Here is a 72,089-nt window from a genome sequence, read left to right as displayed (position 1 = left end):
TAAATATCTATGAATCTATGAATCTATGAATTAGTATCAGTTTATCACAATTTATACACAGCCCTCAGTTACTGAATTTCTTCTGCTGCTGTTTTGAAAACATTGAAAATTGATAATTTCACAGGGATTTGGCACACCCCATAAATTGGCCTAGTTGATCAAAGCTAGTCCCAAGAGTATTCGAATAGATCACAGATTTTAGAGTGAGTCTGGCTTTTGTTCTGAATTTGTAACTGAGTGAGCCACACTTTACTTCGTGTAATGTTTGCAATGAAAAACACTGGTCTAACAAATAACAACTTTTACGTTTTCTTCTCCAGTGACATAATTCCTTAGTTAACAAAACATATTGCTCTGTAGCACATTAGTACTTGTCTACACAGACAATGCACGGCAAGCTGGGGTGTAAATCTACAATCTAAGTCTAGCCTGCCATGCATTAAATGGCCATGTGGACTTGGCTGTAGCACATGAAAAGTTCTGTGGTGCATTTTGACGTACTGCTGTTTCATTTAGAACATTTAGTGAATGGTAGCAGAGGCCACGCGGCCACTTAGTGAATGTCAGGGTAGAGGACTGTAGATTTATACCCTGTCTTGCTGGGTGTTAAATCTCTGTGTAGACAAGCCCTTACTGTTTTTCACTTGAGTTACAGTTGCAGAAAGTGGGCCAGATTCACCTCACATCAGTTTCACTGTGGCGTAACTACATAGAATTCAATAGAGTTACTCTTGATTTACACTAATGCAAGAAAAATCAGATTTTCCTTTCATTTCTTTTATAAAATTCACCTTAAATGACAAATATATGGAAACTTTTTGGTGATCCAATAACTTCCCTCCTCTTCTCCTTAGGATGAAAAGTTTTTTATTTATGACTGTATCCCCCATCTGCCCTTTACCCGATGTTAAATCCATTTTGTGTTACATTTATGTCCATTCCGCTTCCTTCCTTTCTTTAGACCTCAATCTCTGTACAAAGACCTTAATCTCTGATGTGGAACTTTGTCAAACACTGTCTGAATGCAGGCTATCCACTGCACGGGGACAAAGTCAAAGACCTTTTCTAGAAGCAGAGGTACTGCTGGGCATGGAAATGACCATGTTTTGCTTCAAACAAAAGCTCCACAGCAAAATTAGTTGATTTCAACACCCTCCCCCACCTCAATAATTTATTTTAGATATTGTTGCCCATTTCATGTAAATTACCCATCATTTGATACAATTTTGTTGTTCTTTTGGGAGTTTGACATTTATCAACAATACTATTAGGCTAAAATTGAATTTAGAAGGGGTGTTTGGCTCAGTGTTTAATAGGTGTCATGGCTAAGATGGTTGTAAGACCTATCACAGATGTGTGACAGAGGAGAGGAAAGTAAGCAATAGTGCCTCTTGACCTTCAAATTCACAAAGGCCAAAATAGTCAAACTTGACTATCTGGTATTAGGCGCCTGAATCTATATATAGGCATCTAAACAAGTGGCCAGCTTCTCAGATATGCTCACTTTGGCTAGGAGTGAAGTTTTTTGCATTATCTTTCAAGCTTAGTCTTTTGTGTCAAAATATTGCCCTATGAAAAAGTGGATGGTTTAACTATTTTTAATATTCTTTATCTTTATTGTTTTTATATAGAAATATAAAGATGCAGAGATACAACAGGATGGAATAGACATTGCCATTCTCCAAATATATTTGGTGAATATTTACTGATTACTTTCTTATTTTTAATACTCTTAAAGTTTTTCAGAAGTATGCTTGGAGAGGAAAGTTAAATTTGGGAGGGACTGAATTAAATAATACTGAAGTTATTTTCCTCTTTACCCTCAATTTACCCTTCTTTAGGAAGCAGTATGGTCAAAAGCATAGAGTAAGGAACTTGGTGTTAGTGCTCCTATGGTCTGTTCTCAGCTCTGCCTCTCTGTAACCTTTGGAAAGTCATTTAACCTTTTGGTGCCTCAGCTTTTACTCATTTATGAAACAGGTATAAAAGGTGAGGTTGGGCTTAATTAGCATTTATGAAGCACTTTGCGGGCTTTGGATGAGAGATGCTATAGAAGTGTAAAGAATATTAACTGGCTTTTCTTCACAACATTTCCATTCTTTTCCTTCTCCTCTATGCCTGTTCTGTGCTTTTTTTAAACATTTCTCCTAAACAATAAGGAGAAATATAATAAACAATCCCTTTCACAGGCCTCCACTTCATCACACCCTGATTCCCTTCCCACACGCTCAACCAAACAAAGACAAAACTTTGAGAAGCTGCCTTTTCCAAGACAGAACAACAAAAACTATGAACCAAAAGAAAATGAGGCAATGTAGAACATTTTTATTACTCATCGAGGAATGGTTCTTTGCAGTATTTCCAGCTAGTTTTTCTTCCACACCTACATGAGCTTGTTTGTTCTCTCTCCAAATCCCCCCTCTTGAATCTAAATCCTGCTGATGATCAGGGTATTGATTCAGCCCACGAAAATATGTTGCAAGTGGAATTTACCCTTTGACCTTTAGCTCCCCCTCTCCTATGACCAACAAGTATTGTTTTCACTTGTTTTCCCTTTCCCTAGTGAAAGCTGCTTTTCGCTTATTTAAAAGTCTCTTGAGACTCTAGCAGAGACAAGTTCCCTCCCATCCCTTTCATGAAACCAAAGAGAAGAAAAATATGCCATTTTTCCCTTCTCCCCTTTTGGAGAGAAGGTTAAAAACCTCTCTCCAAAATCCACTCAAAACTCCATTCCAGGCTTTCTTTGTGAGTGACTTGCAGTACAGTCTGGTGAATGAAGAATGCATAAGGGACTCCCTAAGTCTGAGCCAGTGACATCCTCAGTGAGGATTCCCCACCACACCCAGAATTCCAGGAAACAGTAATGCATGACATTTTCTGCCTATCTATGTACTTATATGGCCATCAACATGGTAGTGTTTGAGTGCCTCACAATCCTTAATGAACTGTGTCCTCATAAGACCTCGTTGATAAAAGGAAGTACTAGCCCCTTTTACAGATTGAGGCACAGGATAGATTTTGTGATGTGCTTGCGGTGGGAATTGAACCTAGATCTCCCAGTCTAGTGCCCCATTCACTTTTCCCTTTTTCTTTTTCCATTATTGGGAGACATGACTGAAGTATTTACAGCTATGAAGGGCAAAGTAAAAGCTGCTCTGTCTCACCTTTCTTACCTTGTCTCATAATACGAGGAAAAAGAAGCATTTGAAATTAAAGTGCAGTCAATTTAGAACAGATAAAAGGAAGTGCTTCTTTGCATATCCAGCCTGTAGAGTTCACTGCCACAATGGGTCATCAAGTCAGATACAGTGGCTGGATTTAAAAAAGGGCTTGGATAATTTTATGGCCACTAATAAAATTTGTAGCCATACAAGCTAAAGTAATTATAACGGTAATTAAATCTCATGCTTCAAGATATAAACTGATTGACGGTGGGAATCAGGAAAAAATATCCCTCTTGTACAGCAGAATGCAATTGGCTACTGTATTTATATTGAAACAGTTACTGGTCACTGTAGGAGGCAGGATCTGGAATAGATAGATAAATGGTCAGATCTGGTATACGGGCTCTGATTTTTTTTATGTTGAACTACTTTGACCAGACAGGGCAGTGATACTTAATGCAACTGAATGTCTCCTGCAATGGGAGAAGAGGATACTCACCATCTAGCAGTTTGGGGCATACTGTTTTCACCCTTTCTGCCTCCCCCATTCTTCCCTTTTTAGTCTTTTACAAATATTCTAAGACTGTCACTGCAATTTATTTCCATTTAAAACTTCTGTGGAGTCACACAATAATGCACTGAAATAGCATGTTGCAATTCTACTGTAAAATTAGACTGATGTTCTATAAAGCTGTGTGAAATACTTCACGTACACAGGAAAAAAATGGCTTTTTAACCATCACTTTTGTAATAAGGTGGGGAAAAAAACCTTTTTCATCTGATGTTGTTTTATCAGTGTTGTGCAGGCATCAGAAAGTGGGGGCTGTGGGAAGAAAACTATAAAGTGAGGAAAAGAATCCACAGAATGAAAGGAAGAGCTCAGCTAAATGTTAGTGATGAGCTGGGGATGACAATTTTGCCTGACCCCCTGCATGACTGAATTGGGGAGTGAGGAATGCTGGTAAAAGGGCATCCTCATTCCACACCCCCAGCACAGCTCTAATTGTCAGTCAGGATCTAGCTCTTTGGGAACAGTATTCCTTGAGCCATGCAATGTCCAACATGATAATGCACTGCTCAGGGGCCTTGACAACTTGAGTGCAATTCCCTTGTGTTCAAAGATGTTTATGATTGGTGCTGAGCTAGTTTGTAGGTTGTAGCAGGACTCAAAAACCTTTATTATTCTTTTACACCTGTTAAGAAGTTTGGTTTCAAGAGCAGAATGAAAAAGTGGTATGGCATCAGAACATCCCTGTTGTCCTTTTCATTATTCTCCATCAGCGGTCAATGTTTCTGGCTATTGTATGAACTTTATAACTTCTGAATTTAGACATGTTGTATCAAAGTAATGAAATGATTAACAGGTGACCAGATTAACAGGAATATTAATTGTGTTTGTGTGCTCTTTAATTTATTTATGTTTGAATTTTAACCCTAAAGTTCATTTTATGAATGTTTTAACTATATATTTTTGAAGTATGTTTTTTTCTAACAGTATTAAAAATAAAATAAAACCAGACATCTGGTGTGATTCCAAAATTGTGTTACTTTGACAGTATGGCTACATAGCAATTGGGAGGTGTTATTGCAGCATGCCAGGGCTAGCTTGGATCTAGCTGGCATGCTAAAATTAGCAGTGAAACTGCGGCAGCATGGGTGGTGGCACAGGGTCCCAGGCAGACTTGTATTCAAGTCACTAGCTTGTGCTGCTGCGGCTTCATTGCTCTTTGTAGTGAGCTATCTAGCTCAAAACTTGCTCAGGTATGCTCAGATATACACCTCCTGATTGGTGTGTAGACATACCCTCAATTCACACACCATGAGAACCATGCTACACCATTGTATTTCTGCACCAGTGTAACCCCATTGATTTTTACACTGGTGTAAAAACAGAAAACTGTGGTAATGAATCAGATCCTGTGAAGCAGAAAAATAGTGGTTAGAAAATGTTCATTAATGTTCTACAAATGAAATAATATATCCAGTAACTCTTATGTGAGCACTACCTATTGTTTGTAGGGTAGTGCGGTATTTTGACTAGCAAAGCACCATTTTAATGTAGACTCAATTAGTTTACAAACACTAAAAGTAAGAGTTTAAAAATCAGTGGCTTTGATGAGATGGAAGTGCAGTGGGTTTCAGAAAACCTTAAATGTGATCCAATTAAAAATCATCCTTGTCTACCTTTGGGAGTTGTGCATGAAAATGAAATATAATTCTGGATCTAATCAAACCAGACGGCAGCAACAGGTGAAAAATAAATGGGATAATACAATTTGCCATGCTGTATTTTCATGTGCCAATATTGCTGAGTTCATATCTCATTCTAATAGAGCTTTAGCCTGTTTCTCTTTCTTTTTATATCACTTTATTATAGAAGATGCTAGCCTGTATTAGCCACTTACTAGATAAATACAAGAAAACTGCTTGCCATTTATTGGTTTATCCATTATCTCAAACATAGGATAGAGTAGTCTGATTTCAAAGTGACAGCTGGTGGTGCCTCTTCCTGATACATGTTAATCCAGTTTTTATTATGGAAAAATTGCCTGTGCTTTGAGACAGCGAAAGGGAGTTACTAAATGTAATCACTGAGGAGGGAACCTTAAAATATCACACGTAAAAGTCTAAAATTGAACAGTTTTCTCACAATGGGATGGTATACTGGAAAAATAAAGAGGCAGATAATTTATAGACATGAACATAGAGCACTGTGCAGTTGTTTTTAAAATATTGTGCTTCCTTTACCATTTAAAATGTAAATAAAAGCAAGTGTCCAATGCTTTGATCAGTCTTTTTGTTGGGGTCAGCAGTTTTTTCGGATTGGACAAAAGGGCACAAAACGTTAGATGCAGTGGAAGAGAATCTGGCATAGCCAAGGAAGGGAGGGTACATAATGGTGCTCCATTACTTCTGAGTCCTCTCTGAGCCAGGCTGGTTGCCAAGTACAGGTGAGAGCAGCCTAAAGGAACCTTGCACCATTGGACCCTCACAAAGTGGTAAGTGTACAGCCCATGTTTGGGACCCAGGGTCTGGAACCACAAAGGGACTTAGGTGCCTACACCATAGATTTAGGCATCTAAATGCCAGTTTTAGGTACCACAGAGGATACACAAGCTCCCTGCTCCTCTGCCACATATTCCTGTCAGTGCCTAAATTCACTTGATGCCTAAATTTCTGCTGTAAAGTTCTCTCGGGGCCTAAATTTCTACCTCTGGACTTGTGGACTGCTGCATCAGGCAGGTGTCCAGGCCCCTATCTCACATGTAAGCCCCAGTGCAGCCCTCAGAGCAGGTGGAGATAGGAGGGGCAATAACTATCTTTGCCTGCAGGGTTCGATGTGGTGTCATGCGCAGAGCACATCCAACTTCACACAAAGTGGCCCAGGAGTGGGAGGAATGAGGGTTGTTTTCTAAGTGGTGGGGAAACCCTGTTCAAATGCTCCTCATCAGGCAGAGGGGAATTTGAACCAGGGTCTCCCACATCTCAGGTGAGTGGCCCTAACTCAGTGAGAGGGTCAGAGCTTAGTACATATCCCTCTCGTTGGCATCTGCTATTGGCTGGATCAGGTGGCTCCCTGCCTAGGGTACTGGCTTTTGTGGATCCCTTTTCCAGGTGCCTGTCTCTCCCCATGCATTGTATAGGGAGCCTAGGCACTTAACTCTTGGTTTGTGGATTCCAGTGATTTTTTTCGAGGCGCCTACGAGTTAGGCATTGCAACACCTAAATCCCTTTGTGGATCCAAGTCCAGGTATCCTCTAGATTTAGTATGAGATTTTCACCAGGTATCAGAGATTTTCTGTCATGCTCAAGAATGTCCTGCAGCACAGACATGGAGAAATACTTAATGTCTTTCTTCATCAGTGAGGGATTCTGATCTCACACCAATATGAGTGAACACCTGCACTGAACTAAATAAGGTGATATTAGTGTAATCCTAAGAATCAGGCCCTGAGCAATGACGAGGGTAGGAATTTTACAACCACTAATAAATATCTGCATTTTGTATTGGGACCTTAGGCATTTAAAAGAGTTTTGATCCCCATCCTCTCTGTCAAGCCCCAAATTCTGACAATCTAGAATCCTGCTTGTGGAACAGAAATAAACAGCTCTGTAATTTTAACTCCTGTGTGTCAAATAGAAAGGCCACCCAGCTATTTCATTATATCCTAATTAATAATACACCTCAAAAATTATTAATGCAATCACTACATAATGCACCAGCATTTTAAATCTCCTGGTAAATATTAGCTTTTCTACAAGAAAGCATTCCTTTTTTCCCCTTTGGAAATACAAGATTTATATTATTCTAACTATCCTAATCAATCTTTGATTTAACACAAACATGCCTGGACTAAAAATCTGAATTGCAGAAATGTTAGTGCTGTGTCAGCCAAACTTATATTCACCTACTTAGGAAAAGCTCTGCCAAAGATCTCACAAAGGATACCAGTTCCTCAAATGTGCAATCCAAAAGGCTTTGTAGACACTTTCCATTCATCATTTGGAATAAAAAACATATTCACAAATGGAAGATAGTGTATCCTAGAGGTTGGAGCATGGAAATGGTAATCAGGATGTCTGGGTTCTGTTCTTGTCTCTGCCTCTGATCTACTCCGCGTTGCACACGTTATTTACCCTGCTTATGCTTATACTTTGGGAAGACTGATATAAAGTAATAACTACCTCAGATGGTTTTTGTGAGGCTTAATTGTATGGATTAATTGCTTGTAAACATGTGTGGTTCACAGAAGAAAAGTTTTATGTAAATGGTAATAAAAGAGGTAAATACTCAAAGTACTGGTGATCAGCTAACTGATCAAAATAAAATGATGGTTTGGGAGTTTTTCTATGCTATAGTTGGAAATTTAGGACCATCTTCTGCTTTTTTTCCACAATCTATGTGATTCTAGTCTACTCTTGTGTCAATTGCTTATCTCTTGGTAATGTCAATGGGAACTAGACACAGAGATCAAGTCCATTCAAAGTAGAGTTCAAGTTCATCTAAAAACAAGGCATTTGTCAGGATCCAACTCTGACTCCACTTACCACAAAACACTGTACGTAGATTAAAGGGATCTATGAAGTTGTATATTGGGAGTCAAATTCTGCTCTCAGTTGCACCTGTTGTTTTTATTGGGGTCCATGAGTAATTGAGGCACCTAAAATATTTGGCAGAACATGTCATAAATAATAACATTTGATTTAATTTCAGATCGCTTGTTGCTGCCATGATGCACCATTGTTCATGCTTGCAAGGAAGTATATTACCTAGTGGCATGAACTCTCTACTACAATCCCCCAAACTTCCATTTCCCATGTTGCAGTTTTTCAGCATTGTATTATTAATAAAAAAAACGATTTAAAAACATGCCACATAGAGAAATAAAGAAGTGCTAAATTAGAGATGTGGTAAATTAATATTTAAAACAACCATGTCAACCAAGACAAATCCATTTAAAAGGGTGGGGAGAATTTAGTGAATTAATATAATGCATGCGCATTTATGTCACTGTTCTGTAAAGTGGAGCTCCGCTTAAGAACTCAGGTGATCCCCTATACTTTTTGAAAAGTGACCAGAGATGGAGGCACTGATAGAAAAGATATGATTTTAATGTGTCTTATGAAGAATGGGTATTCTACTCTATTGTATTTGGAGCTAATATGATTGATGACCTAAAATCTTGACTCGGATAAGATTTTTTATACCTGGGGTAGTGCAAAGCAGCCTCAAAATTTGTTTATCCAGCAACACATGGATTTCCTTAGCACAGGCATAGCCGGTCCTGTGCCCCACTTAGGGTTGCCAGGTGTCCGGTTTTCAACTGGAGCACCTGGTTGAAAAGGGACCCTCCCCAGCCTGGTGAAAATGAGTGAGTGAGGGTGGGGGAGAACAAGCGATGGAGGGAGGGGGGATGGAGTGAGCGGGGTGGGGCTTTGGAGAAGGGGCAGGGCAAGGGTGTTTGGTTTTTGGCCAGGTGGGCCAGTGCAGCTGGGCATAATTTATAATAACTCTGAGAATAGAAAGCCTTCACATCCTCCCCTCCCCCTGCCCTTACCTACACTGAACAGAGCTCTGATGCAGCTGAGAATCTGGCCTTGGGATGTTTTAAAATATTTTTATTTATTTTTCTATTCATTAGTTGGTTATTGAAAGCATTTGGGATGCAGTTTGTATGAAAGATGCTATACAGAATTAAGGCCTGATCCTGCAATCCCTTATAAGTCTTAGCAGTCTTTACTCACATGAACAGTCCCATTTACTCCTGAGATGAGTAAAGGTACTCACATGACTAAGGGCTTTTAGAATTGGGCTCTAAAGTTGTGCTATAATTTGTTTTGCTGAATGAACAGTTAGTTTCTCAAATACAAATATGATGTAGAGTATTTGATGTCATTTTTTTGAAACAAAACCCCTAAACCTCAGGAAAAATGCATGGAAATATACTGAGGGTCCGATTTAAACTCCCAAAAGTAAGAAAATGGAGGCTTAGCTGATCAAAAAGTTGCAGACTTATCTCCATTGTTTCAGAGGCTCCTAATTAGGGCTGATTTCACGTATCAGAAGTTCTAAGATACCTAGACACAATAGGGTGAGTTAAGGATGGAGTTTTAGCCTAAACTGAATTTCCTGGCTTTTGTGGATTTAACTTTATTTGAACACAGTTTTCTGTGGTTCAATATAGAATTATTTTAGGGTAAAAATTGGTAGGAAAATAGCTGACACCCTTTCTGCTGCTACTTCCCCATTTAAAAAAAAAGCTTTATCTTAATTAAAGTTTAATTAAGGATCATGTTTGGCAGTACTTTTCACACCGATCTACACCAGCAGATTTTCTAAGGCTTAACTTTATCGTGCAGAAAATCCTCTTTTATTACTCCCAACCTGTTGTAAAAGCTGTTGGCGCAGAGCGATGGCTGCTTCATTCAGTGGCCTTGTTTGCCGCTGGAAAAATCCCAAGTCTCTAGAGATAGCACCACAGTGGTTCAATTTAATATCTGTCCTATCACTACAAGACTCTAGCTCATTATTAATGATACTATTCATTAATTTCTTGTTGGGCTGATGTTGTTATTTATTAAAATATTAAAGAAAGCTCCTGAGACACATACATAATGAGGGACACCTCTGTTTCATGAGCTTTACCAGCTGAAAGAATGAATATACTGTAGATTTACCCACACCACCAATATCTCCCTCCCTCATTAGTCCTGCTACATCTCTGAGTGACACTGTAAATTCATTTTGTGCACTGTCCAATCGGAGCATAATACAAATGGGGGGCTCTTTTTTAATGAGCTATTCTTATGCAAAATGAATTGACTACTATCTAACTCACCTAATCTGCCTGTATTTTGGGGAAGAACTAAATTGCCTATATTTATATAGGAAATAAATAAAAGTTGACATATTTTTCCCTTTTCAGTCTTGTATTTGGGAAATTTCAACATAATACATTTTAAGAACCTTCCACCTTAGTTAACTAAATCCCAGCGTGACATTTAAAGGTGTGACAGCTGTATTTAAAAAAGCCTCAACAAGCAGTGTGTGTACTGCAGTGGTCATTTGATGTGCATTTGCATGTGCATTCAGGTACAACCTATAGAAATTCTAAGGACACAAGATGTATTACTTACCCTTTTAATATAGAGATATTTTACATCACATCGGCTTCAAACACACTTAAAATATATACAGTGATATAAAGAAACACAACATATGTCAAAATAAACCAAATAAAGATGTAACCTTTTTAGGCACTGTATCACCGTTTTGTTTTGATTATCTGAGAGGTAAAAAAGCCTGTTGTTGTGTGTCTCTTTCGCCTTTTACTGAATGAACATGATGAAATCTGCAGAACCATTGTGGTAGCGTCTGAAGGTAAAGATTTAATTTGTTCTATATGGTGGTTATTTTCACCCCTGTACAAATAATTACTATGGAGAAGAAATGCCTCACTGTTTTGAGGGGATTAACTGGGCATAATTGCAGCCTGTTTTGATCCCTCTTTTAATAATGGATCCTCTCAATCCATATCCAGTATAGCCGCTTTGTGTGGATTGAAGGCTAATTTCAAAGCATTTATATATACCTAGAGGTCTTTGTACTATGAATTCACAGTCATTTGTTTCTGAGGAGAAAAATGCATTACATTTGTACTTTAGTGTTCAAAATATATAACTCAGCATCCTTATTCATAGTTAAGGACCAAACATCTACTGATGTCTAGCACAACGAGTTATAACTACATAATCATGGAGACACGTACAACACTGAATGTGTTGATTATATGGCAATAAAATTATTTTAGAGAATAAATTTTTGGAATACATTGTTTTTAGTTTCTGTTCCCCATGTGATGAAATATGACCACTGTAACGTTGTGATCTGAAATAAAGTGAACCCCTGTATTCAGGGAAGTCATCTGTGGTATGTAACCATGAAGAAGAAAACTATTTCATCATCAAATATTTATAGCAACAAGCCTAAATAGTCTCCATTGATGCTTACCGACCATTTATTAAAAATTAAACAACTTGAATATAAGTGGAGCATTTGTTTTATTTTAATTATGTTTTTAAATTTAGAAATGCCACTCCCTTGTTTAAAGAGAGTAAGTCCTTTTGCACACGTGTGGGCTGTGTTTCACAGTACTGGTATGGTCAGGATATATGAATTTCTTCTTTGCTTTTGACTTCCTAACTCAAAGTTGACACCCTTTTAATATATTGTAATGTATATTTATAGATCTAATTTTTGTGCATTTAATGGAATATTATTATTTGCAGGGAAATGTATTTATATTATACTCTTGAGTGCAGTACATCTGTGATTCCATAGATCAAGGTTACAGAAAACTTGAGTTGGGGATATTTACCTCAGCCCTGCAACCATGAAATTCAAACAGAAATATTCTTTAGAATAGTTTTGTGGAATTGCTATCTTTTACTGCAATTTGATAATCCCATGCAATATGTTCGTGCAGTGACCACTTTGACAAGGTTACAAAAGAGCATTTGCTAAGAGCTAGATTGTAAATTTATAATCTGCTTTAAGTAAAGAAAAAGTGCATAGCTGCCCTGCCCCTAGACTTTGAGAATCACAGGTCTCTCCAGGCTCCCCCCCGGCCCTAGGGGTTGCTACTGGCTTATACCAGTAGCAGATTACATCCTCCTTCACCACTGCAGCTGTTCTAGCCAGAGTGTTGGGAAGGGAGAGCCAAGTCTTGGTCTGTTACCTCCCCATGCCTGCCCGTCCCCTGTGTGGGAGTAGATGTAGTAGCCCCATAGAAGCTGCTCCCTATTCTCCCCTCCCCCCTCCCCCCCCACCGCCCAACCCCAAGCACTGGCACTGGCTGTCACAAAGCATGTCACAGGGGTATACTGCTTTCATACGTTTACCCCAAAGGAGAGGTTCCTTTGTAAAGCGCTTTGAGATCTACTGATGAAAAGCACTAAATGCAAGCTAGGTGGTATTATTATTAGAGATGCTGTTTTATCTTAATATCATTTTCTCAAATGTTCTTTGTTTTGTGATTTTTATTCTTTATGTTGGATTATGAACAGGCATAAAAAAGAGGGCCATTTTCTTTTGTTTGGTCGAATTGTTAGTCCTAGGTATGGCCAGGAAATAGCAGTTGCATTTGGAGTTTGCAACTCTGGAGGTTTCAGAGTAACAGCCGTGTTAGTCTGTATTCGCAAAAAGAAAAGGAGTACTTGTGGCACCTTAGAGACTAACCAATTTATTTGAGCATGAGCTTTCGTGAGCTCACGAAAGCTCATGCTCAAATAAATTGGTTAGTCTCTAAGGTGCCACAAGTACTCCTTTTCTTTTTGCAACTCTGGAGGAAAACATTAGGAGTCAAAATTCTGCTCTTAGTTAAACTGGTGTAAATCTGGAGTGACTCCACTGAAGTAAATGGGAATTACTCCAGAGCCCCAGACCATGGAGGCCAGGCACGCCGAGACCCAGGCAAATACCTGGCTGCCCGTGGAGGCCCACAAGGGAAGGAGTCATTGGGAGCTTTGCTGGTCAGCTACCCCAGAGATCCAAAGGACCTGTGGTCTACAACACAGGAAGACAGTAGGAAGTAGCCCAGGAAGCTAGATATTGATCTGATTGTGGAACTGGGGTTTGGCCCAGTGTATTTTGGATGGATCCCCAGTGACCCAGCAAGGGGTACACTTGCCACTGATAGGGCTCTAGGCTGGAACCTGGTGGAGTAGGGAGGACCCGGGTCTCCCAGCTTCCAACCCACCCCTTGGTGGCAGCCCACATCCTGCCTGACCACCAGGCCATACTGCTCTGCTTAGAAGGGCAGTCCTATTCACTTCAGTACCTAGACCCTACCGCCTTGCCTGGCATAGCAGGGCTGCACTATTGACTCTGGCCACTAGGCCACGCTGCCCTGCACAAATGGGTAGCCCCATTGACTCCAGCCACTAGGTGACACTGCCCCACGCAGAAGGGTGGCCCTATTTGACTCTGGCTACTAGGCCAGGCTGCCGCAGGTTGAGAACCACTGATTTAGTTGCATAAGAACTTCCTTGAGGAAGTTTTTAACCCAAGAACCCCACAGTTTTTAACCCAAGAAAATAAACATGTAGAATTATGTATTTTTGACAAATAGTTTTGGTGCTCTTTGTCTCGAGTAGAATTGGGTATAAAATTGCCATGTTGTTGTACTTACAGAGCAAAGCACAGGACTTGCAACCTGGCTGTAGCCCATCTCTGTTTCTGATCTTGTTAATAAAGTACACAGGTAAAGAAGGTTAAGGGGAGTTACCGATGGGGAGAGATGGACAGAGTTTTGGTTTTGAATGGACAGGGAGAGAAAGGTAGTTCTGATCAGGGAATGTCACATTTACTTTGTATTGGGTAAAAGAAACACATTTAAAACTGTATTTCAGAGGAGCTGCATGTATGTACATCTGTGCTGAACTTCCTTAATTACAGTAAAATCTGCAAATATTTTGGTAAAAAACCCTATTTTTTCTCTGTATGATTCCTCCTCAGAAAGGTACTCATGTCATAGGCATCAGAAGGCCTAGATGCAGCATGTGAGTTGCTTAAGTGTGGTGAAAGGTACTGACCCTCGACCATTCCTACTCTGCATAGCCTCTGATGGACCAAGCTCAGTTTCACATTCAGGATCCTTGCATGCTGCTGCTTAGGTTCCTCATGTGGTTCTTGAACTCAGGTCTGTGGCATGGTACACTGTTGAGCTCAGCATTTGTTGGCACGGGGTAGAACTACAGTATGGCCAACCCCCAAATGTTAAAGAATAAATGAATCAGCCACCCCAAAAATACTAAGATTGAGACTTTAAAAATACAGTAATATAGATAACACATTGGGTTCTTTTTATTTGCCTTATGGTGTTTGAACTTTTAGGGTACACTTCTCATATTTTCAAGCTTTTCTTCTGAATCATGAGGGCTAGAAACATTTTTTTACATGAAAACTGAGATTCTCTCATATTTGCATGACTCCAGGAGCTGGAGCTTTTAAAAAAAACACCAAATATTGTGAAACTGGTGATAAGATCATGTGAGTTTGCAATGCTGAAACCATTAAGACACAATTGTGACTGGTCTTGCATCAGAGCTGTTTGCACTCTGAAACTGTCATGGTATGCCAAGGTTCAAACTGCAATATTCAAGACAAATCCTGGCAGCAAACAGGTCAAGGGGGCAGCTTCTTACTGTTAAACCCAATATCTATTGTTTTCCCTTTCAAGTGTATAGGGTAGTTGGATGTTGTAATAAAGGTTTAATCAGAAATGAGCCTTTGTGAATTATTTTATAAGAGCCCAATGCCTGCTCTGTAGTCATAACAGTTACATTTTTTACTGTAGTTATAACAGTCACATTTTTTAGAATTAAAGCTACTGCCAATTAACTGTTAAAGTTGTAAATCCGTTTTGTGACCTAAATGCTGCTGAAAATATTTTGCCAAAATAAATGGAAACATGATCATTATAACTGGATGTGATTTTCAGTAAACTACAATTGCTTGAGGTCTCTGAGACTCAGTAGGGAGGGTTAATAACTCTTTGAGAAAGGGGGAAAAATAACGCATTTTGTATCTTCTGCAACCTGCAAGACTGTGAAATGTTTCCAAGTGTAATTTTCTTGAAGTTAAAGTTAGGGTTATTAAGGTTCACTTAACAGATAAAGTTTGCCACAATTTTCTTGGTCTCTATGATGAGATGACAGGATTTCTAATTTATAAAACCAAGACAGCATGTTGGGGGCTATGAACCATGCTCAAGGGATATGTTGAGGTATTTCTAGCTCTTCCCTTTCACATATTTCCAAATTTCAAAGAAATTTGAAAGCAGTGTGCTTCAACTGCAGCAGTAACCCATCTGAATTGTCTTCATTTTTTTCTATTTGCAAATAATCTGTGAAATTTGAAGTGTGTGCTGACCACCTCTGGTGTCATTAGTTTTAATGGCTTCATGTGCTGGTGAGTTGCTTAAAATACTTTATTTTTATTCTTTAAGTTTAAATGATGATTCTAATTGAAACTGCCTGACTGGCAGTTTTATCAGAAAAGAAATTAACTGTTAATATTAATGTAAAGGAAGATCATTTTACTATGTAGAATTTGGGAACTTCTTGTACTTTATTTTTCATTATTTACTGGGTATTTTACAGACAAATAAGATATGGTCCTGTCCCAAGGAGTTTACAATCCAGTTCAAACACAAACACATGGTAAAGGGACACAGTATACATGGCAGACTGGTGCATGCTGGAGATGGCATAGGAATCTTGAGTTTATGAAATAGCACCCCATGTAAAAACAAAGCAAAAACATCAAAAGCCTGGCTAAACAAATAGTTTGTAGACTATTGCCAAATTTGGAGCCAGATTCCAGAGGTGTGAGCTCTTCATTGAGAATGCCTAGCTGATAGCTATATAAAGTATAAACCTGAGCACCATCAACATCAGCAACCCAGCAGATAGTAATCGCTATGGCAGAGTTAAAACCCTATAAAACATTCTAGTTATCAAACAGTTATTCTATGTTATCAAACAGATCTATAAACATATAATATATGTACTGTTTCAAATTAATTCAAAACTCAATAATACAAATTCTCCTGAAAAATTTTAACAAGCTATATAAATTCTCCTGTTCTTTGACTAGTGTCCCTATGGGTGCTCATGCACCTCTCGAGCCCTTGATTGGAAATTTCTAACTAGCAGTGTCCATTCAGCCCAGGCATATGTCCTATGCTTCCTAGCGGCAGGCATTGAGGTTATATGAGGGTGCGCAAGCGAACTCCCCTCTGTTCCGTCTCTGCTGCCTTGGCCTGAGATGGAACACTAGTGTTTCCGCTTAGCATGAGCTCAGCCTTTTCTCTTCTCTACAAAGTTAGTTCGTTTATAGTTGTAGGTTACTGTTTAGCATTTAGTATAGTTAGTTTTAAGTGAGAGGGCTGTTTTACCCTCTGTTTTCCCCAGGGAGACGTGTCAACTCCTGCTGGTGTGTGCCTGGTTCACCAGGCTTCTGCCATTGCCTCTCTTGCACAGAAAAAGACGTAAGTAAGTCAGTAAGTTCCAGAGGAAGAGGACTGCCTATCTGCCCCCCTGCAATCACCTAGGTGTCCTCTAAACTGTAGTTTTGATGGGTTGGTCGAGGGTTCGAATCCTCCCACTCCTCTGAATTTATAGTTACTCCCTTTAGCTCACCTCCCACCCTCTGGGGACTGCCTTATTCACTTCCACCAGGCTTAGGAGTGGATCACCACAGACCAGTGGGTCTTGGATGTCATAACATTGGGCTACATTATGCAATTTTTGTCACTTCTTCCCTTCCCCGTCCCTCTTCAGGGACCCCCCCCCACAAACTTCTACTAAGGCAAAAGGTAGACTCTCTCCTCTGACTAGGAGCAGTAGAACTGGTCCCTCCCCGTTACAGGGCATGGGGTTCTACTCAGAATGCTTCCTAGTACCAAAAGAGGACAGAGGTTGGAGGCTGAACTTAGACCTAAGACAGCTGAACAAGTTCATGAAGCCTCAAAAGTTCAGGATAGTGACTCTAGCAACTATAATTCCTTCACTTGAGGAGTGAGGATTGGTTTTCATCCATCATCCTACAAGACATCTACTTCCATATAGGTATACACCCATCTTACAGGTAATACCTATGATTTAGCATAGGTCAAGATAATTTCCAGTACCGAGTGCTCCCCTTCAGTCTGTCCTGGGTCCCGTGGGTGTTTTCAAAGGTTCTAGCTGTAGTGGTGGCTTACCTTCAGCAGGACTGCTCTTCTGAGACAGTGTTATCGTCCACACAGAAAGCCCTTGTTCTGTCTCAAGAGTTGGAGCTACAGCTGAATGTAAAGGAAACCACAATAGCACTGGCACAGTTTACAGGGCTGTGCTTGGACTCAGTGACATCCAGAGCGTACCTCCCTTTAGACGGATTTGTGACCTTGTCAGAACTGGTAGGGGCAATTCAGGAAAGCCCATCCAGATGGGCCACAGTGTCTCCAACTTTTGGCCACATGGCAGCTTACACCTTTGTAACAATAATGCAAGGCTGAACCTCCGCTGCTTCCAGAGTTGTCTACGAACTGCCTGTTCTCCAACCAGGGACACCTTTGACAAGTGTGTGACGATCTCCTTGCATGTAAAGAACTCTCTAAACTGGTGAAAGGAGCAACCCCACATCTATCCCTTTCTATCTCCAAACTCCATCATTTACCCTAATGACCGACTCATTCGTGTTAGGATGGGGGGCCCACCTTGACACCCGCACGGTTCAGGGCAGATGGACAGTCCATGAAACCAGTTTCCACATCAACCTGCTGGAGCTCAGGGCAGTCATGAACACTTGCCTCTGTTTTCTGCCCTTCATCAGAGGCAAAACAATCAGGGTTATGACGTGAAACATGTTTTTCCTGTTTTACAACAAGCAGGGATGAGCAAGATCCCCCTCCTTGTGCACTGAAGCGATAAAGCTGTGGAACTGGCACATAACCATCATATCCAGATTTCAGCAGTCTACCTTCCAGACAGCCAGAATGCCACAGCCATTGCCTTCAGCACGCACTTCTGTGGGGACAATGAATGGGAGCTGGATTCTCAGGTTCTCCACAGCATGTTCCAGAGATGGGGACTGTCAGAGATCAGTCTTTTTGCCACCTCTGAGAACTGGAAGTATCCTCTCTTCTGTTCAAAGCAGGGTGCTTTAGGTCACTGCTTCCTGAGGAATGCCTTTCTCCTATCTATTCTGTGCCTTTCCCCCAACACCCCTAGTTCTAAAGGTGATGAACAAGATCAGGCAGAACAAGGCTTCATTGTACCTACCTGACCGAGACAAGCTTCGTACCCTTATTTGATTCAACTGTGTCCAATTGCCGATCAGCCTCCTGACTGTTCCTCATCTCCTGTATCAGGATGTGGGTTGCATGTTTCACCCCAACCAGGCAGTTCTATGCCTCAGGGCATGACTGCTGGGTGATTCTCAGCAACAGAGGTTTCCTGTTCTATTGAGGTACAGCAGGTGTTATTAAACAGTAGAAAGTACACTACTTACTTGCAGAAACAGAAGATATTTGTCCATTGGTGTAGTCATTGTTAGCTCCGGCTAGAATCAGTTCCTCTTTCCCTCATCCTAGATTACCTGCTGAGTCTAAAGACATCCGAGTTATCCGTCAGTTCAGTCAAGGTACACCTGTCAGCCATATCAACCTGTCATTCCCTGGTTGAGAGATTCTCCCTTTTTGCTCACCTAGTATGGTCCAGGTTTATTAAAGGTCTACATAATCTCTTCTCACACATTAGACACTCCATGCAGTCTTGGGGTCTCAACCTGGTTCTCAACCACCTCACAAAACCTTCATTCGAATCCAGCATGACCTGCTCCATACTTCATTCATCCATGAAGATGGCCTTCTTAGTTGCCATCACATTGGCCCATAGGTTTGGGAGACTGGACCCTTGATGGCAGATCCCCCTTTACCAGTTATTTAATGATAAGGTCTCTCTATGTCTGCATCCTAAGTTCCTCCAGAAGGTTACATCGGATTTTCAGTCTATCCATATACCAGTATTTTTTCTGACGCTTTGTAGTTCTCAGCAGGAATCCTATTTCCATACCTTGGACATTAGGAGGGCATTAACATTCTATCCAGATAGACCCAAGCATTTTAGGAGATTGCCTAGACTCTTTGTATCCTTCGCAGATAGATCTAAGGGGGCTCCTATTTCTGCTCAAAGGTTTTCAAAATGGATATCTGGTTGTATCTCTACCTATTATGAGTCTGCAGGTGCTCAGTCTTGCGGTGGGTGAGAGCAGATTCAACTAGATCCCAGGCAACATCTACTGCATTTTTGAAGAATGTTGCAATATCTCAGGTACGTGGAGTTGCTACATGGACTTCAGTCCATACGTCTTCAAAGCAATACACCCTGCTCCATGTTGTCAGGTCTGATGTGGAACTTGACTGTGCAGTATTGTCTTCAGTTCTGGACCCTATTCCAGAAGCTCCCTCTTCCTTCTAGGGATACTGCTCAGATGTCACCTGAAGTGGAACACCCATAGGGACACTACTTGAAGAAGAAGGAAATGTTACTCCCTCGTGCAGTTACTATAGTTCTTCAAGATATGTGCCCCTATTGGGGCTCAACTACCTGCCCTCCTTCCTCTCTGCTTTGGTTGTTCCCTAAGGGATGACCGAGTAGAGAAGGAACTCGAGAGCGGTTCATCTGTGCATCCCTATACAGCCTTGGTATCTGCCACGAGGAGGCAGAGGGTGCATGTGCGGGCCGAATGGACACTGCTAGCTAGAAATCTCCAGTTAAGGGCCTGAGAGGTGCATGTGCATCTGAAGTAGAACACAAGGGGGTCACATCTCAAAGACCTACAGTTACTGCACAGGGTGAATAACATTTCCTTCTCCCTCGTTCTTCATAGATATTCAGATGGGATGCTATACAGATAACAGTGAGCTACCGTATAAGGCTGCCTGCGTATCTGGGGGAATTGATTACATCTTGGTAGCTACAATGTGAAGCTTCAGTGATTTGTGATGTTATCAGATTCCTGAGATATGGGTCAAACTTCCTCAGTTTGAGCTTTTTAGTATTGAAGTTTATATCAATGCTGAATGACACAACATTTTAACTGAAGCTAATTTGTAGGCTGTAAGAACAGAAGGGACCATTACAATAATTTAGTCTGACCTCCTGCATAACACTGGCCACAGAACCACACCAATAATTTGTGCATAAAGTCCATAATTTATGTTTGAGCTAGAGCATATCTTCAAGAAAGATATCCAGACTTGATTATAGATTTTCCAATGATGGAGAATTCTCCATGTTCCTAGATGAGTTGTTCGAATGGCTAATCACCCTGACTGTTAAAAATGTACATCTTATTTCTAGTCTGAATTTATGTAGCTTCACCTTCCAGCCATTGGATGTCATTAGCCTTTGTCTGCTAAATTAAAGACCTTTTACTATCCGAAATCTCCTCCTTATGTAGGTACTTGTAAACTGTGATCAAGGCGCCTCTTAATCTTCTCTTGGATAGAACCTAAATAGATTGAGCTTGTAAGTCTCTCAATATAAGGCATGTTTTACAAATCTCAAATCATTCTCATTGCTCTATTCTTTATAATTTATAATTTTTCAATAGCCTTTTTGAAGTGTGGACAACAGAGCAGGACACAGTATTCCATTAATGGTGTCATTAATGCCATATACAGTGATAATACCACCCTTGCACTTCTACTTGATGTTAGTTTCATGTCACTGATACATTTTATTAAGCGCTATATATAGCACAGAAAAGGAACTTGCAATTTCTTTAGTGCCTGAAGAGAATAGCTGAATTTTTTTAAGATTCTGTTTGTCGTCTTAATGAGGGGAAAATAGCAGCCAAATGTCTATGTTCTGGCAATTTCTGCAATATCCTTTTAAAACTTTATTGTATTAAGCTGAATTGTATGCAGTGTCTCCAGGTTGGAGATGTGATAGATATTAGGTCTGGGAGTTCCATGGACTACATTGAACAACATGCCAGAAAAAAATGGACTTTGGAACAAAACATGTTAAAGTGGTTTTCATGTGGAATATCTAGGGGGAGGTGAATGCAAATGCCGCACCTCTGGTTATGCAAATACCCTGCCTTTTGAAGCTACATTCTGAGGAGTGGGCCATTTTCTGGTGATCATCTGTTACATGAGGCCCAAGCTGTATAAGGGAATGATTGAACTACTCATGGTGTTCTGGTTCTGAATCTGAGACCGTTATGAACTTGTAACCACAGGGAAAACCCAGTTGTGGTTTTTACAGGACTGACACCTAGCAGAGCCCAAGGTTGGAGTTGAGATGACCTTTGGTAATCTTTTTTAGCATGTGTGTAGGTTCTTTACTAGTTTTAATGTTTTTTCTGTAATGCTTTCACCTTAGGAATATATGTGCTTGCTTAGAAAGAGCTATGTGGTAACTTGTAACTGCAGGCAATACACTGGGCAGAGCATCTGGAGAGAAAACAAAGTGCAGATACTGGCCTGTTTAGGCAGTCTGGCTTGCTGGGACTATCACAGTGTAAGGCAGGAAACTCTTCAGCCTTGAAAACTCTCAGTCATGAGAGAGAGAGAGGCACAACTCTCTGCCCAAGAGAGGTATGTTCTGGGACCTGGAAATCTAACTGTGTGCCCCCCGGTGGACCACAGAGGGAAGGGGGAATACGGTGTAGTTGCCCCAAAGCTGTGTTTGTTTTATTAATGAGGAGAACAGAGCAGCCAAATGGCCATATTCTGCCTCAAGTGGGGCTCCTGCTGATTCCAACTAAAGCCCCGTTCTCATACCTGAGCACAGAATTCAGCCCAAACTTTGTAGATGTTCAAAATGAAGGCTGTTGGCCTATTTTTTGAAATTCGGCACCAAATTTAGAATTCCCAAGTGTGGAAATATATATCCTACATTAATCACCCAAGTCTGAAAGCTCTGTCCACGGTTTGATTTCACAGAGAGGTGGGAGAACATTTTAAAGCCAAGTAATAACCAGCCTGAACTTGAGCCTGAACTTGATGGATTGTAGTTTCCTCAGGAAGTCTGTGTGTCTCGAAGATAGCTAGGACTGCTGGTAGCGTAGGGCCTGAGGAGGGAGTCTATATCAAGAATTATAACATTCAAAAACCAGTCAGAGAACACTTCAGTCTCTCTGGTCACTCAATTACAGACCTAAAAGTGGCAATTCTTCAACAAAAACACGTCAAAAACAGACTCCAATGAGAGACTGCTGAATTGTAATTAATTTGCAAACTGGACACCATTACATTAGGCTTGAATAAAGACTGGGAGTGGATGTGTCATTTCACAAAGTAAAACTATTTCCCCATGTTTATTTTCCCCCCTACTGTTCCTCACACTTTCTTGTCAACTGCTGGAAATGGCCCACCTTGATTATCATTACAAAAGGTTTTTTTCTCTCCTGCTGGTAATAGCTCACCTTACTTGATCACTCTCGTTACAGTGTGTATGGTAACATCCATTGTTTCATGTTCTCTGTGTATATAAAATCTCCCCACTGTATTTTCCACTGCATGCATCCGATGAAGTGAGCTGTAGCTCACGAAAGCTTATGCTCAAATAAATTTGTTAGTCTCTAAGGTGCCACAAGTACTCCAGTTCTTAAACTGTTTCTCTGTTGTGAGTAACATCACTTTGGTCATGCCCTGGTTTAGTCTGAGCCAGTTGTTCCTCATCCAGCTGATCCCTTGCTGGCATTTTGACATTGTGTGATAGCACTGGTTGTGTCTGTGGAATATGGACTTAACAGCTGAGTGTCATCTGTGTGTTGTTGGTAGAGGAGCCTTTGGTCTCTCACCATCTCTCCAAGTAGATTCTGAGGTAGATGTTGGAGAGCATTGCATGCATTGCCCTTCTCAGTGAACATTTGTTACTGTGTTGTATTAGAGTAGTTAGTACATAATAATATGTCAACTGTGACCCATTGAGACTGAAATCAATACATTTGTAGTTATTTCAGTGTCTATGCAGGATACTTGTCTTATTAGTAATATTAATATTAATTGCTAGTATTGTTTATAATGTATTAATTTGTATTCTGATAGCAGTTACAATGTGAAAGGAGGACACAGTCCTTGCCTTGAAGAGTTTATGATCTAAGATGACAAGCAACTTATGAAGGATGGAGGAGAAGGATACAACCAAATATATACATTTAAAAATATAAATATTCTCTTTTGTGTCTGGCCATTATTATTTGGCAAATATCTCGCAGATGTTACAGAAGAAGTGAGTCTTGAGGAATGGCATTAAGTTTCAATTAAGGGAAGAAATTCTTTAGATAAGTCACAGTGGAAGAAAGCCCAAAGACAGCTCAGTGTCCCATATAGCACTTAAAACTTTTAGTTAACACATTAGTCTGCAGTATAATGTTACCCTTTAGAACATTACAATTTACTTAAATATTGAAAAACAACTGACAGGTTCTCTTTGCTTCTGCAGAAATCAGTGACAGGAGTTTTGGGATCAAAAAATAGCAGTTGAGACTCTCGAGGGTAGACAGTGCCTACCTCGTTTTTAATCATATACATTAGAATCTTTACATGCTGCTGTAAATTGACTCTGAGTGCCCCTTTATGTTTAAAATTTTCCTTCCCATTTTCAGATGTTATCGGTCTCGACTGGAATTTAGACATCCTTGAGAATATGCATGTGGTTTTATTGCCCATGTCAAGAAATTTACACAACACACTAATATAAAATTAAATTCATTTTGTCATTTTTTTCTTCCCTTACCAGGACAGTGGGGTTTTTTTTGTTTGTTTTTGTTTTCATTTTAAAGCAGGAACATGAACCCCTTCTGCTACAGTTTAAAGTCGTCTTGAGAGAATCAATAAAATAAGCTTATGGCCTCCATTTCCAATGAATGATTGAGTTGCAATCAGTACAGTTAGAACCTGAGTTCAGGAGAAGGAGAGAGACGTGACTATGTTAATATGTTCTAGTTTTTTTTTTTTTTTCCCTTCCAGAACTGTAATATGTTATCCATACTTAAATTGGTAGGCGGAAATAAATGGAGCCTCTTAGTGAACTCTAATCTTCCTTAGTTGCACATGCCCTAGAGAATGCTCCACTGCTTTTCAGATGATAATAATTACAGCCAAAATGATGTTCTGCAAGCTTCCCTTATCTTAAATTAGGATAAGATTAAGGTCTAAGAATTCTATTTATGTTAGGTTTTTGGAAATAATGGATGTCTGGTTCAGATTTCTTCAGCATTCTACAATATTTATTTCTTGTTTTACTTCTGTTCTCACTGACCACTCATGCTCTTATCTTTCATGGCTTAAAAAAATTGAAAGGTAAAAAAATGAAATCCTTGTTCCTTAAATTAATATTTTGGTTGATAGGTTTTCATAGTTTGTGGATTTAACACACAAGAATCCCTGTTACAAATAGAACAGATTTGCACAATATTTTAACAAAACCATGAAATATAAAGGAAAACTTGCCTTTCTTTGCTTACAAGTTATTATTCAGTAGTTCTGAACAGTCATAGGAAAATATGTAATGGGTTCAGATTTCGAAAACATACCTATTATAAACTGGCATTTCATGTTATCAAACCCTTATGCTTTCATGAATCTAAAATTGTACAAAAAAGTGTGTAAAAGTTTCAGAAAGTTATAACAAACAAAAATAGGGCTATGCTCATTTACACGCTAAAAATAAAATAGATTGTGAGTGATTTATGTATCAAACTCATTTCTATTCCCTACTTTTCAAGCTCGCAATGCATATGTTTTGTGGCTGTAATTATGATCCTCAGGGTGTGCAAGCCAAAAGGTGGCAGAGTCAGACAAAAAAACATTAGGAGATTGATGACATGGTATTTTGCTAATACAATGCAAAATGCGCTAGCAGATTATGAAGCTCATGCTTTACCCATTCTGCTAATATGATCTAAATTTTGTTTCCTTACCAACTTCTGAACTGATCTCTCACTCATCTCAACTGTCTTTATGATAAAAAATGAAGAAAAACCCCTAATAAAAATGAAAATAGGAACACAAAATAATCTCACCATCATCTGCTCCAAGATCTTTTTTAAAAGGTTCTCAGGATGTTATTTTTCATCTCCAGATTAGAGATGTGTTTCTTTTGCACACACGATAGGTTAATGCTATCTAGAAAGATACAGAAGGGAGATTTAAGATATGCAGAGAATTAACACAATCACAATAGTGTTCTAACACACTTTGAATCAGGCATAATGCATAATTGCCTATCAATTTCCTTAGGAACATAGTTCAGTAAAAACAGTTAAAAGTAGATTTTAAATGTGAGTAAAGTATTTTTGGTTAGTTGTGACAAATGGACTGTAGTAAACTTTATCTGGCACTTATTTCTTATGCATTAGTTATGGGCTTTGCAACATAGAAATAAAGACAAGCTGGAACTTCCAGAGGTATTAACTTTAAAACAAACAAAACCTCTTCATCATCTCTCATGATCATTTCTCTCTCTTATTGGTTGTTGATGTGGGGATGATGTCACAACCTGCCCCTTCCTGGGCACACATCTTGTTCAGCACCATGTCTGTGAGTCACTAGTGCAGCCTTTTGACTCCTCTAAGCTTCTCTCTCAGGACACTTGCCTGTAAATATTGGGCAATCCTGGCTGCCTTTCCTTACTCTCTTTTCAAGCTCCGCAGATCTCTTCAAAACTCACTGATTCATTATATCTCTGACCTCAGGGTTTGACAAACCACTAAACTTTTATTTAACTAGATTAAACATAACATACATCGCAGTAGCTTTCAGTAACCCTTCTAACTTCTTACTCCAAGAAGGAAAGCATAATTTTATAAGATCCTGGCAATACTTCCCTCCCTCACCACAATCTAGCTCTCCAGTCCCCTCTGTGAATATGCTCCTCTCCCCTTTGGAGCCAGCCCACGATGATTCTTCAAACTGAACCCCCCACAAAGTTTCAAGTGGGCAGTCTGGATGGAACTTCCATCCAAGAGTCCAAGCCTTTGTGTGTCAGTGCACTCAGCAGCATGTGTTCTTTCTGGTCTTTGTCTTTCTGTTGTTGGACAATTACCCTTAACAACCTTTATCTTGCAACAACATCATATATCATACAATTCAAGTTAACCTAGTTCCTTCTGCACTGTGGGCCATGTGACAGAAGATAATGTGTGGGATTAGAAGGTGAGATAGTGGGCACCTTGTGATTGGAAGGTTGTCATCCATGGACCTCTCCTCCCTTTCCCCTTACTTTCTGTCTGCAACATACTTTCTCTCTGTTTATTCCCTATCACTCCCTTCTCTCAGTCTTCCCTCATTTTACCGCCATGCCTCCTCCCACCAACCAATCATTATAGCTACTTGCATTAATACTGAACCCTGCAGTGACTTTGTATGCTATGGAGTGTGGCAAAAATAGGGATGAAAATCTGGACCTTTTTGTGTATATGTCTGTGTTACACATACAAGTCACTTTATTAAGTGATATGTTTCTAAAACTTCTTTGCATTTTTTTTATTTTCTAAAGGAAAAATCAGTAGCAGATTGTGAGCAATAACAAGCTGCAGGTATGCATGATACCAGAAAAGCATCAGTGAGGAAGCAGATTCAAGATTTCAAGAGACTATTCTAGGCCACAGTAAATAATGATTTCTGATTAAAACCCTGACATATTTTCCTTTTATGGTTACTGCAGCACGTTCATTTGGAAAACATGAATCTTTGCTTTTAAATTTCCAAATCCTGTTTTTCATGTACTAAACATAGTCCATGTATTAATTTAAATAACAGGAAAATTAGGGCTCTGATAGACTCCCATTGAACTAAATGGAAACACTCCACTAGGAAGAAGAGTGAAGTTGGGCCCTTAATTCATGACAAGTATTCTACAAGAGCATTCATGTATGTAACAAAACAGCAATAAGCAAAATTCACAATTTAGGGTGAAACATAACATGTAACGACCACCGCTGAAAGGTGGTGAGTTAAAATGGAGCTGGACTGACACCTCACATGAATCTCCTACTCATTTCAGCAAATCATGTGAGATACCTGGCTCCTGCAAGATCTCATTTTGTATTGTCCTGTTTTTCAGTATGTGTCCTTCCAATCAGGGCGAGTCATATGCATGAGCAAAATAAGTGATGCAATAAACTGCTTACTTGGCAATTTATGTGCTAGCCTGATCTCTTCCTCCTACAGAAAGCACCAATGTGGGGAGGCAATGCCTGGCCTAATTCTTTAATTCAGCAGTGTGAGACCACATTCTTGTGTTGTGTCTTACAAATCAAAAGGCTAGCCTTGTGTTCAGAGGGTGGTACACCTTTAAATTACTTCACGCAGCCTTACTTTGAAGATAAAAAATGATAAAATGCTAAGTATTGTGTCCTGTCTCACTATACATGGACACTGATACACAGGTATCAAGGGTAAATAAATAGGCTTTAGTGTGCCCATTGTGCTTATTCAGATTTTGATGTAGGTGTTTGTCATAAATATAAAGGGAAGGGTAAACACCTTTAAATCCCTCCTGGCCAGAGGAAATACCCATTCACCTGTAAAGGGTTAAGAAGCTAAGATAACCTCGCTGGCACCTGACCAAAATGACCAATAAAGAGACAAGATACTTTCAAAGCTGGGGTGGGGGGAACAAAGGGTTCTCTCTGTCTGTGTGATGCTTTTGCCGGGACCAGAGCAGGAATGCAGGTCAGAACTCCTGTAAAGAGTTAGTAAGCAATCTAGTTAGATATGCGTTAGATTCTGTTTTGTTTAAATGGCTGATAAAATAAGTTGTGCTGAATGGAATGTATATTCCTGTTTTTGTGTCTTTTTGTAACTTAAGGTTTTGCCTAGAGGGATTTTCTATGTTTTGAATTGGATTACCCTGCAAGGTATTTACCATCCTGATTTTACAGAGGTGATTCTTTTACTTTTCCTTCAATTAAAATTCTCTTTTAAGAACCTGATTGCTTTTTCATTGTTCTTAAGATCCAAGGGTTTGGGTCTGTGTTCACCTATGCAAAGCCTTCCCCAGGAAAGGGGGTGTAGTGCTTGGGGGGATATTTTGGAGGGGGAGATGTTTCTAAGTGGGCACTTCCCCTGTTCTTTGTGTAACACTTTGGTGGTGGCAACGTTTAACCTAAGCTGGTACTTCCCTACATCTGTACCCTGGAGTTCAGAGTGGGGAAGGAACCTTGACATGGTGGCAGAGTAGTGGGATTAATTTGAAATCATTTTGAGATTTTTTTTGAACCAGAAGCACAGAAAGATTTTAAAAGATTTTAAAGGTTTTTGTAAAAGGGGACAAAGCAACAAGCATAACAAGAGGGAGCTTGCTTTTGTGAGCTTTAACTTCTCTACCTAAAGGCAGGGTAGTTAACCTCCTGCAGGGAAATTCACAAGTTTTCACAGACCTGAATAGGTTGTTTTTTTTTTTTTTTAAAGCTAAAAGCAACTAGAGTGTTTTTCTGTCTATTTGCCTGGAGACAAAGTTGTTAGTTTTTTTTTTAAAAGGATTTTTCTGTAGGCTGACAATCACGATCAGAGAACATACGTATCCGGTTACAGCACAACCTATTTTTTTTGACAAGCCAAATTTATTTATTTTGTTTTGTTTTATTTCTAACTCTCGGGTGTAAGTTAGTTAAAAACAAACAGGCAAACATGACAGAGCCCAAGGCAGAAGCAGCCAAAGAGGCTGCCCACAGGAGAGAACTGGAGGCAGTGAAAGAGGCAGAAAAAAACCAAGAGGTTGCCCACAGGAGAGCTATGGAGGCAAAGGAGAAAGCAATGGAGGAGAAGGAAAAAGAGAGGAAGCATGAACTGGAGTTGGAGAAGGTAAGGGCTGAGCGGAATCTACTGGATAAACCTAACCATTCTTCCCCAACAATCCACAAATGGGAGCGACTATGTCCACAGTATGATGAATCCGGTGATACTGTTGAATATTTTCTCACCTTTGAGAGACTGTGCACTCTCCATAAAATTCCTGAAGCTCATAAGATGACCACATTGGTCGCAAAATTAACTGAAAGAGCTCTGGACATATTCAATAAGATGTCTATTGATGACGTTTCTGACTATAATAAGTTCAAAGATTTGGTTTTAAAGCAATTTCAAATTACATCTGAAACATAAAGAGTAAAATTTCAAACCCTTAAGAGAGGGCCTGGATGAAGTAACGTGGCTTATCTAAACCAGATGAAGGATCTGTTAGATAAATGGGTCCAAGGAAGAGGTGTCACTAGGTTTGATGGAATATGTGATTTGATAGCTCAGGAGCAATTCCTGAATATGTCCAAGGAGGAAATAAAACAGTGTTTATGGGATAAGGAAATGGACTCAGCAGAAAGTCTTGCTTCTTATACTGATCGATATGAGCAGTCCCAGAGAGCTGGGACAAGCCAGAACAAAACGGGAGGAGAGAGGAACAACCCTGGTCACAGTTGGAGCAGATGCCAGAAGGGACACCCTCAGACCACACCCTACTACCGGGGGCAGCCCAAGGCCCCAACTACACATCAAGGAATACTCCAGACACCTTATCGTCCTGCCACACCGTTCTCCAGCAACCCATCTCGCCCCAGTGACCCGTCAGCTGGGCGATGTTTTAAATGTAATGAGCTGGGGCAAGTAAAGGCCAACTGCCTCAAGAACCCCAACCAATTACAGTTCATTGCATCGGAATCACACCAGAGGTCCTCAGGCCCAGATACCTCCCAGATACCCTTGGAGCAGAGGGAAACTATGAGTGTGGGCGTGAAGAAGGTCACTGCGTGGAGGGACACCGGAGCACAAGTGTCGGCTATCCATGCTTCCTTAGTGGACCCCAATTTAATCGACCCAGAGATCCAAGTGACAATTCAACCCTTCAAGTCCAACTCTTTCAATTTGCCTACAGCCAAGTTGCCTGTCCAATACAAGGGCTGGTCAGGAACGTGGACTTTTGCAGTCCATGATGATTATCCCATCCCCATGCTGCTGGGGGAAGACTTGGCCAATCACGTGAAGCTAGCCAAGCGGGTGGGGATGATCACCCGCAGCCAGGCTAAGCAAGCTGTCATGCCTAGCTGTGTTCCGGAAACTTCTACCAGGACCTGGTCAGAGGTGATGGAACCGGATGCCATGCCAATGTCTGCAACAGCAGTAGTGGATCCAGTCCCAGAGACCCAGACAGTGCCAGCCCCAGAACCGGAACCGGAGGAACAACCAGCACCAGACCCATTGCCAGCACTGAATCCAGTACTTGCAACCCCAACACCAGAGGGCCCCACCAAACCTGAATTGGCAGCAGCTGATAACCCTACACAAGAGGCTCCGCCGGAGCCTGAACCCCAACATAGTGCATCAGCGGAGAGCGGTTCACAGTCAACAAAAACAGCCCCATCCCGTACATCACTTCCAGAGGGACCAGGCCGAGGTCCACAATCCAATGAGGAACTGATGTCTCCAGCATCAAGGGAACAGTTCCAGACTGAACAGGAAGCAGATGAAAGCCTCCAGAGAGCTTGGACAGCGGCACAGAGCAATCCACCATCTCTCAGCTCTTCTAATCAATCCAGGTTTGTTGTAGAAAGAGGACTTTTATACAAGGAAACTCTTCCTGGTGGACACCAGGAAGACTGGCATCCTCAGAGACCATTGGTAGTTCCAACTAAGTACCGGGTAAAGCTCTTGAGCTTAGCCCATGATCATCCTAGTGGCCATGCTGGGGTGAACAGGACCAAAGACCATTTGGGGAGGTCATTCCACTGGGAGGGAATGGGCAAGAATGTTTCTACCTATGTCCAGTCTTGTGAAGTATGCCAAAGAGTGGAAAAACCCCAAGACCAGGTCAAAGCCCTTCTCCAGCCACTCCCCATCATTGAGGTTCCATTTCAGCGAGTAGCTGTGGATATTCTGGGTCCTTTTCCAAAGAAGACACCCAGAGGAAAGCAGTACAAACTGACTTTCATGGATTTTGCCACCCGATGGCTGGAAGCAGTAGCTCTAAGCAACACCAGGGCTAAAAGTGTGTGCCAGGCACTAACAGACATTTTTGCCAGGGTAGGTTGGCCCTCCGACATCCTCACAGATACAGGAACTAATTTCCTTGCAGGAACTATGGAAAGCCTTTGGGAAGCTCATGGGGTGAATCACTTGGTTGCCACCCCTTACCATCACCAAACAAATGGCCTGGTGGAGAAATTTAATGGAACTTTGGGGGCCATGATATGTAAATTCGTAAATGAGCACTCCAGTGATTGGGACCTAGTGTTGCAGCAGTTGCTCTTTGCCTACAGAGCTGTACCAAATCCCTGTTTAGAGTTTTCACCATTTGAACTTGTGTATGGCTGCGGTTAAGGGGCCATTACAGTTGGTGAAGCAGCAATGGGAGGGGTTAACACTTTCTCCAGGAACTAACATTCTGGACTTTGTAACCAACCAAAACACCCTCCGAACCTCTTTAGCCCTTGCTAAAGAAAACCTACAGGATGCTCAAAAAGCGCAAAAAGCCTGGCATGATAAACATGCCAGAGAGCGTTCCTTCAAAGTAGAGGACCAGGTCATGGTCTTAAAGGCACTCCAGGCCCATAAAATGGAAGCGTTGTGGGAAGGGCCATTCATGGTCCAGGAGCGCCTGGGAGCTGTTAATTATCTTATAGCATTCCCCACCTCCAACCGAAAGCCGAAGGTGTACCATATTAATTCTCTAAAGCCATTTTATTCCAGAGAATTAAAGGTTTGTCAGTTTAGAGCCCAGGGAGGAGATGACGCTGAGTGGCCTGAAGGTGTCTACTACGAAGGGAAAAGTGCTGGTGGTGTGGAAGAGGTGAACCTCTTCGTGACCCTTGGGTGTGTGCAGCGACAGCAGATCAAGGAGCTGTGCACTAGTTACATGTCGACGTTCTCAGCCACCCCAGGACTGACTGAACAGGCATACCACTCCATTGACACAGGTAATGCTCACCCAATTAGGGTCCAACCTTACCGGGTGTCTCCTCAAGCTAAAACTGCTATAGAACGGGAGATTATAGAACTGCCCCTCTGGCAGTGCATGGGCATCTCCAGTGGTTCTAGTTCCCAAACCAGATGGGGAGATACGTTTCTGCGTGGACTACTGTAAGCTAAATGCTGTAAGTCGCCCAGACAACTATCTAATGCCACGCACAGATGAACTATTAGAGAAACTGGGACGGGCCCAGTTCATCTCTACCTTGGACTTAACCAAGGGGTACTGGCAGGTACCGCTAGATGAATCTGCCAAGGAAAGGTCAGCCTTCACCACACATGTGTCAAGGTTCCGCCCCCACTCTGAACTCTAGGGTACAGATGTGGGGACCTGCATGAAAAACCTCCTAAGCTTATCTTTACCAGCTTAGGTCAAAACTTCCCCCAAGGTACAAAATATTCCACCCGTTGTCCTTAGACTGGCCGCTACCACCACCAAACTAATACTGGTTACTGGGGAAGAGCTGTTTGGACGCGTCCTTCCCCCCAAAATACTTCCCAAAACCTTGCACCTCACTTCCTGGACAAGGTTTGGTAAAAAGCCTCACCAATTTGCCTAGGTGACTACAGACCCAGACCCTTGGATGTTAAGAACAATGAACAATCCTCCCAACACTTGCACCCCCCCTTTCCTGGGAAATGTTGGATAAAAAGCCTCACCAATTTGCATAGGTGACCACAGACCCAAACCCTTGGATCTGAGAACAATGAAAAAGCATTCAGTTTTCTTACAAGAAGACTTTTAATAAAAATAGAAGTAAATAGAAATAAAGAAATCCCCCCTGTAAAATCAGGATGGTAGATATCTTACAGGGTAATTAGATTCAAAAACATAGAGAACCCCTCTAGGCAAAACCTTAAGTTACAAAAAAGATACACAGACAGAAATAGTTATTCTATTCAGCACAATTCTTTTCTCAGCCATTTAAAGAAATCATAATCTAACACATACCTAGCTAGATTACTTACTAAAAGTTCTAAGACTCCATTCCTGGTCTATCCCCGGCCAAGACCCAGCATACAGACAGACACACAGACCCTTTGTTTCTCTCCCTCCTCCCAGCTTTTGAAAGTATCTTGTCTCCTCATTGGTCATTTTGGTCAGGTGCCAGCGAGGTTACCTTTAGCTTCTTAACCCTTTACAGGTGAGAGGAGCTTTCCCCTGGCCAGGAGGGATTTCAAAGGGGTTTACCCTTCCCTTTATATTTATGACAACATGTCTGGCTGTATGAATTTAATGTACTCCCTTTCGGGCTGCGGAATGCACCCGCCACCTTCCAAAGACTTGTAGATGGTCTGCTAGCGGGATTAGGAGAATATGCAGTCGCCTACCTTGATGATGTGGCCATATTTTCGGATTCCTGGGCAGAACACCTGGAACATCTACAAAAAGTCTTCCAGCGCCTAAGGGAGGCAGGACTAACTGTTAAGGCTAAGAAGTGTCAAATAGGCCTAAACAGAGTGACTTACCTTGGTCACCAGGTGGGTCAAGGAACTATCAACCCCCTACAGGCCAAAGTGGATGCTATCCAAAAGTGGCCTGTCCCAAAGTCAAAGAAACAGGTCCAATCCTCCTTAAGTTTGGCAGGATATTACAGGCATTTGTACCGCAATACAGCCAAATCGCCGCCCCACTGACAGACCTAACCAAAAAGAAACCGCCAAATGCCATTCAGTGGACTGAAGAGTGTCAGAAGGCCTTTAACCAGCTTAAAGTGACACTCATGTCTGACCCTGTGCTAAGGGCCCCAGACTTTGACAAACCGTTCCTAGTAACCACAGATGTGTCTGAGTGTGGTGTGGGAGCAGTTTTAATGCAGGAAGGACCGGATCAAGAATTCCACCTTGTAGTGTTTCTCAGCAAGAAGCTGTCTGAGAGGGAAAGCAACTAGTCAGTCAGTGAAAAAGAATGTTACGCCATTGTCTACGCACAGGAAAAGCTAAGCCCATATGTTTGTGGACAGCGTTTCAACCTGCAAACCGACCATGCTGCGCTACAGTGGCTTCATACCACCACGGGAAATAACGAACTTATTTGGTGGAGTTTAGCTCTCCAAAATTTTGATTTTGACATACGACACATCTCAGGAGTTTCTAACAAAGTGGCTGATGCACTCTCCCGTGAAAGTTTCCCAGAATCAACTGGTTAAAATCATCCTTGAGATGTGAAAAATATTGTTAGTCTTTATATATTTGGTAGTATATTTAGAGGTGCATGTGTCTTATTAACTCTGTTTTCTCCTAGAGCTCCAGGAAGAAATCACAGCCAGCGTTTCACCCATTCTGTGATTTGGGGGGCGTGTCATAAATATAAAGGGAAGGATAAACACCTTTAAATCCCTCCTGGCCAGAGGAAAAACCCTTTCACGTGTAAAGGGTTAAGAAGTTAAGATAACGTCGCTGGCACCTGACCAAAATGACCAATGAGGAGACAAGATACTTTCAAAGGTTGGGGGGAAGGGAACAAAGGGTTCTCTCTGTCTGTGTGATGCTTTTGCCTGGACCAGAGCAGGAATGCAGGTCAGAACTCCTGTAAAGAGTTAGTAAGCAATCTAGTTAGATATGCGTTAGATTCTGTTTTGTTTAAATGGCTGATAAAATAAGTTGTGCTGAATGGAATGTATATTCCTGTTTTTGTTTCTTTTTGTAACTTAAGGTTTTGCCGAGAGAGATTCTCTATGTTTTGAATCTGATTACCCTGTATGGTATTTACCATCCTGATTTTACAGAGGTGATTCTTTTACTTTTCCTTCAATTAAAATTCTCTTTTAAGAACCTGATTGCTTTTTCATTGTTCTTAAGATCCAAGGGTTTGGGTCTGTGTTTATGTATGCAAAGCCATCCTCAGGAAAGGGGGTGTAGTGCTTGGGGGGATATTTTGGAGGGGAAGACGTTTCCAAGTGGGCACTTCCCCTGTTCTTTGTGTAACACTTTGGTGGTGGCAGCGTTTAACCTAAGCTGGTAAGAATAAGCTTAGGGGGTCTTTCATGCAGGTGCCCACATCTGTACCCTAGAGTTCAGAGTGGGGAATGAACATTGACAGTGTTTCATGTTGTCATCTGGTACATTTTGAGTTTAGTTATAGATTTCCTTGGTTATAACTCATTGTTCTATTAATGCAGTAGTTTTGGATTTTCGTGGCCTTATTAATTAGATAATACAGTGCATTAAAGTTTTAACCAAATAACAAATTAGTTTTTTTAAAAAAACTTTAAGACACCTTTCATAGTTTAGGGGCTTATATTTTTGTGTGTGTCTCAGAAAATGAGGCCGGTGTTTTCCTGTAGGGTGGGATGGAGTGAAGGTGGACTCTCAGGTTCAGCCAAGACTCTGAAGAAGTCTAGCTGACAACTGGACACAGAGAAAGTTGGTGGGAAAGAGGGACTGTTATGTCAGGGAAGGAAAACTGGAAAAAAAAATTGTACTGTACCTTTGACAAATTGTTTTTGTGCTGTTTGTCTATATCTGTGTGTCTGACTTATATTTTAGATTGTCAGCTCTTTGGAGAGTGGGGTTGTCTTCTGTTCTGTGTGAATACAATGCCTAGCACAGTGCCACCCCAGCTCTGGTTTAGGCCTTTAGGCTCTGCCAGAATACAAATTATTAATAGAAGTAATAATAATGAGTGAATCCACAGTGAAGAACAAACCTTTGGTAACTCTTTTTGCACAGAATCATTATCATCTCCTGGGAGTAAACATAGTGGGTCATTTAATATCCAAGACACTAATTAACCTTGGCAAAATGTGGAGAGTGATGGCAACTGTGATGTGCCTGATAAATCAAGAAACTGATAAATGCAAGTGCAAACCTGTGCTGTTTTTTTTTTCTTTTTTCAAAACACATTCTTAATGCTTAGAGAATAGAGCTACACCAAACTCTCATTTTCTGTTTCACAAATATTCGCATGTGAACACAGGTTTCCATGTGCATTTACAAGACTTTGGTGGGTTGATCATGGGCAGAATGTTACCACTTCCACTAACATGGTTCTTTGTACTAAAAAGAGTGGAGGGACAAATCTGAAGGTTTTCACGCAGTTGCTCAGTGGAAATTTGCAGAGACACATTGAGGTATTGTAGCAGAACTAGCTTTTTCCTGGAAAGAAAACTGCATTTCATTGATGTGGAATGCAACAAAAAAGTGAGTCAAAATTTTAAAATCACCTGCCCCCTCTTTTTTTTTTAAAAAAAATTTGTTACTTGTGTTACAAAACTAATAAAAGCATGCTCGCCCAGCTGCTTGCTGTGGAAATGTTTTCTCTGCGTATGGAATGTTTTGGTAAGAATGTTCCTGGCATTCAGCTATGTGTAAGCGGGAGAATGGTCCCGCTATTGTGGGGAACTTTCCTGGCTGATACACGACCCCAGTGAAATAGGCTAGCGAAAGGATCTGAGACCTCGCTCCCACTTCCCCTGTCCAGAGGCCTGCCTGACCTCAAGGGCTCCCCTTCCACTCTCCTGTGTGGCAGAGTCCTCATAATCCCAACAAGGCTGGTCCCAGGATTCCTGAGGGGCTCAACCCCCATCCTTGTTGTGGTCACTTAGGGCGGGGCTAGGGTGTCCCTACTCCGGGGTGCTCTCTCTGCACTGGATGCTTCCCTGACCGACTGATCATTACATACAGTTCAAAGCAAATAAAATTTATTAAACAGTAATCAATTTAAAAAAATAAGGAAAAAATTGGAAAGGTTAAAGGAAAACACATAACCCCACTCTGTGGCACGGGGACATCACAAGCAGCATCTCTGGAATGTAAGGGAAGTTCATAATCTGTTCCTCACAAGTCCCAGGCCTCCTTCTCAGGCCCTTGCTGTGCTGCAGGGATGCTGTGGGTCGGACACTTGCTCTAGCGGTGGCCACCCGCCTTCAGGCTTTAGGTGGCAGGACCCTTCTTCCCAGCGTTGCCCCCACCCCATTGGGGTTACAGTCCCCCTCCGAGTCTGGTCTGCAAGGTGTCTTGGCTGGGGGGATCTCCTTGCACTGGGCCCACTGCCCAGGGTCCCCCTTGCTCTCCCCAGCAGCTCACTGCACCCGGCTTCAGACTGTTTCAGCTCCACTCTGTCTCAACTCCAGCTCTATTCTGCCTTAGCACTGCTGCTGATCAGCCTCCAGCTCCCTGGGCTGCTTCTCTGGCCCCTCTGGCTCTGGTTGATACAGCTCTCCTCCCAGCACAGGTCTGCTCTGTGGCTGCTTCTGTGACTCTGCTCCCAGCACTGACCTGCTCCCTGAGCTGCTTTTCTGGCCCTTCTGGATCTGGCACAGCTCTTCTCCCCAGCTCAGCTTGGGCCCCTGCTCTCTCCTTAGCTCGGCACCATGCTGTCTGACCTAGGCAATTCCAGCTCACATGGAGGATGGGACCCACCATGGCTTCCTGACTCTGTGATTAGCCTGTGATTAGGCTCTGTGATTGTCAATCAGGCTGACCGGGAGCATTGGCCTCTCCCCATTGTTCCTGGGGACTGTCAGTCTCAGGGTCCTGATTTCCCATCAAGCCTTCCCCTTCCTTTTGGTACTGGGAGTTAGCCAACCAACTCCCCCCTTCCCCCCGCCACTGAGTTTTACTAAGGGGCCAACAGTCCCGTTACATATCGAGCAATGAGACTACATGAGCAATCTGCTTGTTATAAGGCCTTCTTCTGACCTCACTCTCACTGTTTTTTCACCATTGTAACAACACTGATTTCAGTGGAATTACTCCTGATTTACACCAACGTAACTGAAATCTGAATCACCCCCAATGTATTTTTCAGCTGAACACAATCAAGAATTTCCTGCAGTTTTGAAAAAGTGATAATGAAATAGCTGAAATATGCTAATATTTCTGCGTTAAACTAGCATTGTAGCAAGTTAATACAATATTACACATATCTAGCAAGATGGGAAACTATTAGCTTTTCGTTTGACTATAAAAGCTCCATTGTTGTTTATTCTGGGTAGGTTTCATTTATGCCTCTAAATTTAGGTGCAAAATAGACACATCTTTGTACTAAAAGACATGCATGTGTTTGAGTGAAGTCCTCAGACTGCACAGTTTGTATGTGCGCTGCAGCCTTGGAAAAAAAGTAAGCTGTGGTAATGCCCTTTCTGATCAGAGACCATATGATCTCATTTGACAAGCCACATAATAGAGCTACTCATTTGTGTTGCTATGAGAGTCACATTCCAAATACTTCATCTAATAAAACATTTCCCCTTTTATTCAATTATGGCTGTAGTTTATTTCCCCCACCCCTTCTGCTTTTCTCCTTTTCCTCTTAACCTTCCCTCTTGTTTTCAGAGTCCTTTTCAATGATGCTTTCTGACAGTGCTTCACAAACAGACCTCTGCTATTACTGAGTTAGCAAAACACTGTTGAGCATTTAGCACAGCAATAGAAGCAATTTCCTCCAGTAGCAATATTGCTGTAAAGACTCTGTCCCTAACTAAATGGAATGTATTGAGTTGGAGTGGAAGTGTGTAATGGGTGGTTCAGGGAGTGGTGTTAGAACTGATCTTATTTAGCATCTGAAAGAGCAAGTTAATGACACACTAATGAAATTCTCACAGGAAGCTATACTGTGAAGGGATTTGTGAGCAGAGAACTAATGCAAGGGGACCTAGAAAGGAAATACCAGAATGAAATATGAAAGCAAGTACATATGGGAAAAATCATTTGAAACAGTCAGATTCAACTGAAGGAAGAAACCTGACAAAAAAGTAATGGTGAAAAAAACCTTGTAGTGATAGTGGACAGCAAATTAGACATGAGTTTTCAATTATGGCTGCAATAAAATCAATATAATTTTAGGCTGCATATTACAAAGCAGATTTATGTTAATGATCCCTCCTGTTTGCCTGTAATTATACCACACCTAAAATATTGCATTTATTTCTGTACATCTCTAATACCAGAAAATTTTTGTCTGGCCTTCCTCCAGTTTGGCAATATTGATCAGGAACTAAAGGGATTAGTTGATCAGGAAAGATTAAAATATCTAAATCTGTATAGTTTGCTTTGGCAGTTGCAGAATAGGGGGTGTGATGATAATTGTCAAATATTAAAAGGGTATAAATACCAAGGCTGGAGAGAAATTATTTCACATTGTCCAGGGGTTATAACTAGAAGTAATGGGATGAAATTAAGAAAGGGAAAACGTTTAGGCTGAGAATCATATATTTTGACAGTGAGGTGTAGTGGATTGTGAAACTGTGCTATGAGAAATGGTGGAAATTCACTGCTTGGGCCTTTCAAAATAAAACTGGGAAAAGCACTAGGAAAATATACTGAAGAGAACAATCCTGCATTGAGAGGGAAATGATTGCATGATGCAATAAGGCCTTTTCTATCTCTAACTATGATCCAAATATGATTCCATGACCTAACAAATTGAAATTCAGGGAAACGCTTTCCCATAATTGTGCAAGAATAATGATTTCCTTCGTAATTTCCTTGGTATTGTTGAAAATATAGTGTGCTTAATTCCATTTCAACTAATAATTAATAAATGAATGTCCCCTCATGGTATCAAAACACTGAGATTTCCCACCTATTTAGTGGGTGTAAGAGCCTCTAGCGTGTTTAACAGAATGCAAACTAATGTTTACTTTGGATCTCCATTCGGGCAAAACCCACATTGACATAGTTTTTTCTTTTTCAATGGAACTAAGCTGATTTACACCAACTGAATATCTGGCCCATTATGTAAACACCAAGGGCAATAGGAAGCACAGATTGGGTAAAAATGTTGATCTTAAGGAAACGATACAAAACCTTTTTTCTTGGTAAACCTTTGTGTTGATTCTGCCTTACTAGTTGTTCCTATTGGAAAATGAAATTATTTTACTATATGTTACACGTTTCATCAGAAAAATTTAACACAAAACTAATTTTCCTAATGGTATTTCAAACATTTAATGATGTTACTAATCAGTTTGTTAATAATTGTTTCATTTTTCTTATACTAGTGTGAATACCTACTATTATCTTGTCCCCTGGTCTGTGTGAATGGGGCAATGATCAAATACTGAGTAGCATTCATGGTCTGTTCCCCATTTTCAGTTACCATGAAGTGCAGCCCTCTGAAATAAAGAACTGGCATGGACATGTTCCATGAACACAGGGCTTTCAAGATTTTTTGATATGAATTAATTTCTTTTTTTCCTAAGAAGCAAAGAGGAAATATACCTGATTTAAAATGTAGACTACTCATAGCATGAGCCGCAGAATTATGAAACCAGTATGCACCTACATGAGAAAACACATAGTTTATTACAAGTAACTGTGTAACATGACTTCGCAATATTCAGAGAAATCACTTAGGTTCACCAGACATGTGGCTACTGTGGTTTTGACTGATATGATCTTTGACAAATTGGCATCTTGGTACACCTGGCAACAAAGGCTCCATGTGTCTAGCCAAGCCATCTTATTTTGTGATCTATTTGTTAAGGTGCTCTGTTAAATTAAATAGAGTATGCTTTATTAATATTTGAAATCTTGCTAATTTTTCAATGCACTTTTCATACGTTTCTCACATTTTGTTGTGGAACATTGTATTGTATTGACCATAACATTAAAGTTAGGCATTCTTATTGTCTCTTTTATATTCCCTCAGACCCCTCAGAGGTTTTAAAAATCTTTCATTTGATAGTGAGTTCCTCCTGCAAGTGTCTATATTTCTGATTTTGTACTAAAAGAAATTCCTTTGCAAAGTCTCAGTAACATTGCACCCAAAATCTCAATGTCATTATTTTGGCTCAGAGTTTGATTAGGGCTGCTGCTATTTATTACAGATTAAAATCACATTCAAAGTCTTTACATTTGGAGATTTACACTCAAGCAAAATCACTATCTTCTCCCAAATCAGAACACTTCCAAAGCACATCTAATTCTGTACACCTTTTTCCCCCTGAAGCTTTTTGCCACCTGCTTGGAACTCATGCTATCTGATTTTATACATACATATATATGTGTGTGTGTGTGTGACTGCCATTAGACTGAAATGATTTTTCTTCAGTTTGCTCAAAGCCATATTTAAAGTCAGGTCCCAGAGGTAACAGGAAAGTCGATCCCCTAAGCTACTCAGTCATTGTTTGCTTTTTTTACATGTAATATCCTATTTCTAAGCCAGAGTATAATTTAAAATACAACATGCACTACATAAATATGTCCTTTGGAAATTTTGTAATATGACATTTAATAGAAATTAATTGCATTTATTATCATGTTTGTTCTAAACCTCCACCTCTCCCAAACCAAGCCATAACAAAAAATACCTGAAAAACTGATAAATCTACTTGGTTATTCAAAAGCATTTCTCAGTCTTATTCTCTTTTTCTATAGTTCCATGCTTTAAATCAATGCTGCTACAGTAATTCTGCTGAACTCATTAAAAAATATACTCATGGATATGTAATTTACAGTACAATAGTTCACCTAAAAATGAAATCTGAACCGCTCCCATATTAGTTATGTTTTAAAATCACTTAAAACACACAGATTTGTAGGGAAATCCAAATAAGATCTTCACATTTACTGTAGAGCTCAGAACAGCAAAGGGTTATTCTAGCCTAGGCATTGTAAGTACAAGCAACAGGACTCCATTGGCTTTAATTTGTCCATGTCTTTCATTTGATACTACCGGTATTAATAGCTTCGCAAGGAAATTCTGCAGTCATTAATCATAATAATTAATCAGATCCAATTATATTGCATATAAATGCGAACAAATTGCTGAAAAAATAATGATCTATCACCAACATGTCACAAGGAAAAAGAGACTAAAATAGTAATTAGAAGCAGGGATTTAGTTGTGTACAAGTACTCTGCAACTGATTTTAACAGTGTGATGATCTGATGATGTAATTAGTGGAAAGTAAGTCTAGCAGGCTTCTGCAGCAGACTACCTAATGATTTGTGCAACCAGAAAAAATGAGTATTTGCATTAGTGTCCACTTTTACATTAACCACTACTTTCTTGTTTTTAGACAAAAGTGAGAGTTTGGAAATATGTAGATTTCAAACTCTTTAAACTAAGTTTTGCCTTTGTGTACTTCAAAAATCTTTAAATGTTACTTCTTGGGATTTTTTTGGGAAGCAATGATATTTGTTAACTGAAGATCACTAATAAAAAGACATAATTTAATAAAGATAAATACAGTAAATATATGACTTATATATTAGTAGTGGGTTTATAGAAGTTACACACTATAATTTCTCTGTGTGATCATGGATGTGCGTGGATATCCGCACACATGTATGTATATATATAATATAATGAAAATGTTACTTATGTTCACTCAACTTCTATCTGGTTTATGGAAATATTCTGTAAAAGGGACTAACATTTTCACTTCACTTTAGTACATCATGTACTATTTGAAGCAGCAGTTGTTTTTTCTTTTTAAATCACAGTTGTACGTGACATAGGATTTTATTTTGCAATGTCTGAAACCTGGCCCTCCAACTCCAAAAACAAAACAAAACAAAACAAAACCCAATCCTATGAATTATAAAGTAATCTCCAAAATTATTTCAACACACAGCTTTTTTTCTTCAATGCAAGTTTTCAGTTGAACTAGTGCAGTATAGCTTTACACTGTGTTATGTACACTGGTGATTAGCACACATTTACTGAGTACCAAAATGTTCTTTTTATTAAACTCCCCCCTCACCTTAAAAATGTTCAATGTTAGTCCAATGGATTACACTTGAAATAGTTAACTGAAGATTGATGAGCATTTTTATGATAGATTTGCTACTTGAAAATAAATGTTAAGTTCATCATAGTTTTCAATACTAAGCACTGCACTTTACTGTCTTTGATCTCAATGTTGTGACTACTACAAAGAAATAAAACCTTATCTTACCTTTTCCAGCATCTACTGCAGAAGACCTCAATAATGCATAAGAACATCTGGAAGTACGGTAATTTCAGCTATCAGAGATAAGAATTGACACAGAACAGGTAAACCCTACAAAGTCATCATGTTGAAATGAGCTGATTAAGGTTTGGTAACATAAAACATCATGTATAGTATTTTCATGCTTGCTACATCTCGCTATTTCATATAAAAAAGGAATGTCAATTATTTAATCCCTTTCAGTATATTTAATAGGTTGATTAGCTGGGAGCTATATTATATTTTAGATAAAGAGACAGAAATGACTGCAAATCTATTGCCATATACATCTATTTAGAGTTAACTGTGAGTTCATAGAAAATACATGGGCATAGTAAACAGGGTTTTGAAATGACAATTTTTTACTGGTTGCAAGTGCTAATTGCTAGTTTCTCAAGGGTATAGAATTAATCACCTGCTAGATTTACAGTCTCTAGGTTGAGACCTGAGGATGGAGGCAATAAGAAAAGCTCTTGAGGGACATATCATATGGTGATTCTAAATATCAGTCTCTATGCATATGTAAATTGGCAACAAAGTTTTTTCAAAGCTCAAGTATGCTAATTTCAAACAGGCAAGACTAAAGCTAGCTTTTAGCAGCTGTTTAACGTCTGCCTGTGGGTGGTAGAGAGAGCTTAAAATACAAGCAAACAGTGGTGCATAAGTAATTAAGCAACATTTTGCTGGGCATAAATAATTCTGTTTATATTGCTCTTTTGAAGAGTATAGAATACAAAATAACAGATCAAGTGCACCTTTGGTCACCAGAGGTTAACTGTTCTTCCTCTTTACCTTTCCTTTGGTTTCACATTTTAAGAAAAAATTAACTGTGGGTTAATGTTCTGTCATTCGTATATTCAGGAACTTCATTTATCATTAAAGTAAAACTAATCCTTTAAAAAAGTTTTTAACATACCATATTTGCAGCTCAGCAGCATCATTTTTATGCTACTCTCAAATAACGTACCTCTCTAGAATAAACTTTCTTTATAGTATAAAGTATATCAGAAGCATACATTTATGTATATAGACAGATCTGCTTTTTCACAAGGCTAGCCAAAGTTGATAAAATTATGCTAGATATGTGCTTTTTTGTTAAGTTGACTCACTGATTTTTACAATTTAACTATTTTCAAGGTCATAAGGCTGTTGATAGTCCGTAAAACAAAATAGCCTGACTTTTGCAGTTCTTATCATTTAAATTATTACATGCATTAAAATAATAAGACAGTTGTCATTATGATAGTCTCATAAAAAATAAGAGTTACTGATGTGGCTGAACGCAGAATGGTCGCCTAATTTTGATAGCTTGATCTAGACTAGTAGAAGTGACTAAAAGCTTGAAAAACCAAGTAGAGAGGTTTAAAGAATGCCTTATTTGATTCAGTAAAAACCTTGAAATTGACCAGAAGGAAGATGAAAGATTTAACATGATTTGGAAACATCTAGTCTGGAAAAAAGGATTATAGGTACTAACTGTGATAAGAGTCAGGGTTTTAAAACTTGGTTTTGATTAAATGTTAATGATTTAAGGAATTAACCATTAAAAGAATTAATAGTTAATAAAGGAAGCTTTCAGTGGAAGTATCCTATGTTACTGTAATGAAATCAAATACATATATACCATTTATACTGAGGACTGTCACTACTAGTTTGATGTAGAAGGAGGGGGTTATTTAGGGAGAGGAAGGAGGTATATTCAGAAAGGAGAGCTGTCAGTTCAGTTACAAAATTGCAGTTTGCACTTGCAGAATTTACTTCACTTCATTGTGTGTAATTGGAGTTTGCTCCTATGCATAACTAGCCCACTAAACACCAGTATCCCACTATAGGCAAGGCCAAGGCTTTATGCAGGCCCTGTGCCTTTGAGTTGTCTCCTGGCTCCTTCTCATGGCATGGCAACACAGCTCCATGGATTTCCCTTTCCCCGCCAGCTACAGCACTCAACACCTCTCCCATTCAGAGGGGAGGTAACAAAGCAAGGACTGTGGAATCACTGTGAGGTGGCAGTTTAGGGTGACCAGATAGCAAGTGTGAAAAATTGGGACGGGGTGGGGGGTAATAGGTGCCTCTGTAAGAAAAAGCTCCAAAAATCATGACTGTCCCTATAAAATCAGGACATCTAGTCACCCTATGGCAGTCCTATGCAGAATGATTGTCCCTCCTTTTCCCAGCCCCTGCCCACTTCATGTGTGTGGATTCCAAGCCTTGTAGCACTCCCACATAGATGATTTGGCTCCAAGTTTCTAGTAATTAGGAATTTCTCCTTCACTCAGGATCACCTACCTCTTCCCCTCAGTCTTTTTGGACATTTTAAAAAATTATTTATTTTCTAAATCACTTGCATCTGTTCTCTTTTTCTTCTTCTGGCTTTCTCACATAGTTCTGATGGTAGTGCTTCCTCATATACCTCCCCGGGCGGGGAGGAGGGGGGAGCGGGAGCCTGCTTTCCCAACTTCTGTGGTCTTCTCCACTCCACATGAAGCCAGGAAGTCTGTTTGGTAGCTGTATGTCTGCAGCACTAAGTAAAACATAGTAATTTATGGTATTTTTTGAGGGGAAAGTTGTTGCTATTGCTCATTCAGTTTAAGAGACGATAGTTTGTGACCACACTGATTTCTTGCCCTAGGAGGTTATAACATAATCCTCAATCGTCTGTTTTATAGCTGGGAGTGATCTTGTTCTCTTGGGAATATCTGAAAGACTGTGAATTCTTGGTTTACCACAGTGCCTCTTCCCAGTTGACAGGCATCAGGCTGGTATCTCAAAATCTGGCCTCTGACAAATGGCAAATTAACACAACCACTTATCTCCTTAGAGACTTGTTCATTTTCTTTAGTCCACAGAATTGTAGTGGCTTATTATCTTTAGTAGGTCTGTTAAAGCAGTAATTAAAAAAAATATAGGGACAAACCATCTGTAGTACTTTATCTGCTTCCCTTCCTTCCAGCTAGAAAATATTAGCTCTTTCAATCCAGGCAGCTAGCCAAATTTGGGGTCCTGCAGGTTGTTCCAGCTAGGAAAAATGGATGAGTGAGTCATGTTTCTTCAATTCAATTCTGTTTATTTACAAGATTAAATGTAGAAAGTTCTGTTTTCCTGAACATAGGAGGAATCAAAAGAACCAGAGGGTGTCCCTGCTCACTGCACCAAACCTCTTTTTGCCAGCACCCCCAAAAGCTTGCTCTCTAGGCCTTGCTGCAGGATCCTGCTACAGTGCTTGTCAGGCTATTGTTGTAGAAACCAGGCAAGGTACTAACAAACTTCCACAGGACTTTATTTTTAAAGTGGAAACCTCTTTACCAAGCTGCTGCTGCACCCTCAGTAGCTCTCACTACACCTCCTCAACTCCCCCCCCCCTTCCTGTTTCCTGTCCTTTCAGACTCCCAACAGCCAGTGCTCCCAGTTCTAATAATTACAAGCAGCATCTAAAAACCACAGCTATGCTGGTGCTTTCTGCTCCTGCTGTCTCATGGTGCTTCTCTTGAGCTGTCTGTCTGTCTCTCTCTCTCTCCTGCTCCCCCCATCCCCTTACCTAATACCATACTCAATGAAGCCCTCACAGTTCTAATTCCTGGATAGATGGACTGACATATGCCTTGATTTTCAGCAGGGACTGCTAGTTTAACTGCCTCTTAGCTATCTTAAATGAGAGGCTGTGGTCACACCCACCAGTTTAAATGAGGTTTAATCCAACTTATAACAATATTTTGGTTACTGTTTCACTTTTTCCTAGCTTCCTTTCCATTCTGCGGAGGTGGCTAATTTGCATACTTCCCTTTCACCTGGGTCTGAAATACAGAGCCTGTTTGGAAACTCAAAAAGTAAGATTAATTTATTGTATTTTTCTTATGCTTCTGCTTGCACTTCCTGCATTCAGCTAGCACTATAAGCAGAGGAAGCAAAATATTTCAAGAAGCACCATTTTTATGATGTTTTGGTCCTTCCACCAATTGGAAAGGTCTAGAAATCTTGAGATAAAGACTAATACAATGAGATTTCTGGCCTGATGAACTTTCCTGGACCTGGAAGCTTTAACTTTCCAAACCCAAGTAAACCTCTGAAAAACTTTGATGATTGCTTATTGACATTGACAAGACCTATGACCCACTGAAACTGCCAGTGGCAGATAAAAACACCCTTCGCACCTACTTAGAAAGTATGAGGGGTAAATGGCATATTTAAATACTTTCCACATCTTCCTCTGCAAAGCACAACTTTACAGCTGTGTTTTACTCTCTCATGTATGCATGGCAGTTCCTCTGGGATCAATGGGACCCTTCCATGCATAGCTGAGAGTAGAATTTGTCCCTTAATATGCCTTACAGTAAAAGAAAAAATCAGTTATCTGCATCTCTCCCATGGAGACAGCACTGGATCTCTGGAATACTATATTTTAATAGTGAATCTAGAGAACAACATCCTTGAATTGATTTTCATTGTATTTGTTTTTCTTCATAGCTTTTTTATTTATATTATATGGGTTTGAGTCCACCTATAGCCATTTTCTTTCATCTTATAGACACTAATTTGCATAGTAACCTAAATTTGGGTAGGAGATAACAGCAAATATTTGACTAGTCCATGAATTTTAAAATTGTTTTCTCTAACACAGGAAAAATATTTTTGCTTAAACTTTGCATTTTTCCTGAGTTTTAAACTAACTCCTTTAAAATTAAAAAAATGGGAATTTCATAGTTCTCTTATTTTGAAAAGTATTTTACATTTGCTTGAATAAATACTGTCCTATGGAAGGAATCTGATTAAAAGAAAGTACCTGACCACTAACACTATTAACTCTTCAAGAATATTAAGGTATTAGAAATACACATCCAATAAGCCAACAGGTACATCCAGTTAGTTTCCACCTATGCTAGAAAGATTTCTTTTAGCTCCACACATATTAAAATCCCTTTCAGCTGTCATTCTAGTGTGGCAGAATTTAGTTTTCTTCTGAAGAGCTTACTTGTCCCAGGAGTATAAAGACAATAGTACACTATACAGAGAGCCAATAAATCAATTAGCTTTAACAGCCAGTGTTCAGGAAATGCATTTATTTTCTTCACTGAAAACACAGTTTTTACTTGTAGCCATACTTCATACTGTTAAGGTCAATTTTTCATGTGGAAATTAAATCCAGTGGCTGAAAAACTGCTTGTAAATTTCATAAAGTAAAAAAGAAATGTACTTACTAATGTAGGATCACAAGTTTTTGTTTTGTTTGTAATTATCCATCTTTAGCATAACTGAGATTTGAAACAGCAGCTAACAGCCCAACTGTCTCAAATTACTACTGCCTGTAACTTTACCTTGCCAAATATCAGTGAGCTTGTCAGTTGGAACACAACTCCTAAAGTCCGGGTCATTTTCATGCAATTAATTGAAAGAGGTGATTAATAGCTTAATAATGGGTTGTTCTGTGTTTAAAAAGTGCAGGGAACATGTACAGGAAGGGAATATGCAATTTTGTATCCCTAAAACATACTGTAATTGAAAAATGAGCAGCTAGTTTTCCTTACTAGTACTTTACATTTCCATTTTGAGACACTCGTTTGATCTGTTGTGAGAAAATGTGAAAATCTGTATTTTTAATTAACTCCATGAGTACTGCATGTTGAATGAATTCAAGGATAAGGTGTCTGGTGGTATCTAGCAAATATTAATAACGCTTAGCATTGATATAATGTATAATATGTTCAAAGCTATTAATTTTTTTAGTACCACACCCCTGTGAGGTAGATGGCTGAATAGTAGTAACCTAATGTGATGGGGCATACGTGGCTTTTACAGCTCCTTATAGGAGGCCTCACAATCCTCCTACACCCACCCCAAGAAGCAGCAAAGTGACAGGAAAGGAGCAGCAAAGGTGGGTCCCTCCAGGCCTGCCTAGAAAGGCCTCATGAAAGCAGCCAATCAGAGCTCGGTAAGCTCAGATAAAAGGAGCTGCAGGATTTCAGCAGGTTAGTTCCTGGCTGGGACAAGATGGGTAAGGAAGGATGCTCCTCTCTTGCCAAAGCAGCTCAAAGGACAGCCACAGTTTGTTTAAGCTGGATTTGTAGGGACAGAGAGAGAGAACCTAAGGCCTGGTCTACACTGGGAGGGGGGGATCGATCTAAGATACGCAACTTCAGCTACGAGAATAGCATAGCTGAAGTCGACGTATCTTAGATTGACTTAGAATCACTTACTTCGCGTCCTTGCGGTGCGGAATCAACGTTCGCCGCTCCCCTGTCGACTCCGCTTCCGCCTCTCACCCTGGTGGAGTTCCGGAGTCAACGGCAGAGCGATCAGGGATCGATTTATTGCCTCTACACTAGATGCAATAAATTGATCCCCGATAGATCATCACTACCCACCAATCTGGCGGGTAGTGTAGACGTGGCCTAAGACCTTAACCGTGAGGCAAGGGTGATACTAAAAGGGGCCAAGTAGGAAGAAGCCCAGGGAAGAAGCAGCAACAATCTAAAATCAAGCAATGTGTAACTACTGTTTATAGGGCTCCTGGATTTTAACCCTGAGCTGTGGGTGGGACCAGGTCCTCATACTGGCCACAGTGGAATAAACTCCAAGAAGGGGACAGGGTTTATTTGAGAGCCTGAACAGAGTGCTGAATTTCAGGGGCCCAAACCTGAGGCTGAACTTCAGGGGACTTTTCATTTATTGAACTCTTTACTACCCTGGAAGGAATTCATTTGGACTTTGTGACTTGACTGGAGGGCCAAGCCATGAAAGACCCACCAAGATTGGCCAGCAGCCTGCAAGGTTGCCAGGGCAGGGGGAAGAAAAGAACTGTAATATCACACCCAGCTGCAAGGAGGCCCTCAAAAGGTGAGTGCCCACCATTACACCCCTTGTTACAGATGGGAAGTTGAGACAAAAGATTATGTGCCTGAGGCCACACAAGTCAATGGCAGAACAGGATTAGAGCTCCTAGTCCTATGCTTGTTCCTCCATATCATGCTGTCTTGCAAACTTCAGTGTAGCACAAGAATGTATGGTGCATGTCTCTAGGGTCATACAGATGATGATGTCAACAGGAACCATATTATGAAGGCACAGAAGAAAAGGATTAATTAAGACATGAATATAAATGGAGGCTGTTCTCCAAATGCTGACAAGGCCCCTAGATTACCATGTAAACTAAGAGTTGTAGCAATCTAGAAAGGGCTGGAGCAACTTTGGTCAAAGCTGGCCGCTATTCTAGCTGGCAGGCTCAGCTCCTTCCTACTCTGTTCTTTCTCTCACCCTCTACTGGCAAAGTGTGTCCCTCATAATTAGCTCTGCCCTTTACCTCATCTGCCAGGAGGAGGCAATTCATCTGTCTGTCATACTGCTGTGCCCGAGAAAGCGAAATCTGGTTCACCTTCATGTTGTCTGCGTTGACTGGGTGCAGGGGAGGGATGTAAGGATAGGTACTGAGGTTCAAGTAAGGCAGTGGCTGTGTTACTGTCTGTGTAAAATTTCTAAGTATCTGTTGTGTAAACTGAATATTTATTTATTTATTATTATTTACAAGAAGACTTCACAAAATAAGCATCAGGTTGGCAACAGTGTGACATTTTCACATCACTGGGTCTGCCTAGGAAGCACCTAATATGCAAAGAGTAGTCTCTCTCCATCTGGTAGGCACCACGTTATTCTAGGTACATAATTCATTTACACAGTGCAGGGTAAGAAGACTAAGGCATTTGTTATCGGTTATGGATAAAAACACAAGAATGGCCATACTGGGTCAGACCAGTTGTTCCTCTAGCCCACTATCCTGTCTTTCAACAGTGGCCAGTGCCAAACATGTCAGAGGGAATGAATGGATCAGGGCACTCTTGTCCATAAGCTTGACAGCTCCCTGAAAGAAGTCCCTACTAGATTGGCTGAAATTATAGTAAAGAACAGAATGATCACACGTTCAGATGAATATGACATGTTGGAGAGGAGTCAGCATGGCGTTTGTAAAGGGAAATCGTGCCTCCCCAATTTGCATGGAATGGAAGTTAGTCTTACCAGCCCGTTAAATGCCAGAATTGCCTCTGGAGCCTTTTAAAAAAATCGGCATTATGTTAGCCTGTGTCATCCAGTCGTCTGGTTCAGAGGCTGTTTAAGTGATAGGTTAAATACCACAGTTAGTAGTTCTGCAATTTCTATTTGAGTTCCTTCAGAATTCTTGGATAAATACCATCTGGTCTTGTTGACTTATTACTGTTTAATTTATCAATTTGTTCCAAAAACCTCCTCTATTTGACACCTCAATCTGGGACAGATAAATCAGAGAGATACTGTAACCCCAGGAAAAAATATTACTTACTGAAAATCACTTGTTTGTAATAAGAGCAATGTGAAGGAACTGATGCATATGTAACTAACTTAAAGCCTACCTCTAACAAACAAATTGGGTGAACGATGATGATAAAAGAGAGCCTTGTGAAATACAATGACTAAATAAGGTGCATACTGCTGTGGGAGGCTAATTTAGCTCTAAAGCTCTATGTTTATAGAGCTGGTGAAATGCAGGTCCAGGCTTTTTGTCACCTGGTACAGAATGAGCAGTTAGCACATGTGGTGTTGTATTGCCAACCCTCCCAGTTTTGCTGGCAATCTCCCTGAATCGAGCTCTATCTTCCGGAGGCTACTGAAGCCAAACTGGAGATTTTAGGCCTCTAAAAGTCTGGTGGCGCAGCGGGGCTAAGGCAGGCTCCCTGCCTGCCCTGGCCCTGTGCTGCTCCCAGAAGGCCGGCACATCCCTGCGGCCCATGGGCGGGGAACAGGGGGTCTCCGCGTGCTGCCCCTGCCCCAAGCGCCAACTCTGCAATTCCCATTGTCTGGGAACTGCTGTCAGTGGGAGCTGCGGGATGGTGCCTGCAGGCAGGGGCAGTACACAGACCCCCCTTCCCCTTCCCCCCTCCCACGGGGCCTCAGGGATGTGCCATCACTTCTGGGAGTGGTGCAGGGCCAGGGCAGGCAGGGAGCCTACCTTAGCCCCACTGCGCCACCGACTGGGAGCTGCCCGAAATAATCACCACTGGGCCAGAATCCATACCCCTCACACCCTCCTGCACCACAACCTTCTGCCCCAGTCCTGAGCCCTCTCCTGCACCCAAACTCCCCCCCAGAAGTACAAAGAGGTTAAGTGATTTGCCCAAGGTGAGTCAGTGACAGTCAGGTATCAAATCCAGATAACCTGACTCCCAGATTCTAATCACTAAATTACACTTTAAGATTTTTAAACCTGCATTGCTCAGTTGATCCATGTCTGGAAGCAGACTTGACTTTCCCAGTCAAGATTTTTCTGGAGGAACTCCTTTTGGAACAATCAGTGATAGCTGAGGGGAGCCATTAGTGTCAGTTTCAAAAGATAAGCTGCTCACATCCTTCTCTCTGGGGTGAAAGCTATTTCCTTCTTTTGCAGCTGAAGTTTTAGTTGAGTCTCCATGATTGTCATTAACAGTCTAATCTAGACGTACTGTTCCAAACAGGTTGTTCAGGAACCTCTTAGAAGGCAGTAGTTGGTTTAAAAAAAAAATTCAGTGAGGGAGAATAGAAGAATGTAGCAAAGTGAAAAGGTAAGCTGTGGTGATAAGACCAAGCAGAAATAGTTGGAACTGCTTTCCTGACAGTGTAGTGAACTGCAGCAATGGTGGAAATGCAAAAATAAAGATAAAGGTCTGAAGGGAGGAAAGAGGCGTAAAGAAAATGAAGATATGTGAATGAAGATGTGAAAAATGAGTGAGGGGTTGGCCAATGCCTGCTCAAAATACCTGCTTTTTGCTTTAAGGTTTACTCTCCTGAAGTCAGAAAATGTTATAAACTGAAAACTTCACATTATATTTTCCTGCTTTCATCCCCTGTCATTACTTTGCTATTTGATAGAATTTCAGTAACATTCTGTAAACTTTGCTTCAGTGTCACTAGCATCCTATTGCAGACATTCGAAACAACGTTCAAAGGTTCAGATCCACACCTGCTGTATGTCAGTGTTCCTCCTTGAAGTCAATGGAGCTATTCTGATTTATGCTGGCTGAGGAGCTGGCAGAGATTCCCCCCTCTCCCTACAGTGTTTATTTCTGTAGTGAAGGAGCAGTTTGCAACTAAAGGCCTTTTACCTGGGTATTGGTCAGCAATGCAGCAAGCAAGAGAGGAAAAAGCACTATTTTCCTCACAGTGAATGCAACTTTTTAATTGAGTCATGGCCTCTTGAGGGGAGACCTCATACTCACTCACATATGCTAAGCGAAAACCTGCTGTTGCTAAACTGAGCCATGCAGTAGGAGATGAGACTGAAAGACAGTTGACTATATGGAAGGTTCCAGAATTGTCGTTTTGGTTTCTGGAGGGCCTGGCACTCTGCATTTTTCTTTATTGATCCCTTTTCTACCTTCAGCTCACTACCTCTGAATAGTAACATTCACCGTTACATAGGTGCTATCTGGGTCACTTGGATAATTAAAACTGACTGTCACTTTTATTTCATAGAAGCAGCCGTGGTGCAGTGCAGCTAGCACAGGTATGGGAATAAGGAGATTTTACCATTGACTTGCTGTTTGACCGTGGGCAAGCCATTCAACTTCCATGTGCCTCCAACAGACAAACTTCTACCATAAACCAAAATGGGCCATATGCTTTTGCTGACTTGCTTTTGTAAAGCACTGAGTTTTTGAGAATGTTGTTTATTAGTGTATATCTACACTTCCAGCTTGAGGAAACTGTGTGCGTATGTCTCTTCAAGCTGGAAGTTACACCTCCAGCACAAAGTTTGGACATAGCCTTAGTGTTGTGTACTTGGAGCACTATTCAGTAGTAGGAGCAAGTAAACAAATTAAAAACTCAGCAATTAGATTTGACACATACTGCCCAAATTCTGAATTTGGCTTTAAGCTGCATTTCCAATATACACAGAAAATGACCTATGTGTGAAAGTCCAAAGGCAACAGAGTCTACTGAACACTAAGGTAAGTTTAAGACTTTCTGAGTGAGTTGCTGCAGTGAGAGTCATGAACGCTCACACGTACACAAATAATCACTCTCAGATCCAGTCTCAAACTAACTTTATTAACAAACAGAAAGAACATTCTGTGACTTGCTCTATCTATAGACATACCATTGGGGGAGTTCTATTACTTACTCCAATAACTTACTTTCCTTCATCTAAAATCACTAACTTTACTTGTTTTTATTTTAACACTGTCATACATCAGTGATATGTCATGTGTAAGTAACCTTGCATCACAAGTGTGTAAGTTTAATACTGCACAGACCTGAATGCAACAACGCCTTTAAATTTAATCTCAGTTTATTGGATAACAAATTATCTGTCTGTTGGGCAGGCATATTTATCTCTCTAAATGGGTGGGGCTTTAAAAAGTCCTTGGGTGATTTGTTTGTGATTCTTTGGGTGCAGTTTCTTGACCCTGCTGAACTGTGATATCATAATCAAATCAAGATATGTCTGTAGTTGGGTCTTGCTCCATTTCCCTACTTAATACTAATACTAAATACTAAAGCGACAAAGGAGGAAAGAAAAGGAACAACACTTCAGCGAATAACTATATCTCCTCCAAGATTACACCTGTCACTTCTGTGGGAAAATCTGCAGGGCACGAATTGGGCTCTTTAGCCACCTAAAAACCCACCAATGAACCCCCTTGGGGAGACATCATCCCCACATTGAGGGATAGCTGAAGAAGAGAGAGACAAAATATCTCTGCAGTTCATCAGATAGTGTTACCGGTGTTAATTCTGGAATTTTCATAACAAATTAATTAGAGTTAGGTGTTAGTTTTGCTACATGTGACAGATTTGTTTCTGCACCGGATTTTGTTATCTCTATCGTTTACTGTGTAAAGCATCAGACTTAACTGTGACTGACCCATTTTTGGTCTCTATGAAAATCTATTTTCCATTCTCTTGCTGTAAGATGGTATATTGCTTATTGGGAGCTTGCTTCTTACAAAACAGGTGGTGCCTCTCCAGCGCTGCCACAAGAAGCATTTTTTACTTGTTTTTACTTGTTTTTTGTTGACCAGTAGTTGACCAGTTTTGTTTTCTGATTGCCCTTTTCTCATTTCATAGGCTGAACTCCTCTCTCCCTACATTTGAATAAACCACTTAGTCAGGTCATTTTGGGATGGATTGTATGTGGCCATGGTTAGATGTGTGATTCCATTTAACTTTATGAATTCTTGAAATTCTGATGAAGAAAACAATTGAACATTCTTACTGGAAACCCCTTGTAAATAAAGTGAGTAGGACTTCAGTTAGATGCACTGATGCAGATGACACAGAAAATACATGCAGCCATTTTGAGCAGATATCAGTTACAGGAATGCATTATTTAGCTCTGAAAAGGTCCCATGAAATCCATGCATATGCACTGTCATTAAATCTATATATATCCTTGACTATTCCCAAGGGTGGGTTGTTGCTTTGTCGGGTACATTCTGTAACATTTGATACACAGTACATTATTTGGACAACTTTTCTATTGGGCTGTTCATGTTTGGCCACCAAACATGGGTTCTTGCCGAAGTTTTCATTTTAACCATCTCTTGGTTTCAGCACTTGTTGCAGCTTTTACAGGTTGACTGCTTGAATGGCCCCACGTAGGGACAAGTTTTCTGTGTCCTCAGTTAGTAGAATGGGAGAGAATACAACTGTGTTCAGACCTCCATTTACTCACTTCAACATTGCAGAGATGCCTGGTAAAGTCTCTATTTAAGATATGTTAATTAAATCCATTGAATGTATTCTGCAAACTGATCCTAGACTATTCCATGGTGGTTGGGGCAGTCCATAGGCATCTGAATGCTTTGCTGGGTTCCTATAGCCAACTTCATATTGGTACTTGCCAAGGAACAAAGCCCAGCATTGCAAACATGCAGAAGTCATTATTGGGAATGCCTTTTCTGGGACTGAATAAAGATGTCAGCCTGATGGTCTATTATTGAGGTAAAAGGTCAACTATGTAAATACCAGTGAAATTCCTTAATATCCCCCAAACCAAATGGAGGGTCTCTTTATCTGTTTGCATATAATTGTTTTCAGATGATGTTAACAAACGAGATGCAAATAAAACTGGTCTTTCAAAGCTGTCAGGCAGAACGTTACATAACTACTCCTGTGCATTGGGGTGAGGCATCACCACCCAATCTCTGGGGAAGTGCTAGGAGAATTCCTATCTTCCTTAAATAGTTCTGCACAGGTTAGCTGCTGCTGTATTTAATCTTTCAGAAACAGAGCGTTCAGGACTGTTGCAAGTTTTGGCAAAAAATGCTTGCAATTTATTAATCTCCAAGGAATGCAGCTGTGCAATGTTTGTAGGACATGGGACATTCTTTACAACAATAATTTTATCATCTAACTTATGTAGGCCCTTTTGATCCACCACATGGGTACAGTTCTCAATTTACTTTACATTTAACCTTGTTTACTCTGACCCCATGGCATGTCTAACCTCAGCAACACAAACAATTCCAGGGATCTTTTCCAGTGGATCTTTGTTATAGCACAGAAGCTAATGCTACTCTAAAGCAGTCTATTACATTGAAAAGGTCCATTATGGGTGTACACAGTGAGGCATGATCTGTAAATAAGCATGAACCGAGTCCGTCTTTACCCACCTGCTAATGCACAATTCATAGTAAAAATATCTCTTGTATGTGATAAGGGGTATTTGCCTACTTTTAAAATAGGATCAAGTATTAATTTGGTAGCAACAAAGATCTCTACAATCCTTTTCTTCTTGGGTGTAGCTGCAATTGACACTACCCATTTACTGTGATTTGCCTTATTCACGGTTCCTTCAAGCTCTAACTTCTCTAGTTCTGGTTCATCTTTTGACCTGAGAGCATGTGGAACTGGGTAGGCTGTCTTAAAATTTAGCTAGCACGCTTCTTCCATTGTTACTAATTGACCCATGCCACCACTGAACCCTATAACAGCTTTTTCTGGAAGTCTTGGTAAGTCATTTCCATGACTGTCAAGTGCATGTAGTACTGATGCTTTAGTACCGTGCCTAAACCACCTCCTTACCAATAGTGGATGACAACCCAGCTCTATAGCAAATAGCCATAAATAGCTTATCTTTTTCCAACTTCAAAGTGCAGGATTGCCGTCAACTTTTTCTTCTGTTTGTGTGTCTGAAGATACTGTAATATTTAGCCTGGCTCTACATAACTCTTGATGATCCTTATAGGAGGAAATGGCAACAGCAGACCATGTCCTGTTCCATTTGTAAAGGATTCCCAGCCACTTGCAGTTCTCCTCAGATGATATCTGTGGATAGTCACCGTCACTATCGCTAGCTCAGGATCTCAAAGCACAGTTTTAATTCTTTTATTCTTTCTGATGAAGTTGTCACAGATTTTCACATACAACATATATATGTCTTGTCTTACGGGACTTTAGATACAACTTTCCCTTGAAACAGCATTCATATGGTTAAAGGTTTGTTCGGCCACTGTGAGAATATTTAAAATTTGTTTGCTCGGACCAATGTTTACAGAATCTGACATTAATCTGATGTGCATCATCCTCACTTTGGGACAGTTTCTCTGTGTGTTGTGCTGCATTCTCCATGCAGTGTCTATACCTTGTGTATACGTCAGGTCAATCTCTCTTAGCAAACATTTCTGTATGGCTTCATGTGTCAGACCATAATCAAGTGATTCTCCAAAGCGTCTTCAAAATTAATTCCAAATTCACAGTACTGGGTTAAATTTGGCTATTCTTTGTTGGCAAAAGGTTGTAGAGATGAATGCCTTATATAGATATTATGGTTATTTTTAAAATTCATCTCTTTTTGCTTCACTGGTGCTGTGAATATATGAGGCAGTCCATAAGATTTACATCTTCTGTGGCTGACAAAGGGTATCTTTTTATTATCTGCTCATTATTAGTGTAGCAAAATACCTCAATGTTTTCTGTATAGAATTCTGAGCTATCACAGCATTCATCATAGGGATCCATGTGTCCAAAAAGCTAGAAAGTATTCCTATAACAGGTCAACTTGGATACAAGAAATGTAATGGCTTCTGTATCTTTTCCAAGAATGGAAAAGTAAACCATAAGATACATAATTTGTAAAAATTTTGACAATGCAAAGAGTGCTACATGTAAATCATTTGGACAATTTGCTATTTAATTTAATTTAATTTAACAATATTAAACCAATAAAGAAGTACATCACAGGCTTAGGTCTAACTAGATGAGTTGGGACACACAGAGAGAGAAATAATACGCAATGCAATCTGTAACAGAGAACCAATTACTGCAGACAACATTTTAAAAAAGTTATAGACACAAACAGTAAAATCTGCCTTTGTGTACCTGCAAGTCATGACGATGACACTTAAATAGCAAATGAAAAAAGTCTCAATAAGTTTGGCAGCTTTACAGTGTGATTTTCTTTAAAAGGATGAATCATTTAGTATCTCCTATGTATGAATTACAGACTGCCCACATCCATCATGCATACTGAAAATTTAAAACCTGCACCAAATAGAGAGGATATTGAGCACCAGCTTTTTGGAAATCCAAAGTACAAGGATGGCAGAACTTGTTTAGAAAAAATTCATACTTACTTAATCATCTTGGATTCATAATTTTTCAACCAAACACGTTGAGCTTCACTGTCATGTAAAGGTAGGGCTCCATTAACGTTGATGGTGGTGTCAAATAATTCTATTTTATTGGCTGGCATCACAAAAAATATGTGACAAGTTGAATGTGTGGGGATTCAAAAAGGCTAATGTGAATTGAAAGGGGTGAGGGGGGAAGAAAATGGGGTATAAGCACAAAATGGGTCTCGAAGCAGAGAGAAAGGGATTATTATATTGGGGTGTAGGCAGGAGCAAGCAGCACATGGTACAATGATAGCAAGTGCTTTATTGGTTAATCAGTACTACTTCAGGTGTAGTGGAACCTACAGTAACAACTGTTTAAGTGCCTGCCAGATCTGTAATGGGGAGGGAGTATAGAATGTATGGGATTTTCAGAAGTGTTTAAGTTAAACCTCACATTGACCTAACTCTGATCCCATTGAAGCCCATGTTGAGCATTCTTTAAATGCTCACCTTTGTCACTCAGCTAATACACACACTAGATATAAATAGGCTTTGAGAGGGTTTGTGTCTCGCCGGCAGAAAGAAAAGGGGCTGGGGCTCCTTTAAAGGTCCTGTTGATAATTGGAAGGGTTGGCATAATACTGTGCATCTGGCCTACAGACAGCTAGTGAGTTCCCTCTGGAAGGTAACTGCTGGGCCTCAGTGGTGAGGTAGCTCTGACTTGGTATGGATGAGGAGCACTCTACGGGGAGCAAAGGAACAGGTGCAGCCTGTGACTGTGGGACCACTGTGCCCCCTTAACTCTCTCCAGCTTGGGCTGTCTCTCTCAGTGCCTTGCTATTGACCAGCAGCAAACCCCTTCAGGCGCTGTTATCACTCAGCACAAAAGCATGTGGAGCCCCACACCCAGCTAGATTGCATGAATGCTCCCAGAGCCACTCATGAATCACATAGAGAAAGGCACCAGAGCCTAATCTCCCCAGCTTTGTACCTCAGGATATACTGTTTTGCAATGCTCAAGATGGGCAGTGCGGATTTATGAATTGGTTCACCACTTCAGCAATGGAAAGTAGTTATACACCAGCCTTTGTCAAACCTGAGCAGATGTGCCACACACTTCATACAAACTCACTGGTAAAGAAAAACAGTTAAACAAATGTATTGAGTATAAAAGATAGATATTAAGTGATAGGCAAAAAGTCAGAGTTAGTTTCCAAAAGAAATAAAATATAAGCATGAGGTCTAAACTCTCAACCCTATTAGACTGGGCAGCAACTAGATTAAGTAGTTTTTTTCACCCCGCTGGATATAGCAGTCCTTAATATCCAGATTTGTTCCTTAAACCTGGGCTAATCTCCTGTGTTGGAGTCTTGTCGTCTTCTCAGTGTCTTGGTTGCTTGCAGCGTAGGTGGGGCAGGAGAAGGGCATAACCTAGACCCCCTGGGTTCAGTTTTATACCCTCAGTCCATGTGCCGTAGAACACAAGTCCAGGCATGTCTGGGGGGCATTGCTGATTCTCCAGGCAAAGTTGAGCAATCCCCCAGTGTGGCCATGTGCAGGTGAGTCGTTGAATTTTAGCTCCCTTGCTGGACAATGGCTGTTGATGGGGTTGTTTCACACCCCGCCCAGGCGTTGGTTACTTTCCTTGCTGTTGCCTCTGGGGAGCTAATATTTGGCTAATTCCCCAATTTGCAGCATGTTTTAGGGTATGTCTACCCTATGAAATTAGGTTGAATTTATAGAAGTCTGTTTTTTAGAAATCGTTTTTATATAGTCGATTGTGTGTGTCCCCACACAAAATGCTTTAAGTGCATTAAGTGCATTAACTCGGCGGAGTGCTTCCACAGTACCGAGGCTAGCGTCAACTTCCGGAGCATTGCACTGTGGGTAGCTATCCCACAGTTCCCGCAGTCTCCGCCGCCCATTGGAATTCTGGGTTGAGATCCCAATGCCTGATGGGGCAAAAACATTGTCGCGGGTGGTGCTGGGTACATGTCATCAGGCCCTCCTTCCCTCCGTGAAAGCAACGGCAGACAATCATTTCGCATCTTTTTTCCTGGGTTACTTGTGCAGCTGCCATACCACGGCAAGCATGGAGCCCGCTCAGCTCACTGTCATCGTATGTCTCCTGGGTGCTGGCAGACATGGTACTACATTGCTACACAGCAGCAGTACATTGTCTTGTTGCAGCAGACAGTGCAATAGGCCTGATAACCATCTTCATCATGTCCTAGGTGTTCTTGGCCGCCTCGGTAAGGTCGGTCAGGAGCGCCTGGGCAGACATGGGTGCAGGGACTGAAATAGGAATGACTCAACCAGGTCATTCTCTTGAGTCCTGCCAGCAGTCCTATTGCACCATCTTCTGGCGAACAGCCAGGAGATGAGGATGGCCAGCAGTCCTACTGCACCATCTGCTGCCAGCCAAAGATGTAAAAGATAGATGGAGTGGATCAAAACAAGAAATAGACCAGTTTTGTTTTGTATTCATTTGCTCCCCCCTCCCTCCTTCTGTGAAATCAACGGCCGACAATCGTTTCGATGAGGTCTATCAGGGGCACCTTGAAAAGTTTAATGGAGATTCAGTCCTGCCTGGAATACTGTGGGGAGGGATAGCTCAGTGGGTTGAGCATTGGCCTGCTAAACCCAGGGTTTTGAGTTCAATCCTTGAGGGGGCCATTCTGTGTGACAGTTGTTTTTGTTTCTCCTTGATGTAAAGCCACCCCCTTTGTTGATTTTAATTCCCTGTAAGCCAACCCTGTAAGCCATGTCGTCATTCGCCCCTCCCTCCATCAGAGCAACGGCAGACAATCGTTCCGCGCCTTTTTTCCATGCAGACACCATACCACGGCAAGCATGGAGCCCGCTCAGCTCGCTTTGGCAATTAGGAGCACATTAAACACCACGTGCATTATCCAGCAGTATATGCAGCACCAGAACCTGGCAGAGCGATACCGGGTGAGTAGGCGATGTCAGCGCGGTGACGTGAGTGGTGAGGACACGGACACAGACTTCTCTCAAATCACGGGCCCTGGCACTGTGGGCATCATGGTGCTAATGGGGCAGGTTCATGCCATGGAATGTCGATTCTGGGCCCGGGAAACAAGCACAGACTGGTGGGACTGCATAGTGTTGCAGATCTGGGATGATTCCCAGTGGCTGCGAAACTTTTGCATGCGTAAGGGCACTTTCATGGAACTTTGTGACTTGCTTTCCCCTGCCCTGAAGCGCATGAATACCAAGATGAGAGCAGCCCTCACAGTTGAGAAGTGAGTGGCAATAGCCCTGTGAAGGCTTGCAATGCCAGACAGCTACCGGTCAGTCAGGAATCAATTTGGAGTGGGCAAATCTACTGTGGGGGCTGCTGTGATGCAAGTAGTCAACGTAATCAAAGATCTGCTGATATCAAGGGTAGTGACCCTGGGAAATGTGCAGGTCATAGTGGATGGCTTTGCTGCAATGGGATTCCGTAACTGTGGTGGGGCCATAGACAGAACCCATATCCCGATCTTGGCACCGGAGCACCAAGCCGGTGAGTACATAAACCGCAAGGGGTACTTTTCAATAGTGCTGCAAGCACTGGTGGATCACAAGAGACGTTTCACCAACATCAGTGTGGGATGACCGGGAAGCTACATGACGCTCGCATCTTCAGGAACTCTGGTCTGTTTCAAAAGCTGTAGGAAGGGACTTTCTTCCCAGACCAGAAAATAACTGTTGGGGATGTTGAAATGCCTAGAGTTATCCTTGGGGACCCAGCCTACCCCGTAATGCCATGGCTCATGAAGCCATACACAGGCATCCTGGACAGTAGTCAGGAGCTGTTCAACTACAGGCTGAGCAAGTGCAGAATGGTGGTAGAATGTGCATTTGGACATTTAAAAGCACGCTGGTGCAGTTTACTGACTTGCTTAGACCTCAGTGAAACCAATATTCCCACTGTTATTACTGCTCGCTGTGCGCTCCAAAATATCTGTGAGAGTAAGGGGGAGACGTTTATGGTGGGGTGGGAGGTTGAGGCAAATTGCCTGGCTGCTGGTTATGTGCAGCCAGACACCAGGGTGGTTAGAAGAGCACAGGAGGGTGCGGTGCGCATCAGAGAAGCTTTGAAAACCAGTTTCATGACTGGCCAGGCTACGGTGTGAAAGTTCTGTTTGTTTCTCCTTGATGAAACCCCCCTGCCTTGGTTCACTCTACTTCCCTATAAACTAACCACCTTCCCCTCCCCCCTTCGACCATCGCTTGCAGAGGCAATAAAGTCATTGTTGCTTCACATTCATGCATTCTTTATTAATTCATCACACAAATAGGGGGATAACTGCCAAGGTAGCCCAGGAGGGGCAGTGGAGGAGGGAAGCAGCGGGTGGGATGGTGGAGGAGGGAAGGCCAAGGCCACATAGCACTTTAAAACTTATTGAATGCCAGCCTTCTGTTGCTTGGGCAATCCTCTGGGGGTGGAGTGGCCAGGTGGCCGGAGGCCCCCCCACCGCATTCTTGGGCGTCTGGGTGAGGAGGCAATGGAACTTGGGGAGGAGGGTGGTTGGTTACACAGGGGCTGTAGCCGCGGTCTGTGCTCCAGCTTCCTTTCCTGCAGCTCAACCATACGCTGGAGCATATTAGTTTGATCCTCCAGCAGCCTCAGCATTGAATCCTGCCTCCTCTCATCACGCTGCCGCCATCTATCATCTTCAGCCCCCCACTTACTCTCTTCAGCCTGCCACTTCTCCTCGCGTTCATTTTGTGCTTTCCTGCACTCTGACATTGTCTGCCTCCACGCATTCGTCTGTGCTCTGTCAGTGTGGGAGGACAACATGAGCTCAGAGAACATTTCATCGCGAGTGCGTTTTTTTCGCCTTCTAATCTTCGCTAGCCTCTGGGAAGGAGAAGATCCTGTGATCGTTGAAACACATGCAGCTGGTGGAGAAAAAAAAAGGGACAATGGTATTTAAAAAGACACATTTTATAGAACAATGGGTACACTCTTTCATGGTAAACCTTGCTTTTAACATTACATACATAGCACATGTGCTTTCATTACAAGGTCGAATTTTGCCTCCCCCCACCACGTGGCTAACCCCTCCTCCTTCCCCCCACTGCGTGGCTAACAGCAGGGAACATTTCTGTTCAGCCACAGACAAACAGCCCAGCAGGAACAGGCACCTCTGAATGTCCCCTTAAGAAAAGCACCCTATTTCAACCAGGTGACCATGAATGATATCACTCTCCTGAGGATAACACAGAGAGATAAAGAACGGATGTTGTTTGAATGCCAGCAAACATATGCTGCAATGCTTTGTTCTACAATGATTCCCAACTACTTGCTACTGGCCTGGTGTGGTAAAGTGTCCTACCATGGTGGACGGAATAAGGCTTCCCTCCCCACAAACCTTTTGCAAAGGCTTTGGGAGTACATCCAGGAGAGCTCTAAGGAGATGTCCCTGGAGGATTTCTGCTCCATCCCCAGATATGTTAACAGACTTTTCCAGTAGCTGTACTGGCCGCGAATGTCAGGGCAAATTAATAATGAAACACACTTGCTTTTAGACCATGTATACTATTTAAAAAGGTACACTCACCAGAGGTCCCTTCTCCACCTGGCGGGTCCGGGAGGCAGCCTTGGGTGAGTTCGGGGGGTACTGGCTCCAGGTCTAGGGTGAGAAACAGTTGCTGGCTGTCGGGAAAACCAGTTTTTCCGCTTGCTTGCCATGAGCTATCTACAACCTCATCATCATCATCTTCCTCGTCCCCAAAACCTGCTTCCGTGTTGCCTCCCTCTCCATTGACGGAGTCAAAGCGCACGTTTGGGGTAGTGGTGGCTGAACGCCCTAAAATGGCATGCAGCTCATCATAGAAGCGGCATGTTTGGGACTCTGACCCGGAGTGGCCATTGCCTCTCTGGTTTTCTGGTAGGCTTGCCTCAGCTCCTTAAGTTTCATGCAGCACTGCTTCAGGTCTCTGTTATGGCCTCTGTCCTTCATGCCCTGGGAGATTTTGACAAATGTTTTGGCATTTCAAAAACTGGAATGGAGTTCTGATAGCACAGATTCCTCTCCCCATACAGCGATCAGATCCCGTACCTCCCTTTCTGTCCATGCTGGAGCTCTTTTGCGATTCTGGAACTCCATCATGGTCACCTCTGTTGATGAACTCTTCATGGTCACCTGCAGCTTGCCATGCTGGCCAAACAGGAAATGAGATTCAAAAGTTCGCGGGCCTTTTCCTGTCTACCTGGCCAGTGCATCTGGGTTGAGAGTGCTGTCCAGAGCGGTCACAATGGAGCACTCTGGGATAGCTCCCAGAGGCCAATACCGTCGAATTGCGTCCACACTACCCCAAATTCGACCAGGCAAGGCCGATTTCAGCGCTAATCCCCTTGACGGGGGTGGAGTAAAGAAATCAATTTTAAGAACCCTTTAAGTTGAAAAAAAGGGCTTCGTCGTGTGGATGGGTGCAGGGTTAAATCGATTTAATGCTGCTAAATTCGACCTCAACTCCTAGTGTAGACCAGGGCTAAATGACAACCATACAACACAAATCTCATAACTTCACATGCATTAATAATATACATATATGGATAGATAAATTACTTTCAGCAGATCATATCCTTTCCCCTGATACCTTACAAGGCATGCTTTATATGTAATATCACAATTATATACAGATGAGGACTATGCGGGGTTACAGGGTGCTCCCCCAAGGTACAGAACATCACAGTGGGATCCCAGCAATGGACTGAGACCAGGCTGGGAAGGGGAGGGATGATGGTGGTCCTTCCAAATAAGTGAAAATGATTAAGGAAAGAATGATGGCCTGGACTGAATGAGTTATTGCCGGCTGTTCCCAGTTCAAGTGTGGCATAATTTTGCATCTTGTCTTTCTTCCTGTGTGACTGGGACAATGAGAAAGTGGGACATATGGTGAGGATATGCAAAGGTTCTGAACTGAAAGGAATGTGAAATGCTAAAAGAGCACTGAACTGAGATTCCAATCTACAAGTTGTGTTCCAACATGGGGCAAAATTCTTACTTAACTTTCACTTAGGCAACTTCCCACTGACTTACCCAACATACAGTGCACAAATTTGCTTTAACGTGTGTATGCTGATATACTCTTTCTTCCTTTCTTTCCTTAATTGAAGACTTGAGCCATTTACTTCAGAAGGAGCTGAATTTGACTCTAATTGCGAAGAGTTCCATTCTCCATTTGTGATTTTCTTCATGCCTCACTCTTACGTGGAGCAGTTTCTGTCTTATTGTGGAGGATCCCTACAAGCCTTCAATACTATAGAACAAACTGGTGGTATATATTTATTCTATATTTTCATTGTAGTTTGGCTTCTTTTTGGAGCAGGGATGTGTGAAAAAGATGTTGATTATTCTCATGTTCTCTTACTAAAACCAAGAGTTCTTCTTTGAGTGATATTCCATATTGTATTCCACTGAGGGTTACACATGTGCCTCATGCACCCAGAGTTGGAGAATTTGAAAGCAGTGTCTGTTGGTCTGCACATGTGCCCTGACTCTCCTCGTGCTTCTGTCTGAGGCCATAAAGAGCAGGGTGGACCAACCGCATCCTCAGTTCCTTCTCTCTGTTGCATGGTCTGGGTGGGAATCTTCAGTTTTCTCATCTCTGAGGAAGTTTTATTTCTTTTGATGAATCCCATCTCTTCAACCAGAAGACAGAGAAGCAGGGCCCTAACAAATTCATAGCCATAAAAAACATGTCACAGACAGTGAAATCTGACCTCCCCTGTGAATGGCCGTTGGGGAGGGATGCTCCTACCGTGTGCTGGGCTCCAGCTACTAGTCCTGACCAGGCTGGGAAGAGTCAGGACTTCCTCTTGCCCTGCAGGGCCACTCCCAGATCTACCTCCGTGAACCTCATCCAGCTGCAGGAAGTTCTGCGGTTGCGCTGCCTTCAGAGGCCACCTTCATTTCTGTACTTCCTTCAGCACTGGGCTCCCAGCTAGCAGCCCCAATCTCCTTCACATCATCCTGCCCACCAATTCCCCTCCTGAACTTCCCATGTCCCATCTTTCAGAAGGCTGTGCTTGCAGACATTGGGAACAGACATGAAGAAAACAGCCTTGGAGACAGAAGAGTCAGCATCAAAACCATCATTGTGGCCAATCATGACGGGGGGGAGGGGTGGGTTACATCTACCACCATTTGCCTAGCAACCTAAGCCGTTCCTGTGCATTATTCAAAAGTGTAGTCTGCTTGTATGTTGCTAAACGCTGCAGTGAACCTTATGCCTTTTTGACTAGCATTTTTTTTTGCATAATTCAACATGTTCTTGTTTTTTACATAGTGCAGAATTTAGACAGCTATGTCAAAATGCTCTTAGGTATTTTCTATGTCCAGAGGCTGAGTGACATGCATACTGTGTACCAATTCTACCATGTAGATCTACCAGAAAAGAAAAAAAAAAGACATGTAAATAGAAGAATCAGAAGAATGCCTGAAGTAATGTATCTGGTTTTTTTTTAAATTGTGCGTGCATACCTGTTGATGCCTGCTGGAATATATAACATTTCTGAGAAAGCTGTATGCAACATAGTAGAATAATAGAAAGTCACAAATTGGCCGTAAAAATTAAGACAGAAATGTTTTGTCCTGTCTACTGTCATATATTGTGTTTTCTTTGTGAACAGCATCAACTGAGAGAAGGAACCCATATTCAGAAATATACCTGTAACATGTTGGAAAATAACCTGTTCCTATGTTCCTTGCATATTCAAATCTGTTTTTATTATGTGCAAAGAATTCAGGATCATGTCTGTAGTCAGTAGCAATATATTGTAGCATGTGAAAAGTAACCTATCCTGCTGTGTTGGTTTAAAGTGAAGTTGACACTATTACCTTTACATGACTAGGATAGCAGAATGGATAGTCTGATATCAGAGAACCAGGAACCTGCCTCTACACACACTTTTGGAGACCAAGGGCATCACTCCCCTAGTATATCAGTCTTCACAAACCAGTCCTATATTTGATCCAGGACTCTATGCTGTGTCAGGCTACTGGCTGAGATCATGTGTCCAAACTTGCAGATTGGCTGCTTTTCCCATGTGCCTTTTTGGTGCAATGACTCCCATTGTGTAAGGTTTTTTTAACTGTCACAGCAAGTTATCAGAGGTTAGAACAGCTGAATGTCCCATAAAATGCAGAAAGCATTTGTTTGTCCAAGACTGAGTCCATCAGGTCTGCTGCTATCTCACCTGTAAGCCAGGAGAGGGGTTTTATTTTAGCTGACATCAAATAATATTAAAACATATCTAGGATGATGAGTTGCCACAGCTGAATCAATGAAAGAATGTCTGTTTTTTGCCACGAATTTTGATGACACTAAAATTTGTAGAGAAATTTAAAATCCTTGTTGGAGTGAGTTGATTAGTGAGATTTAATTTTGCTTTTGGCTCTCTGATATTGTTGTAAATATTTTTCATATGTTATGCATAACAAAAAAGTACATTAATCTGTCAGAATATAAATGATTTTCTTCTGGCCACCAGGGCTTTAGGGAATTATTTAAAGTCAGTTGTGCTATTTTTTGCCCCCAGGATGTATAATATATATTTTAAGGGAATGTGGATTACTGTAAGACACCTATATTATTTGTGTGATTAATATTAGTGTTACAGTGAATGAGGTCTTGTGGTCCTACTTTGCTCTTATAGTGACTTAATCATTTCTCACAACAGCAAAGTCATCTTAATAAAACATTCCACACACCAGTTTGTTTTTCCACAAATGACAAATGCAACTGTAGTAAGATGTGAATTTTCTGTTATTAAATATATAGCATCATAAATTTAATCTACTGTACTACATGTACATGATAACATTATACAGCAGAGCTGAATCTGTATCCAAACCCATTTCTCCTAGCTTGTGGGGGTTGAAAAGTAGATTGTGGCAAAATAGTACATTTAAAGTTCAATCCTCAGGATAATAATTCTGTAGTTTTGGTTATGGAATTGTAAACTGTGAAAAAGGTCAGCTTTTTGGAAGCATATTTAAAGTTTCATGTTTGTAATTTGTAATGATATGTGTAATTACTTGATCATCCCTGCCAGATAATAATGATGCCCAGATTTTCAGCATTATATTCTGATTTTCTGTTTTGTTTTGTTTAGTGACAGGTTTGTACTTACTCTGTAATGACAGTATATACAGTACTTATTCACATGGCTTTTTCATCTATAGAAAAGTTGCAATATGAGGAATATGAGTTCCATAATCTGGAAGAACAGAATTCAATTGTACATGTATGTATATAAAACACAGTATAATCAATGGTGAAGTGGAAATTATGCTAGTACTTTCAGATGAGTGTTGCTTTTTAAGTTGTGTATTGGCAATTGCATTACACAGTGAAAGTCCCATTGTAAAGGCGTGATCCTCAGAGGTGCTGAGCACTCATAGCTGATTATCGGACCTTAAGGGTGAAATCCGCCCCCGTTCTGAAAGCCTATGCATCCCTTAAACCTTTTATTGAGGGTTAGGTGGGACTTAAATGGTGCTTACGTGTTGGTCCTCTGTATGGATGAATGTTGCTCTGAACGCATGACTTACATTGGGAGAGAAAAGAAAATATCATTCCTTTAGTGCTGGGCACCTGTACAGTTTTTAGCATCTTTTAAGCATATTTGCTACCTTTTTAGTAGTGTAGTAAAATATTGAGTACATCAATATTAAAATTGTTACAATATGTTTCTTTAAAAGTATTATGTTAGTAAGGTATGTCAGAGGGCAAGAATATACGGTACACTGATAAAATGCAGTATATGTCATTACGGCACAAATATTATTTTGAGTATCTATCTAAGTGAAGACACAGTACTTTCTCATTAGTCAAGGAATTAGTTTGTTTATTTTAAGACACAAAATGTTCCCATCTCACAATGACTGGGTGTATATACAAAAATTTAATATAATATACACAATGTATTGACAACCGTGATCACAGATAAACTCCACCACAGAACATACATTCCCCAAAGTCACCCCACTTGGGCAAACCCTGAAGAAATAGATGGGCTTTACACTCTGTCCTGAAGGTCAATGAGTTCAGGGATTGGTGGGACAATGGGAGGTATGAATTCTAGAGCCAAGTGCCCGTTTCTGAGAACACCAGACCTCCAGTTGCCTTATGTTTAAATTTGAGGATTTCTGGCCAAGGGCTCCTTAGCTGATCTCAATAGTAGCAAGCTGGGAGAGGTGAAACTGTCAGTTCCTTGTCCTTATGGACAGTGTTGTTTAGTGATTATGGCAAGGAATGGGAAGCCAAGTATCCTGGGTTTTATTCTCAGGTCTATATTCACATGCTTTGTGATCTCAGGAAGTTACTTGCCTTTTCTGAGTCTCAGTTTCCCATCTGTAACTGGCTATACTTACCAGGCAAATTACCTGCTTACCTGCTTGCCAGGACTTATTTTGGGCCAGTTGGGCTAATGTAAGTATTATTGAGGGCACGATTCGACCCGTTTATGTGCACTTTTCATAAGACATTCTAAGTCTCAAAGGTGCCATATTCATGTGGATACTTTATATTGCACCTAAATGTTTTAAGCAAAATATCCTTGTTTTGTTCTATTCACTATTACTGTTTTGCTAGCTATGTATCCTCACTGTTATATTATGGTGCAACAAATGATATTCAAGAAAGCAGAATACTGTAGTCAAGGCCTCTGAAAACAGTTCACATTGTATACCCTGTATAAAGAATCCCAGTAAAATCCCAGTAAGATGCCACAAGGCGCCACAACAGTGGTTCTCTTAACCCACCCAGCAGTATTGTTAATCTGTCCAACTATACTCTTAGCCCAGCAGAAGAATCTGTCCTATCTCGGGGCCTCTCCTTCTGCCCTTCCACCCCCCCGAACATGATACAGTTCTGTGGTGACCTAGAATCCTATTTTCGACGTCTCCGACTCAAGGAATATTTCCAACACACCTCTGAACAACATACTAACCCACAGAGACCTTCCTACCAAGACTACAAAAAGAAGGATTCTGGGTGGACTCCTCCTGAAGGTTGAAACAACAGACTGGACTTCTACATAGAGTGCTTCCGCTGACGTTCACGGGCTGAAATTGTGGAAAAGCAGCATCACTTGCCCCATAACCTCAGCCGTGCAGAACACAACACCATCCACAGCCTCAGAAACAACTCTGACATCATAATCAAAAAGGCTGACAAAGGAGGTGCTGTCGTCATCATGAATAGGTCGGAATATGAACAAGAGGCTGCTAGGCAGCTCTCCAACACCACTTTCTACAAGCCATTATCCTCTGATCCCACTGAGGGTTACTAAAAGAAACTACAGCATTTGCTCAAGAAACTCCCTGAAAAAGCACAAGAACAAATCCGCACAGACACACCCCTGGAACCCCGACCTGGGATATTCTATCTGCTACCCAAGATCCATAAACCTGGAAATCCTGGACGCCCCATCATCTCAGGCATTGGCACCCTGACAGCAGGATTGTCTGGCTATGTAGACTCCCTCCTCAAGTCCTACGCTACCAGCACTCCCAGCTATCTTCGAGACACCACTGACTTCCTGAGGAAACTACAATCCATCAGTGACCTTCCTGAAAACACCATCCTGGCCACTATGGATGTAGAAGCCCTCTACACCAACATTCCACACAAAGATGGACTACAAGCTGTCAGAAACAGTATCACCGATAATGTCACGGCAAACCTGGTGGCTGAACTTTGTGACTTTGTCCTCACCCATAACTATTTCACATTTGGGAACAATGTATACCTTCAAATCAGCAGCACTGTTATGGGTACCCGCATGGCCCCACAGTATGCCAACATTTTTATGGCTGACTTAGAACAAGCTTCCTCAGCTCTCATCCCCTAATGCCCCTACTCTACTTGCGCTACATTGATGACATCTTCATGGAAAAGAAGCCCTTGAGGAATTCCACCATGATTTCAACAATTTCCATCCCACCATCAACCTCAGCCTGGACCAGTCCACACCAGAGATCCACTTCCTGGACACTACGGTGTTAATAAGCGATGGTCACATAAACGCCACCCTATACCGGAAACTACTGACTGCTATATTACCTACATGCCTCCATCTTTCACCCAGACCACACCACACGATCCATTGTCTGCAGCCAAGCTCTGCGATACAACCACATTTGCTCCAACCCCTCAGACAGAGACAAACACTTACAAGATCTCTATCAAGCCTTCTTACAACTACAGTACCCATCTGCTGAAGTGAAGAAACAGATGGACAGAGCCAGAAGAGTATCCAGAAGTCACCTACTACAGGACAGGCCCAACAAAGAAAATAACAGACCGCCACTAGCCATCACCTTCAGCCCCCAACTAAAACCTCTCCAACGCATCATCAAGGATCTACAACCTATCCTGAAGGACGACCCATCACTCTCACAGATCTTGGGAGACAGGCCAGTCCTTGCTTACAGATAG

The sequence above is a fragment of the Eretmochelys imbricata genome, chromosome 11 (assembly GCF_965152235.1).
Source record: "Eretmochelys imbricata isolate rEreImb1 chromosome 11, rEreImb1.hap1, whole genome shotgun sequence".
Classification (NCBI taxonomy): Eukaryota; Metazoa; Chordata; order Testudines; family Cheloniidae; genus Eretmochelys; species Eretmochelys imbricata.
This window is presented reverse-complemented; position numbering follows the sequence as displayed.